The 70772-nt window shown below is 50.4% G+C and overlaps 1 protein-coding gene across 1 annotated transcript; it reads right to left on the bottom strand.

Moving 5' to 3' along the window:
• Positions 1–19192: 19192 nt before the first annotated feature.
• Positions 19193–39578, bottom strand: LZTS1 (leucine zipper tumor suppressor 1). Its single transcript, XM_061472573.1, has 4 exons — positions 39431–39578; positions 24471–24958; positions 23225–24046; positions 19193–21978 (listed from the first exon to the last, which is right to left on the bottom strand). The coding sequence occupies exons 2-4, from the start codon at positions 24819–24821 to the stop codon at positions 21313–21315; spliced, it is 1839 nt and encodes a 612-aa protein (XP_061328557.1). The 5' UTR covers positions 24822–24958; positions 39431–39578; the 3' UTR covers positions 19193–21312.
• Between the last annotated feature and the right edge of the window lie 31194 nt (positions 39579–70772).

Genomic DNA, 70772 nt, shown 5'->3' on the forward strand with positions numbered 1-70772 from the left:
CAAACGTTCGTGCTCTACTCACTGTGCTGCTGGGCAGCCGAAAGTATGCTTCGGAGAGGTTCCATTCAAATGCACTTTCACGTATGAAACCGAGGAGCGACAGCAATGATTCAGGCACCATTGCAAAGCTGACTGTGTGCTGAAGATGCCCCGCACATGCTTTCCCTCCTGGTTCTTCGGATCTGGGAGCAGAGGCTAGACGTTCGTACTCTAATGGCTGTGCCCCTGGGCAGCCGAGAGCAAGCTCCGGAGAGGTTGCATTCAAATGCACTTTTAGGTAGGAAACCTAGGTGCGTCAGCAATGATGCAGGCACCGTTGCAAACCTGACTGTGTGCTGAAGATGCCCAGCACATGCTTTCCCTCCTGGCTCTTCGGCTCTGGGAGCAGAGGCCAGACGTTCGTGCACTAATCGCCGTGCCCCTGGGAAGCCGAGAACAAGCTTTGGAGAGGTTGCATTCAAATGGACTTTTAGGTATGAAACCGAGGAGTGACAGCAATGATGGTGACACCGTTGCAAAGCTGACTGTGTGCTGAAGATGCCCAGCACATGCTTTCCCTCCTGGCTCTTCGGCTCTGGGAGTAGAGGCCAGACGTTCGTACTCTACTGACTGTGCTGCTGGGCAGCCAAGAGCAACCGGCAGAGAAGTTGCATTCAAATGGACTTTTAGGTATGAAAGCTAGGAGCGACAGCAATGATGGTTACACTGTTGCAAAGCTGACTGTCTGCTATAGATTCTGAGCACATGCTTTCCCTCCTGGCTCTTCGTCTGTGGGAGCAGAGGGCAAACGTTTGTGCTCTACTCACTGTGCTGCTGGACAGCCGAGAGCAAGCTCCGGAGAGGGTGCATTCAAATGCACTTTTAGGTATGAAAGCGAGGAGCGACAGCAATGATGGTGACACCGTTGCAAAGCTGACTGTGTGCTGAAGATGCCCAGCACATGATTTCCCTCCTGGCTCTTCGGCTCTGGGAGCAGAGGCCAGACGTTCGTGCACTAATCGCTGTGCCCCTGCGCAGCCGAGAACAAGCTTTGGAGAGGTTGCATTCAAATGGACTTTTAGGTACGAAACTGAGGAGCGACAGCAATGATGGAGGAACCGTTGCAAATCAGACTGTGTGCTGAATATGCCCAGCACATGCTTTCCCTCCTGGCTCTTCAGGTCTGGGGGCAGACGCCAGACGTTCATGCTCTACTCGCTGAGCTTCTGGGCAACTGAGAGCAGACTGCGGAGAAGTTGCATTCAAATGGACTTTTAGGTATGAAACCAAGGAGCGACAGCAATGATGGAGGAAACGTTGCAAATCTAACTGTATGCTGAATATGCCCAGCACATGCTTTCCCTCCTGGCTCTTCGGCTGTGGGAGCAGAGGCCAGACGTTCGTACTCTACTCACGGTGCTGCTGGGCAGCCAAGAGCAACCACCAGATAAGTTGGATTCAAATGAACTTCTAGGTATGAAAGTGAGGAGCGACAGCAATAATGTAGGCACTGTTGCAAAGCTGACTGTGTGCTGAAGATGCGCAGCTGATCCTTTCCCTGCTTTGTCTTCAACAGTGGGAGCAGTGGTCAGACGTTCGTGCTCTACACGCTGTGCTGCTGGGCAGCCAAGAGCAAGCACCAGACAGGTTGCATTTAAATGAACTTCAAGGAATGAAAGTGGGGAGCGACAGCAATGATGGAGGCACCGTTGCAAAGCTGACTGTTTGCTGAAGATTCTGAGCACATGCTTTCCCTCCTGGCTCTTCGGCTCTGGGAGCAGAGGCCAGACGTTCATGCTCTACTAACTGTGCAGCTGGGCAGCCGAGTGCAAGCTCCAGAGAGGGTGCATTCAAATGCACTTTTAGGTATGAAACCGAGGAGCGACAGCAATGATGGAGGTACCGTTGCAAAGCTGACTGTGTGCTGAAGATGCCCACCACATGATTTCCCTCCTGGCTCTTCAGCTCTGAACCAGAGGCCAGACGTTCGTGCACTAATCGCTGTGCCAATAAGGAGCGGAGAAAAAGCTTTGGAGAGGTTGCATTCAAATGGACTTTTAGGTATGAAACCGAGGAGCGAAACCAATGATGGTGACACCGTTGCAAAGCAGACTGTGTGCTGAAGATTCTGAGCACCAGCTTTCCCTCCTGGCTCATCGGCTCTGGGAGCAGAGACCAAACGCTCATACTATACTCACTGTGCTGCTGGGCAGCCGAGAGCAAGCTCCGGAGAGGTTGTAATCAAATGGACTTTTAGGCAGGAAACCGAGGAGCGACAGCAATGATGGTGACACCGTTGCAAAGCTGACTGTGTGCTGAAGATGCCCAGCACATGCTTTCCCTCCTGGCTCTTCGGCTCTGGGACCAGAGGCGAGACGTTCGTGCTCTACTCGCTGTGCTTCTGGGCAGCCAAGAGCAACCAGCAGAGAATTTGGATTCAAATGGACTTCTAGATATGAAAGTGAGGAACGACAGCAATGATGGAGGCACCGTTGCAAAGCTGACTGTGTGCTGAAGATTCTGAGCACATGCTTTCCCTCCTGGCTCTTCGGCTCTGGGAGCAGAGGCCAAACGTTTGTGCCATACTCACTGTGCTGCTGGGAAGCCGAAAGCAAGCTCCGGAGAGTTTGCATTCAAATGGACTTTTAGGTATGAAACCTTGCAGCAACATCAATGATGCAGGCACCGTTGCAAAGCTGACTGTGTGCTGAAGATGCCCAGCACATGCTTTCCGTCCTGGCTCTTTGGCTCTGGGAGCACAGGCCAGACGTCCATTCTCTACTGACTGTGTTGCTGGGCAGCCAAGAGCAACCACCGGAGAAGTTGCATTCAAATGGACTTCTAGGTATGAAACCGAGGAGCGACAGCAATGATGGAGGCACTGTTGCAAAGCGGACTGTCTCCTATAGATTCTGAGCACATGCTTTCACTCCTGGCTCTTCGGCTGTGGGAGCAGAGGGCAAACGTTTGTGCTCTACTCACTGTGCTGCTGGGCAGCCGAGAGCAAGCTCCGAAGAGCTTGCATTCAAATGCCCATTTAGGTATGAAACCGAGGAGCAACAGCAATGATAGTGACACCGTTGCAAAGCTAACTGTGTGCTGAAGATGCCCAGCAGATCCTTTCCCTGCTTCGTCTTCGGCTGTGGGAGCACTGGCCAGACGTTCGTGCTCTACTCGCTGTGCTGCTGGGCAGCCAAGAGCAAGCACCGGAGAGGGTGCATTCAAATGGACTTTTAGGTATGAAACCGAGGAGAAACAGCAATGATGGTTCCACCGTTGCAAAGCTGACTGTGTGCTGAAGATACCCAGCACATGCTTTCCCTTCTCGCTCTTCGGCTCTGGGAGCAGAGGCCAGACGTTCGTGCACTAATCGCCGTGCCCCTGGGCAGCCGAGAACAAGCTTTGGAGAGGTTGCATTCAAATGGACTTTTAGGTATGAAACCGAGGAGTGACAGCAATGATGGTGACACAGTTGCAAAGCTGACTGTGTGCTGAAGATGCCCACCACATGCTTTCCCTCCTGGCTCTTCGGCTCTGGGGACAGACGCCAGACGTTCATGCTCTACTCGCTGAGCTTCTAGGCAGCTGAGAGCAGACTGCGGAGAAGTTGCATTCAAATGGACTTTTAGGTATGAAACCGAGGAGCGACAGCAATGATGGAGGAACCGTTGCAAATCAGACTGTGTGCTGAAGATGCCCAGCACATGCTTTCCCTCCTGGCTCTTCGGCTCTGGGAGTAGAGGCCAGACGTTCGTACTCTACTGACAATGCTCCTGGGCAGCCAAGAGCAACCAGCAGAGAAGTTGCATTCAAATGGACTTCTAGGTATGAAACCGAGGAGCGACAGCAATGATGGAGGCACTGTTGCAAAGCGGACTGTCTACTATAGATTCTGAGCACATGCTTTCACTCCTGGCTCTTCGGCTGTGGCAGCATAGGGCAAACGTTTGTGCTCTACTCACTGTGCTGCTGGACAGCCGAGAGCAAGCTCCGGAGAGCTTGCATTCAAATGCACTTTTAGGTATCAAACCGAGGAGCAACAGCAATTATAGTGACACCGTTGCAAAGCTGACTGTGTGCTGAAGATGCCCCGCAAATCCTTTCCCTGCTTTGTCTCCGGCTGTGGGAGCAGTGGCCAGACGTTCGTGCTCTACTCGCTGTGCTGCTGGGAAGCCAAGAGCCAGCACCGGAGAGGGTGCATTCAAATGCACTTTTAGGTATGAAACCGAGGAGCGACAGCAATGATGGTGACACCGTTGCAAAGCTGACTGTGTGCTGAAGATGCCCAGCACATGCTTTCCCTCCTGGCTCTTCGGCTCTGGGAGCAGAGGCCAGACGTTTGTGCTCTAATCGCTGTGCTCTTGGGCAGCTGAGAACAAGCTCCGGAGAAGTTGCATTCAAATGAGCTTTTAGGTATGAAACCGAGGAGCGACACCAATGATGGTGACACCGTTGCAAAGCTGACTGTGTGCAGAAGCTGTCCAGCACATGCTTTCCCTCCTGGCTCTTCGGCTCTGGGAGCAGAGGCCAGACGTTCGTTCACTAATCGCTGTGCGCCTGGGCAGCCGAGAACAAGCTTTGGAGAGGTTGCATTCAAATGGACTTTTAGGTATGAAACCGAGGAGCGACAGCAATGATGGTGACACCGTTGCAAAGCTGACTGTGTGCTGAAGATGCCCACCACATGCTTTCCCTCCTGGCTCTGCGGATCTGGGAGCAGAGGCCAGACGTTCGTGCCCTACTCACTGTGCTTCTGGGCAACCAAGAGCAACCAGCAGAGAATTTGGATTCAAATGGTCTTCTAGGTATGAAAGTGAGGAGCGACAGCAATGATGGAGGCACCGTTGCAAAGCTGACTGTTTGCTGAAGATTCTGAGCACATGCTTTCCCTCCTGGCTCTTCGGCTGTGGGAGCAGAGGCCAGACGTTCGTGCTCTACTCACGGTGCTGCTGGGCAGCCGAGTGCAAGCTCCAGAGAGGGTGCATTCAAATGCACTTATAGGTATGAAACCGAGGAGCGACAGCAATGATGGTGACACCATTGCAAAGCTGACTGTGGGCTGAAGATGCCCAGCAGATACTTTCCCTCCTGGCTCTTCGGCTGTGGGAGCAGAGGCCAGACATTCGTGCTCTACTGACTGTGCTGCTGGGCAGCCAAGAGCAACCACCAGAGAGGTTGGATTCAAATGGACTTCCAGGTATGAAAGTGAGGTGCGACAGCAATGATGGAGGCACCGTTGCAAAGCTGTGTGCTGAAGATTCTGAGCACCAGCTTTCCCTGATGGCTCTTTGGCTGTGGGAGCAAAGACCAAACGTTCGTGCTCTACACACTGTGCTGCTGGGCAGCCGATAGCAAGCTCCGGAGAGGGTGCATTCAAATGCACATTTAGGTATGAAAGCGAGGAGCGACAGCAATGATGGTTACACCGTTGCAAAGCTGACTGTGTGCTGAAGATGCCCAGCACATGCTTTCCCTCCTGGCTCTTCAGCTCTGGGCACAGAGGCCAGACGTTCGTGCACTAATCGCTGTGCCAATAAGAAGCGGAGAACAAGCTTTGGAGAGGTTGCATTCAAATGGACTTTTAGGTATGAAACCGAGGAGCGACAGCAATGATGGTGACACCGTTGCAAAGCTGCTGTGTGCTGAAGATGCCCACCACATGCTTTCCCTCCTGGCTCTTCGGATCTGGGAGCAGAGGTCAGACGTTCGTGCCCTACTCACTGTGCTGCTGGGCAGCCAAGAGCAACCACCAGAGAACTTGGATTCAAATGGACTGCTAGGTATGAAAGTGAGGAGCGACAGCAATGTGGAGGCAGCGTTGCAAAGCTGACTGTTTGCTGAAGATGCCCAGCACATGCTTTCCCTCCTGGCTCTTCGGCTGTGGGAGCAGAGGCCAGACCTTCGTGCTCCACTCACTCTGCTGCTGGGCATCCGAGAGCAAGCACCGGAGAGGGTGCATTCAAATGCACTTTTAGGTATGAAACCGAGGAGCGACAGCAATGATGGAGGCACCGTTGCAAAGCTGACTGTGTGCTGAAGATGCCCAGCACATGCTTTCCCTCCTGTCTCTTCGGCTCTGGGAGCAGAGGCCAGACCTTCTTGCACTAATCGCCGTGCCCCTGGGCAGCCGAGAACAAGCTTTGGAGAGGTTGCATTCAAATGGACTTTTAGGTATGAAACCAAGGAGCGACAGCAATGATGGTGACACCGTTGCAAAGCTGACTGTGTGCTGAAGATGCCCAGCACTTGCTTTCCTTCCTGGCTCTTCGACTCTGGGAGCAGAGGCCAGACGTTTGTGCTCTAATCGCTGTGCTCCTGGGCAGCTGAGAACAAGCTCCGGAGAGGTTGCATTCAAATGAGCTTTTAGGTATGAAACCGAGGAGCGACACCAATGATGGTGACACCGTTGCAAAGCTGACTGTGTGCAGAAGTTGTCCAGCACATGCTTTCCCTGCTGGCTCTTCGGATCTGGGAGCATAAGCCAGACGTTCGTTCACTAATCGCCGTGCCCCTGGGCAGCCAAGAGCAAGCACCGGAGAGGTTGCATTTAAATGAACTTCTAGGAATGAAAGTGAGGAGCGACAGCAATGATGGAGGCACCGTTGCAAAGCTGACTGTTTGCTGAAGATTCTGAGCACATGCTTTCCCTCCTGGCTCTTCGGCTCTGGGAGCAGAGGCCAGACGTTCGTGCTCTACTCACGGTGCGGCTGGGCAGCCGAGTGCAAGCTCCGGAGAGCGTGCATTCAAATGCACTTCTAGGTATGAAACCGAGGAGCGACAGCAATGATGGTGACACCGTTGCAAAGCTGACTGTGGGCTGAAGATGCCCAGGAGATACTTTCCCTCCTGGCTCTTCGGCTCTGGGAGCAGAGGCCAGACATTCATGCTCTACTGACTGTGCTGCTGGGCAGCCAAGAGCAACCATCAGAGAACTTGGATTCAAATGGAACGCTAGGTATGAAAGTGAGGAGCGACAGCAATGTGGAGGCACTGTTGCAAAGCTGACTGTTTGCTGAAGATGCCCAGCACATGCTTTCCCTCCTGGCTCTTCGGCTCTGGGAGCAGAGGCCAGACCTTCGTGCTCCACTCACTCTGCTGCTGGGCATCCGAGCGCAAACTCCGGAGAAGGTGCATTCAAATGCACTTTTAGGTATGAAACCGAGGAGCGACACCAATGATGGTGACACCCTTGCAAAGCTGACTGTGTGCTGACGATGCCTAGCACATGCTTTCCCTCCTGGCTCTTCGGCTGTGGGAGCAGAGGCCAGACGTTCGTGCTCTAATCGCTGTGCCCCTGCGCAGCTGAGAACAAGCTCCGGAGAGGTTGCATTCAAATGTGCTTTTAGGTATGAAACCGAGGAGCGACAGCAATGATGGTGACACCGTTGCAAAGCTGACTGTGTGCTGAAGTTGTCCAGCACATGCTTTCCCTCCTGGCTCTTCGGCTCTGGGAGCAGAGGCCAGACGTTCGTGCTCTACTCACGGTGCTGCTGGGCAGCCGAGTGCAAGCTCCGGAGAGGGTGCATTCAAATGGACTTTTAGGTATGAAACCGAGGAGCGACAGCAATGATGGTGACACCATTGCAAAGCTGACTGTGTGCTGAAGATGCCCACCACATGCTTTCCCTCCTGGCTCTTCGGCTCTGGGGGCAGACGCCAGACGTTCATGCTCTACTCGCTGAGCTTCTGGGCAGCTAAGAGCAGACTGCGGAGAAGTTGCATTCAAATGGACTTTTAGGTATGAAACCAAGGAGCGACAGCAATGATGGAGGAACCTTTGCAAATCTGACTGTATGCTGAATATGCCCAGCACATGCTTTACCTCCTGGCTCTTCGGCTCTGGGAGTAGAGGCCAGACGTTCATGCTCTACTGACTGTGCTGCTGGGCAGCCAAGAGCAACCACCAGAGAAGTTGGATTCAAATGAACTTCTAGGTATGAAAGTGAGGAGCGACAGCAATAATGTAGGCACTGTTGCAAACCTGACTGTGTGCTGAAGATGCACAGCAGATCCTTTCCCTGCTTTGTCTTCGGCTGTGGGAGCAGTGGCTAGACGTTCGTGCTTTAATCACTGTGCTGCTGGGCAGCCAAGAGCAACAACCGGAGAAGTTGGATACAAATGGACTTCTAGATATGAAAGTGAGGAGCGACAGCAATGCTGGAGACATCGTTGCAAAGCTGACTGCGTGCTTAAGATTCTGAGCACTAGCCTTCCCTTCTGGCTCTTCGGCTCTGGGAGCAGAGGCCAGACGTTCGTGCTCTAATCGCTGTTCTCCTGGGCAGCCGAGAGCAAGCTCCAGAGAGTTTGGACGCAAATGGACTTTTAGGTATGAAAGTGAGGAGTGACAGCAATGATGGAGGCACAGTTGCAAAGCTGACTGTATGCTGAAGATGCCCAGCACATGCTTTCCCTCCTGGCTCTTCGGCTCTGGGAGCACAGAACAGACGTTCGTGCTCTACTGTGTTGTTGGGCAGCCAAGAGCAACCACCAGAGAAATTGGATTTAAATGGACTTCTAGGTATGAAACCGAGAAGCGACAGCAATGATGGAGGCACCATTGCAAAGCTGACTGTGTGCTGAAGATTCATCCCCCCCCACGCACACGTCCCACACACACACTTCACACAATCCCCCCCACTCACCCCTTCCACCCCCACACAGATCCCCCCCCCCAAACACACTAACACGCACACACCCCCTACTCGTGCACCCCCACACAAACACACCCCACTGAGACACAACCCCCCAACATCCTCCCCACACACACTCCCCACTCACACACCTCCACACACACGCAAACACAGCCCTGCACACACACCCCACTCACACCACACATGCCCACAACCCCCCAACACCCCCCCCACCAAACACCCCACACTCGTACACCCCACCCCAGACATCCTCCCCACACAGACAAACCCCCCCAAACACACCCACTCACACACACCCCACTCATACCCCACCACACCCATACCAAACACTCACCCCACAATCACACACCCCCCATGCACACACACACCCCATGCACTCTCCCCCCCAAACACACACACATCTCTCCCCCCACACACCCCCCCACTCACACAACCCTCTCAAACACCCCCACACATGCTCACCCACAGACACACAACCCCCTATACACACACATGCACACACATCCCCCCCAAACACCCCCCCACCCCCCCATTTGGTAACCCTACCTTGCCCCACCCACACCCCGTGGATATGTCATCAGCACAGCCCCCACCCTTTTTTTTTAAAGGATACATTTTTTCAGTGAAAAAAAAAAAATTCCTGCTCCTGTGTGTATGCTGGGAAAAAATGAAAAAATTTAAAGTTGAAAAGCATTTTTTTGGTAAGGGGCATGATTATTTTGCTGAATTAATTAGGATCAGTGACTGCTGATTGTTTTGTTCTCTCAGTTGCTTATTTTAACTATTATTTTTAATCAGTGTTTTGGGGGGAGGTGTTTGGGCTGCATGGGCAGAAGTGTTTGGGGGAGGGGCTTGGTCTGGGGCAGGGGGTGTCTGCATGTGCGACCAAGAAACATAAAAAATAATTTAGAAAGGTGAAAATAAGAGATTTTAGCTAATTAGCATAATAGCTTATTATTGAATTAATTAGGTGGACTGACTAATGAGCATTATTAACCAAGTCATTAGTTTACTTAACTGATTAACAGATTTTTTTGAGCTAATTAGATTTTTTCCAGAAAAAATATTTTCCTGGTCCTGTGTGTATGCCAGCAAAAAAAAAAAAAAGTCAAAAAATATTTTTAGATAATTATCTTGCTTAATAAATTAACTAGGTTTATTGACTACTTATCATATTATTTTGCTTCCTTAGTTGATTAAGTAGTTTTTTAATCTAATTACCTTTTTGGGGGGAAGGGGTTTGAGAAAAAAACGGTAATTAGCATAATAAATAGGTCATTTAATGGATTAATTAGGTGAATTAATGAGCTTTTTCAATTGGTTTGTTTCCTTAAGTGATAACTAACAGAATTTTTTGAGCTAATTAGTTTTCTCAGGAAAAAATAAATTATCCTGGTCCTGTGGGCATGCTGGTAAATACCTAAAAAAAACCAATTTATTTTAAGTTAAAGAAACTTAGATAATTAGCAGTAATTATTTTGCTTAATTAATTAATTAGGGTCATTGACTGCTCATCTGAAGTAATTATTTTGTTTACTTAGATGATTATTTTAAATATTTTTTTAATCTACTTATTTTTTTCCAGGGGAGGCCTTTATTAACCCCAAACCTCCCACAGCCCCCCGCAGCACAGACAACACCCCCAGGACTTTGTTAACCCCACATTTCCCACATTGCTGTCCACCTGGATTGCTGTCAGGTGTCTAGTGTTTGCCATACATGCCCATGGGATGTCTACAGTGTGTATGGGGCTCTATGCAGTGTCCATGGGTTTCTCTGGGTCGCTATGGGGCATCTAAAAAAACCAATAAAAAACAAAAAAACACCACCACCAAGTTACTAAAAAGTTCTACAAAGTAAATAAATCTGGAGAACAAAAATGAATGCACAGCAAATAAAGCTGACTAGAACTGCGCAAAATCAGTAAAAAGCCAAGTGAATAAAATGATTATAAAAAGTAAATTAAATAAAAAGGAATAAAAGTGAGTAAGCCTGAATAAATGAATAAAAGTGAATGAAATTTCATAAAAATGAAAGCAAATGAAAAACCTCGGGTACATATGGGGGGCAGGTGGGGAGTGGGGGGCCCTGTGAGGTGCCATGGGGGTTGATGATGATGTCATCCCCAGTCCTGGTGACATCACGACACTGTCAGTCACAAGGGCTGTCATGGGGCCATATGCGGGTGGCTATGGGCTGTGTACAGGTTGCTCTGGGTGTTTACAGGTTACTATGTGTTGTCTGGGGGTCACGGTAGGTCACTGTGAGATGTCCACGGTGCGCTGAGTTGCTGTGGGGTGTCTATGGGTCGCTCTGGGACCCTATGGAATGTCTACAGGGAGTCTGTGAGGCTGGGGGGTTGCTATAGGGGATCTACTGGGGTCTATGGGATGCCCACGGGTTGCTCTGGGGTAACTGGAAAAAAAAGTCACTAAAAGTGACTAAATCAGAAGAAAACTTAATCAAAACTGAAAGAAATCTGAAGAAAAAAGTCAATAAAATGTCAATAAAGTGATTAAAAAGTAAAAAATGAATAAAAGTGAATAAACATGAATGAAATGCAAATAAAAGTAAATAAAAAAGAAAGCGCATCAAAGAGTCAACTGGTATTGGGGTACTTATGGGCTCTGGGGGCCCTAGGGGTACTTCAGGTTCCCTACGTGGCTCGCTGTGTTGGGTGGGCTGCCTGTCCCCCAGGGAGTACAGGCTGCTGGGCATGGAGGGCCAGGAATACTGGGAATGCCGCTGGGATCAGCTGCTGCTTCAGGTGCTGCTGCAGCCCCTGGACCTCACTGGCACTGTGGGGCGGCTGCTGCTGGGCTGCACCCTGGGGTGCTACCGGCCATCACCCACTGAGAGATTTCCTGCGCCTCCGGGATGGATCTGGGATGATGGCAATGATGACAGGAATGCTGGAGGTTCACTGCTGAGCGCCACACACCTTGGGGCTGCCACTGCGGGGCAGGGAGCTGGTGCACGCCTTCGATATGCAGAGGTTTCGGCAGGGTGAGGGTTATCTATCTCCATCCTGATCCAGGGGCTCTTCCTCATCATCCTCCTCATCGTCTCCATCCCCACAGAGAGGTGCAGCAGCACCGGGTGACGCTGGCGCTGAGGCAGGAGCTGGAGCTACACGATGGAGCCGACAACAGCAGCCTCGTCCTGCAAGTACAGCGTGTCCAACATCACCACCTGGCGTCCCCCACCCGACATTCCACACTAGAGGGATAGAGTATGGGACGTGGGGATGGAGAACATGCCCTCACCCACCATGTGCTGGACCACCCCATCCGCCATCTTGTTCCCCCATCAGCCATCTTGTCCCCCTCATCCGCCGTCTGCTTTTCCCCACCATCGTCATTTTGTTTCACCCCCCACCACCATTCCCCTCCCTTCTTCTATCCTGTATCCCACTACCCACCCCTTTCTCATCATCTATCCCATTTAACAGCCATTATCCCCCCCCTCCACACCATCTCTCGCCCCTAACAGCCATTCTCCCTCCTTTCCCATTATCTCTCCCATTTAAACCACTTTCCTCCCTCATCACCGCCATCTTCCCGCCCACCAAAGCCGGAACAAACCTTCGCCCAGCAACTCCTGGACGTTCCCGCTCCGACCTAAACCCCGCTAATCTTCATAACCGCGCATATACAGAAAATAAAGCCGCGTTTCAGCCCTCGCCTTCTCCTCCTTCCTTCCCGGCTCCCGCCATCGCTCCCTCACACAAAAGGACACCGCTGATTGGCAGCCGGTCTCTAGGCGGGAAAGCGGCCCCTCAGGTGTGCGCTGTGGCTAAGGGAGAGGCGGCCAGGGATTGGACGGCGCTGACCCTCCGCCCCCTTCGGGAGGCTTCGGCTGCGCTCGGCTCCCTTCGGGCAGAAGCCGGTATTCCCTCACTTTTACCCTAGAATGTACTGGGAAAAAGGGAATTCCGTCACTTTTACCTCACGAAGCAATAGAAAAGTGGGAATTCCATCACTTTAACCGCATAAAGCGGGGGGGGGAGGGGGGGGACAGCAGCGCCGTCTTGGGCTCTTCATCCTCCCTCCCTCCCCGCAGGTCTGGTGCTTCCAGCCTCTCGCCGCCCGCCGCCATAGGGCAGCCATGGAAGAGGCGAAGAGGGAGCTGCGGGGGAAGGAGACGTGAGGGGAGGCGGCGGGAGGTGCGTTGGTGGGCGTGGCCCCCGCCATCTTGAGTGCGGCTCTGCGCCGCCATGTTGGGAGTGGGAGCCTGGGTACGGCTGCCTGGGGGGCGGCCATATTGGTGAGGTGCCATTGGCGCCATTGTGTACCCGCCATTCCTCCATATTGAGCCCAGCCTCTCCCTCCTGCCGAGCCATGCCCTCACGCATCATGGCGGCCGCGTTGCCGTGGTAACGGCCGCATCGCGCCTCCGCCGGCGCCATTTTTCGTCCCAAGATGTCGCTGGCGAGCGTGGTGCGGGCTGAGGCTCTGCTCCCGTCCCGATCACTCCTCCCGGGGTTCGCAGCACGGCTCGGCTCGGCTCGGCACGGGGGAGAACCGAGGTAACAGGGGCACCGAGGGGTCTGGGGCAACCCGGCAGCGGGGGGGGGGGGGAGAAGTCGGGGCGGGGCTGCTCTCCCGGCATGCAGCGGGGACCCCTTCCCATCTCTCCCGCTGTCACTCGTGTTCCCCGCGGCCGCTCAGTGTCGCTGTCTCCAAGGGCAAGCGGAGTCCATGCCCTGGCTGGTGTGTACCAGCACCCGAGAGAACCGGGCGCCCCTCTTAGCAACTCCCGGACCCATTGCAGCAGCGCTCCTGTGAGAGGATTTTGTATTTGATGGAATTCAGGCTTTGGATGATGGGGGGCTCTTTAGTTTTGGAACTGCTGAACAAGGGAATTCTGTTCTGGCAAATCTGAGTTCTAAAGAATATTCTGCCATCTGGGAAACCCAGTTTATCCCAGCAAGTATAGCACCGTTTAGCACAGTTCAGACCAGTTTAGCCTACCCCAAAACAGTTCAGCCCGGTTCAGACAAGTTTAGCCCAGTTCAGACCACTCCAGCCCAGTTTAGCTCACTTAAGGTGGGTTTAGCACAGGTACATCTGGTTTAGCACAGTTCAGACCAATGTAGCCCAACACAGCACAGTTTGGACCAGTTTAGCCCAGTATACTCCAGTTTAGCCCAGCCCACCTCAGCCCAGTGCACACCAGTCCAGCCCACTTTATCTCACTTCAGACACTTCACCCCACTTCAGCCCAGCCCACTTTAGCCCTGTCCAGCCCATTCCAGCTCATCCCAGTCCGTTTAGCCCAATTTAGCCCAGCACTGCCAACTTGAGCACAGTCCATTCCAGTTTAGCCCAGCCCAGCCCACTTGAGCCCAGTTCAGCCCACTAAATCCAGATGAATTTAGCCCAGTTCAGTCGAGCCCAGTTTAGCCCAGTCCAGCTTATCCCAGCCCAATTTAACCCAGTTCAGCCCAGTTTACAGCCCAGCCCACTCCAGCTCAGCCCAGACAAGTTGAGCCCAATTAGACCAAATTTAGCACAATTCAGCCTGGTTTAGCTCAGCCCAGCCCAGCCAAGACCTGATCAGCCACTTCAAGCCCAGTTCAGCCCAGTTCAGCCCAGCCCAGCAAAATTTACTGCAATTCAGCCCTGTCCAGCCCCATTCAGACAAGCTCAGATCTGTCCAACCCAGTGGACAGATCCTGTTAACTCCCTACTATCCCCTCATTGCCTCCCATTACACCCCGTCCCACCTAAGGCCCTGCCCATTGCCCTACATGGGGTTCTGTGGTGGGTTTTGGGGCTCTGGAGTTCCTTCATGGGGGTCTATGGGGGAATTACAGGGCATGGGGGGGGGTCTGGAGTCTGTATATGCGGGTCTATGGGGGAGTTACGGGGCACGGGGGGGGTGGATCTGGAGTCCCTACATGGGGGTCTATGTGGGTATTTGTTGGAGTCGCGGGAGACAAGCCTCATGCTATCATGGTCAGCAAGTCTCGTTTATTTAGCAAGATACACTCATTTTTATAGCCCGCAGTGTTAGGTACATTGTCTGTCAGGATACAGCAAAATCATTGGTTAGTCTGTATTGACGCAGGGGTCTCTAACTGTAACCACTTCTTGTTTCAACATGTTTCACCACGTCCCAGCTTGCTCAAGCATTACCGTTGCGCTTATCTGTACATTCTGTTTCTTGAGCAACTCAGAATAAGCATTAACCACAAGATCACTGCGGCCTTGAGGCGCAGCCCTGAGGCCTATATTTCCACCAGCTGCACAGTATCATGACCTCTGTTACTTAGCCATTCTGCTGTTAAGCTCTCTACAGGTATTAGGGGGGATATGGCAGTCTGGTGGGAAAGCGAGTGACAGCAATGCGGGTGGCACCATTGCAAAGCTCACTGTCTGCAGAAGAGGCCCAGCACCAGCTTTCCCTTCTGGCTCTTTGGTTGTGGAAGCAGAGGCCGAAGGCTTGTGGTCTGTGCACTGTGCTATTGGACTCGCCAGAGCGGGTGCCTTGCATATTTCACGCAATTAGAATTAGAATCAGACATCTGGATATTGCTGCGTTTACTCAATTGATGTTTATTATCTGCAGGAAGTAGGAAAAAAAAATCAAAACAAACCAAAATTCCAGCTACACATTGAACTATACAGAGGGAGACAGAGAGAAAACACTGTCTTGGCCATCATTCTCACCACCACCACACCAGTCAATCCCTACATCTTCTGTAACACCCCACTGCCTCAGCTTAAGCTCTGCAAAGCCCTGCTCACCTGGTCCATAATCATTTCTGAATGCTATAGCCGGGCTCTCCTCCCCTGCAGAACCTGAGATTGTGGAGACAAGTGACCATTGTTCTTGTCACATGTGACTTACCCCACAGTTCTTCTCATTACCTCCCTGACTCACCAGAAATGCTCATCCGACTCCAAAGGTGACTGCACGGCACCTGCAAGAAAGACTAATGCTATACCCCACTGCCATGTTATACTCAACTGCTAGTCAGCAGCCCGGCACAAAACCCCCTTAGCTTCTCACAGCTGTCCTCAGTGTGCAGCTTCACCTCTCCCAAGTTGGATTTGACACCTGAAAAGGAAATGGAAACAGATGCATGCTGACACAGGGGTCAAAGCAGCAGCCTTCCCTGTGCGATGCCCATCTCCTGCTTCAGTACATTGGCTGCTCAGCTGCCAGGCCTCACACATTTCTGCCAGCTACGTCTAGGCAGGTATGTCACCTGGAAAACACCAACAAAAAATGCCTTCATCTACTTAAAACCATTTCACAAACAGCTGCTGCTTCAGGCACCCAGTCAGTGCTCACACTAACCAGCAAGATGGGCGCACAGTCAGCTCTGAAAATTGACTCAGAATCGTGGAGCTGTGTTTGACTGAAGAGACTACATAGAAGGGTTGAACAATTTTAGCTGCACGAGGCCTTTTCTGAAGGTTTTCCTTCCAAATGTGCTAGAAGGACATGTGTGTGTGCTGTAAAAGCAGTGACTGCACCGCCTGGCTCAGGACACTGCTGCTGAGGGGACCAGAGGAGGACACAGCAGATGTTTTTTTTCCTGGTGTTAAAAAACAGTTGTTTTTTTTCCCCAGCAAACTGGAAGCGCTGCAGATCCACCGGGATGTGTGGAGCCAGTGGAGATACAGACGGTGCTCAATGTGCCAGGGAAGGGGAGAGACTTAGAAAGTATTTACAAGAGAATTTGCGAAGTACTCACCTAGAAAATCTCGAGTGCATTGTGTCCCTTTCCAAATGCTGCAGTAAACATTACTGAAGGCAATTCCGTACCATTTCTTACATCTTAGCAGATTGCAAACCTAGGGCTATTAGGTCTGCCCTGCCAAGGGCTATCAAGGGCTACCAAGTCTACCCGTATGGGCCACCAGGTGTACCCGGTATTCCAAGCGGTTACTAGGGGTACCAGGTCTACCCAGACAATACCCAGCAGACAGGTGCTACCAGGTCTACCCCGACAAACGCTACCAAGTCTGCCCGTACCTGAGGGCTCCCTGACCTACAGACAGACTGCCAGGTCTATCCTGGCGTGCTATGCGGAAGTCCATGGCCGTTTTGCCTGTGCATTTTTGGCTATTTCTAACCCTTTTAAAGCCATTTTTTTTTCATTTTTAGCCCAGCTTTGCTATTTCTAACCCGATTTAAGCCATTTGGGGGTATTTCTAGCTTGCCTTTGCCCATTTCTAACCCGGTTTTAGCCGGTTTTGGCACTACCTCTCAAAAGACCCGCCCCGCCAGTCGCGGGCTGGGCTGTGCGGAGCTGCTGCAGAGCTCTGCTCCACCGCCTCCTGTAGCCAGGTCTACTTACTAGGGCTACCAGGTCTATCTCGACAGGCGTTTATGGCCCTCAGGCCACCAGGTCTACCCTTACTAGGGCTACCAGGTCACCCCGGCAAGCGCTACCAAGTCTACCCGCACGGGCTGCGGCTACCCGGCCTACCCTGGCATGCTGCTCTGGCTATGGCCGAGCGCGTTTATTTCTAAACCGTTTTAAGGCGGTTTTTGCCATTTTTAGCCCAGCTTTGCTATTTCTAACCCGGTTTAAGCCATTTTGGGGCATTTCTCACCTGGTTTTTCCCTGTTTGACTCCGTTTTCGCCATTTTTGGCACTACCTCTCAAAGATCCGCCCCCCTTGGCCCCTCCCCCCTGCGCTGCCAGCCAGTCGCTGCCCTCCTCCCAGCCGCCCGTTCTCCCCTTATTAGTGAGGTGACAGGGCTTCATTCACTGAGTGCTGTTACGTGACGTCACGGGCTGGGTGGTGCGGAGCTGCTGCAGGGCTCTTCTGCTCCGCCGCCTCCTGTAGCCAGGTCTACTTACAAGGGCTAACAGGTCTACCCCGACAAGTGCTACCAAGTCTACCCATACCTTAACCTACCTGTATGGACCACCAGGTCTACTAGGTCCACGGGCGGCCCGTATGGGTCACCAGGTCTACCCTTACTAGGTTACCAGGTCTAGACAAGAGCGCGCCCCTTCCCCCCCCCCCGGTGGTCATTGGCTGAAGCCTCTGTCAGCCGCTCTTAGCCGCACCTCTCTTCCGGTCAATTTTGCTACCGCCCCCCCACGGCCGCCATTGGCTGGAGGGTCCGTCCATCACTCTTGGCCCCGCCCTTTTCCCGGTCTTTTTTAGCCACCGCCCCCCACGGCCGCAATTGGCTGGAGCTCCCGTCCATCATTCTTAGCCCCGCTCACTTTCCGGTTTCTCCCACCACCCCCCGAGGTCGTCATTGGTTGGAGCTCTTGTCAATCACTTTTCTCCCCGCCCTGCTTCTGGTCTGTTATGCCTCTGACCCCCCCCATGGCAGCCATTGGCTAGAGCTCCCGTCCATCACACTTAGCCCTCACCTTTTCCGGTCTCTTTTGCCACACCCCCCCCTTCCCGGTCGCCATAGGCTGTAGCACCCATCCGTCACCCTTAGTCCCGCCTTTTTTTTGGTCTTTATTACCACTGCCCCTCGCTGTTGCCATTGGCTTGAGCTCCCGTCCATCACTCTTAGCCACGCCCCCTTTCCACTCTGTTATGCCACCGCCTCCCCGCCGTCTCCATTGGCTGGTTCTTCCTTCAGTCACGCTTAGCCCCGCCTCTCTCCCGTTCTGCTATGCCACAGCCTTCCAGGGCTGCCATTGGCTGAGGCCCCGTCAATCTCTCGTAGCCCGGCCCTCCCGCCGCTCTGATTGGTTCATCGACACAAGTGCAGCCTTTTTTCTACACCGCGTCCTGTACGGATTATTGGCCACGTGATCGCAGCACCGATCGTCTCCCGGCGCCATTCCTCTGCTTCCTCACGCGCAGTGCCGCGGTTTGCACACACGGTAGCACCGGAACGCGGCCCCCAGCCGCTTTCCCCCCATCACCGCCGGCTTCGGTGCTGAATTTTCGACAGGGAAAGGGAGCAGCGGGCGGTGCCCGGGGCCACAGCGCGGCCCCCCCCCTCCCATCAGTACCGGGATTTCGACACAAGATGGCAGGAGGGAGCGGGGCCCGGAGCCCCCCCCTCCACCAGCTGCAGGACCGATGTTTGGACACACGGTGGCAGCACACGTTCACCTTTTAGGTGCCCCAGAGGCAGCGGGCTCCGAATTTAGCAAATTGCAAGCCCTAGCAGATTGAAAACCTCGGGCTGTCAGGTCTCAGATTTCAATCGGGTCCAATGCCCTCCGACGCTGCCCTGCTGGGTCCTAGAGCCCGAGTGTAGGACACAGAATCTCGGAATGAGTCGGACTGGAAGGAACCATAAAGCTCATCAGTTCCAACCCTCTGCCATGGCCAGTATGCAGATGGAGTTTTTGGTGACAAAATGAGGGTAGATTGCCATGTTGGTGGCACCACTGCGGAGCTCACCATGTGTAGGTGATGTCCAGCATCATCTTTCTCTCCTGGAGGAGGGGCTGAGGGGCTGGACGTTCACACTTTGTCAGCTGTGCTCCAGTATACCCAAAAGCCCTCACCAGAGAGGCAGACCTGGAGAAGGGCATAGTGAAGCACCCTCCCGCATTGCTGCTCCCCGGGGAGGCCCTCTTCTGATGCCACCAAGCCAGGCACCGAGAGGTTAAATACATTTTACAAAATTTACTTATAAATAAAAACATAAAATTACCAGTAATACACCTTGGTTGCCAGAAAGAACATCCAAAAAAACCCCGGAGAAAAGTATGTACAGGCACCGGGAGTGACAGACCTGCAATGCAGAAGGTCACACACAGCGTTGTGCAAAGGCAGCACTGCGAGGCCTTGGGTGGTTACACCATAGAGCAGGGGCTGGGGAAGGACAAAGGGCTGGGGAGGAGACAGGGACGGGGTGATGCGGACCTGGGATAGTGGCACGGAGGCCAGCAGGAGCAGGAACCAGGATGGGGCAGGTAGTTGTGGGCATTGCTGGGACAGGGCAGGCAGTCCACTCTCCTTGACACTCCATGTGTTTGGCACTGGCAAGCTCCTGGTCCTTTCTTGTGAAGCTGTCAGTGGAGGACTATGGCTTGGATAATGCAGAAAATCCCTTCTGGCCTCTCAAGAGGGAGAGGAGCCAGAGTGGAGCTGGGTGCCACCCTTTAACCACCATCGTCCAGCTCTCCAAAGCATCCTTCAGCAGGTCTGGGAGAAGGGTGGCAGACCCAGTGTGGTTCCAACCTACAGCCACAGTGCTGGAACTGGGATTTGAAATTGGCTTTTTTCCATGGGACCATGGCTAAGGATTTGCTTTGTGCCAGTTGGGATGCCCCAGGGCAGTGCAAATAGGGGGTACTTAGGGGCATTTGTGGAAGGCACAGACTGGTTTCTGTGTTGCTGTTACAGGCTGGCTGGAACGGTGTGAGGGATGCTGAATTCTGCTTGTGCACAGCTTAAAGCCCTTGGCTGAATCTATGTCATGGGATTGTGCAAGATTCCCCCTGGCAACCCTGGGATGGGGCTTCTCAGGCTGGTGCCCAGCTCGCTAGTGGGTTAAAAAACATAATGGAGGAAAAAAAAACATTGCATTAGCACAAAAGTGGTCCTGGCTGAAGACCTCCATCCAGGCAAGCTGGATGCTGGCTGATTCCTACTGAGCTGTGGTGGGACAGGAGAGTCACCACTGGTGACGTGCAGTGGAGCCTTGTTATCTGCTTGCTGGCAGCAGGATATTTTGAGAGAGGCTAGAAAACAAAATGACAGTGGTTGGTTTGGGGTTTTTCAACCAGGTCCAGATGATGGGATCCTGTGGCTGTAAGGGCACAGGAGGAGAAAAGGCAGCTGGCACTCCTGGGAGGGACGCTTGCCAGCGAGCATGTGAGAGCACATGGGGCAAACACAACTGATTTCCCCTTCAATTCCTTCAGTTGGACTGTGGCTTGCAAATTCCTGTTAATTCTTGAATCCAGTTGCCCATCTGGCAGATGGAAAAAGGGACACGGAGTCCTTGTCCATCAGACTGGGGAGCACTGGGCTCACCATGGCTGTGCAGGTGCAAGGAGGAGGGATGTGCCAGTGCAGCTGTGGCTAGGGGATAGGATGGGTGGGCTGTGCTTGTTGGTGAAAGTGACTTTTGATGGGGCACTGTTGGTTGTAGTAAGGTGGGGTGTGTGTGTGTGTGTAGGGTCCTTCCTGAGGCACTACAGAGGCCAAAGGATGGGAGAAGTGGATGTGCAGCCTGTGCTGGTGGCTGGAAGTGGCTCCTCGGTACCACAGGATCCCTGGGGATTGGCACCGACCGGAGGAAGGATAAGGAGGTGTAACAGCAGCACAATGCTTCCTCCAGGCTACAGCTGGAAATGTGCCAGATCTGATTCCTCTTGAAGACCATGAGAAGGGCTGTGGTGTCCCAGGATCCCTCCAAGCCTGGAGCAGAACGTCCCCTGCGAGTTTTGCATCATCTTGATACCTGACAGGAGATTATTCGCTAAAGTCCTGTTCCCTGACTACCTCCCTTGCCAGCTTCTCAGCCCAACAAGGGGGCAGAAGGAACACTGCTGAGGTGGGAGCAAGGAGGAGCTGCTGGCACGTCACCATTGGCACGAGTTGCTTGTTCACCTCTAACATGACAGGCTGTGGTGCAACACAGGGAGGGCTGTGAGCTGGCCAGGCCACCAGCTCTGCTAATAAATACATGGCTCATCTGAACTGTACAAGGTGCGGGGCAGTGCTTCTTGCCTGAGAGAGATGCCCACCCCGAGCTGCATGGAGGAGAAGGCAGACCTGGCTCAGATCTCGGTGGCAATGATATCCTCATAGGGGACATCTGTGCCAGGTATGTCCAGCTCAACAGGTTCCCTGCCATCTTCCCCTGTGGCAAGCTGCTGCAGCATCTTCTCCATATTCTGGTTCCTCTTGTACATGTGCAGGTAGCTCTGCTGCAGCTGCTTCTGGTAGTGAATCACTTTCTCCTTCTCCTCCTTCCATGTCTGCCGCTCATGCTGGAAGCTGGAAGTCATCTGCTCATTGTTGTCCTGCTCAGCCTTCAGCTCTGCTCTCAGTCTCTCCACCTCTCCCTGCAGGGCTTGAGCATTGTCCATCATGGGGCAGGGCCTGGCCACCTCCCGGGCTTCACTCAGCTGCTCCTTGAGGATGGCTAGCTCCGTCCGCAGGTCCACGATCTCCTGCTCCAGCAAGTTCACCTTCTCCCTCAGCAGCTCAGACTCGTTCTTCTTGCGCTGGAGCTCGTTCTCACACACCTCCAGCTCCATGGCCTTGGTGTGCAGGGAGCTCTCCAGGTCCTGGGTCTTCATTTCCAGCACTTCCATCTTCAACCTTATCTCCTTCAGCTGAGCCTTTAGGCTGAGGATCTCAGTGGTCTTGCTGTTGAGCTCTGTCTGGGATTCCTTCAGCTGCTGCTTCAGGAGAGAGATCTCCCCTGACTTCTGGCACACCTAATGGGAGGAATGCAGCACCAAGTTAGGGCTGCATGTCAGAGAAAGCCCACAGCACCCATGGTACCCCATGCAACCCATGCTGGGCACAGCTGGAACAGCATGTGGAGACCCTGGCTGTGAAATTCCACCCAGGGAGATGCCCCAGCACTGGGAGCAATGCCCTGGGCTCTTTGGGAGCTGGAGGGGACCCCATGCTCTCCATGCATCAACACCCCAGCTGACACACAAGGCTGCTGGTGAAGATTTAAGGAGCTGACACCCTCAGTTGAGGTGTGGAGATGGAGGGTGTTGAGGAAATGCTCAAGTCTCCATATCCTGTCCAACATGTTTGCTGAAACCACTGCTCACATGGTCAGTTAAACTGGCTGAGCTCGTTTCACAAGCAGACACTCAACGGCACCCCTCAAAACTGCAGCTGGGAGGAAAGCACATAAATCCCACTGGAGCCTAAAGCGTTGCTGGTACAGGTCCTCCTGGGGACAGCTTTTGGGGGTTTGGTGGGACACTGCAGCTCCAATTTAGGGAGGATCTGAGAACAGCCTGGAAAGGTGGCTTGAAATGAAAATAAACTAGAAATATTGAAAGTGATAAGAGAAATCCTTGCATGTGAGGGGGTGAAGCTGAGCACCATGCTTTTTGAAGCATTCTAGGCAACAGTTATAGTAAACTATAGTGAAAACAGCTGTAGTGAAATGACATTGGTGTGTGTTGTTCAGGCTCACAGGCTCACATCTGAATTTTCAGCAGTTTAATGGTCTTTGTTCAGTGAGCCAAATCAGTGGGAAAAATAAGCTTAAGCAGAGAGTGGAAGGCTTTACTGCTCTCTAATAAATGGCCCTGCAAGTCCAAGTAGTTCCTATTTACAGGTGGGAAGGCAGCTTTACTAATCCTTTGGGGCAAATAGCCAAAGTTGTTTTAGTGACTGGGGTTTTTTATGCAGCAGTTGTTTCCTTATAGGATGTGAAGTGCTGAGGAGTTCAGAGGGGCACTGAGTCACTCAATCACTGTTTACAGAGCCTCCACGTGACAGGCGAGGGCTTTCCTTGGATTTAATATCTCCTACAGCCTGGCCTTAGTGAGTGCACCATCTGCTCCTCTCAGGCCCTCTGTGGTCTGAGCTGGGTGCAGGTATGGACACGGAGAAGAGCTGTGTGGTGTATTACTGGTGCTGGAGCTATCTCCTTCCAGGCACATGCTTTGCTTTGGGCATTGGAAACCCAAGATGCCACTCGGTGCCACTCACCTCCCACTGGGTCTCTTCCAGTGCCGGGGCAAAGCTGGTCTTCTCCTTCTCATAGGATCTCAGCTTGGTCTCCAGCAGGTTTTGCTCTTTCATGAGTTTCTCCAGCTCCTCCCGGAGCTGCTGCTTTTCCTGCTGCAGCTGAAACACCTGGAGATGAAAGACCTGCTGTGTCCGCTGGGTTTTCTGCAAGGTTTGCTTGAGCTTGCTATTGCATTTCTGCTTGAGGCCCTCCATCTCTTCCTTGCAGTGCCGCTGCTTCTCTTCATAAGCCTGGCAGGAGCTGAATTCCTTCTCCTCAAAGCTTGACTGAAGCTCCTGCAGCTCCTCTTCCCTCTCTAGAAGCTTCTGCTCCAGCTCCTGGATGGTGGACTCATCCATGGAGATGGGCGAACGGATACAAGTGGTCTTCTCGGCAGCGTGGTTGGGGGCGGCTTTCCCAGGGTTAAGGATCTTGTTGCCTCCATCTGAGAAGGACATGGCCTTGAGGCTCATCATGTTGCTGTCCTGGATGATGGCACACTGCAAGATGTTGTGGGCTGAGCCCCCAAAGCGGCTGATGGGTCCCATTGGTGTGACGAGGGGATCAAGCTGGTAGCTGCTGCTGGTGCTGTGGGTGGGGAGGCTGGACATGGAATTCCTCCCGGAGTCAGACAGACCCCCTGAGCACAGCACTGGCTTCAGCTCCTGCTCCTTGGCTTTGTCAGGGGGCTGCAGCTGCTGGGAGAGGTGACCCCCATTCTCTGTGGATGACTGGAGGATGGCGCCGGACCGGGGCAGCACCGGCTTGAAGGCAGTCGGTCTTGCAGTTGGCTTCTCTGCACCCTGGGGAGAAGAGAAAAGAAGAGACATCAGCATGGACCAGCACCACATCAACACCACCACCACCTCCCTATCCCTCTGTCCCCAAGGACAAGACCCCCATGGCTGGGATGGCTCAGGTCTCCATCAGGGACCAAAAGCTCAAGAGGATGCTGATGGCTAAAATAGCCTGTTGGGAAGCAAATGGCACATTTGGAAATTAAAGGATACAGATCATATTGTTGATCCGAATTCCTGAAAGAAGAAGGTGGCAGAGTGCCTCCAGCACCTCCCTGCTGCCCCTCTCATCCCGCTTCTTCAGCACAAACTTTCTCTGAGCCTTCTCCTGGACCAGAACAGCCCTGCAGTGGGGCCTGCACCCACTTGGAGGGCAGATGTGGTCCAGTGGGATACCCCCTGATTCTGGGATGCCATCTCCCCTACTAACCACTTCCAGCTGACTAGGAAAGGGCATCAGCTTCTGCGGTGTGGGTGTCCCAAAGTCCATAGCACTGGTCCCGGCTTGGCTGCCCAGCTCCACGCCAGCAAGCGAGGTATAGTCTGCTCGGTGGGAGCCATGAGATTTCTGGCTGACCTTGATGTAAAAGAAGTCCTCATTCTTGCTGCTTTTGGAGCTGGATTTGTGGCTGGAATCTTGGGAGAAGCCAAAGCGGAGCAACCCGTCTGAGTACCTGTTGAGCTTCTTCAAGTGGGATGACTTGCGGAGCTTGTACTGGGAGGCTCGGCAGTGCTTGCTGTGGAAGCTGTGGCCAGAGATGAGGCTACTGACACTGCCCATGCTGCTCCCAGGCAGGGGGCATGCGGCAGGGGGAGCAGAGCCCAGAAGAACCGTGGCACGAGGGCTCCGGGCAGCGAGTACAGACAGCAGCTGCTGCAATCATAGCAAAGACCTCACTGTGCTAGGAAGCTGCAAGCCTGAGGAGGCAAAGAGAGGAGCAGGGTGAGGAAAAGAGGCCTGGGAGGTGGGCATGATGCTGTGCCTGTGAGCTGGGCATCAGTGACTTCTGATGGTGGTACCCCACTGCCAGCCCAGGGCAGCTATTCCCCATCCCTCTGCAGAAGCCCTGTGTAAAGGAGGATGGCAGACAGAGAAGAACAGGGCTTTCTTTTGTGCCTGTGGATGTCTGCAGGAGCCTCCCACAGTCTGTGTCCCCCAGGCTGGCTGGCACCTGCCATTGCACAGTTCCCAGTTGGATGGGTACATCCTGCCTGGTGCCTGAGCTCATCAGGAGCTCCTGGGTACAGTGCACCCGGATGAGGCCAGGAGGGTTGGGAGACACAGGAGCCCCTGAAAATGAGAGGAGGAAAAGGGATTTGTAGTGATTTTTAGGTGCCTGATAGGCAGTCATTTCTATGAGCACACATGCTTCCTGCTTACTCCATGCCAGATGTATCCCATCTCCTGACAGCCATGCTCGGGACTGTAAGCTGCAGTCACAGCCTCTCCTGCATCAGCCTGTGGCTCCCTAATTTCTCTCCAATTTTTAGTGCTCCTCTTAATCTACCTGAAAAGGGCTGCTGTGAGGCTTAATTACACTTAATGTCTGTGCAGCACTTAAGATGAGAGGCGTTATGTGCGTGCTGAGTATTGTGAACACAGTTCAGAGGTATGCAGAGCTATGCATTAATTCCCTTTGCTATGGCAAAAAAAAACATAAAGCCCCAGCTCCTAGTGGCCTTTGGATGCTTGGCTCCCTGTGTCAGAGCTATAATGGAGATGCACCTTCCATCTAGATAATTAAAGGATCAGGAGACCAGGAAAATGCTGCTTGTAGGCAGAAGTTAGAGCATAATCAAAATGAGCTAAATCCTGTTTGCACAGGATGATGACAGAGGAAATGTTTCTGCATGGAAAAGAGCTCAAAGCTCCTGCTTTCAGTGGTGACAGTAATGCAAGGTCCAGCTCTTCTCCAGAGCTGCCCATGGTGGGTTCCCATCAGCCAAACAGGCATCCAGGGGGTAAAATGTCCCCTAGCATTTGGGAGAGGGTTGAGTGGTAGAAGAGGTGCAGGCACAATGTGCCAGGGCATCCTCACTGCCTCATCCTCATGGTCTAGAGAGTTGCTCCTATGCTTTTCCCATTCTTCATGTCCTGCCTTATGCTCTGGTGCAAGCTCCTCTGCATCCCGAACAGGGTAACACAAACTGTGCTTATCCCTCAGCTTTATTTTTTTCCTTTTTGTCTGTGTTCTGAGGATCCAGGTTGATTAAGTGTCAAAGGAAAGTCCCAGAAAGACAGAATATCCTCTTTAATCCCTAACTCCATTTTGGGGGGATTAAGAGAAGTAAGTAAGAACTGAGGTGTGAACTGGTGCCTGGATGCTGATATGCTAAAAATTATCAATGACTTTGGCTTCATTCATTTTTACTGTGTAAGAGGCATAATGGAGGAATAATGGAAGGGGAAGGAATTGCTGCAGGGAACAGGATAATTGGCACAGGAGGTGGCTCTGCCAGCACATGTTCCAACACCATGCTGGTGTGTGTGAGCCTGCACAAGAGGAAAGGCAGTTGCACAGCAGGAAAGCTGCCAGCTATAGTGACAGCATCCCAGAGACAGCATTCAACATGTGCAAGTAGAGGGGGAAACAGCTGCTGTATTTATGTGCACCTATGGCCAAGGTGTCAGGGAGGTTTGATGCCTTAAAGCACAGCATTTTGCAGAGTGCATAGCCCTGGTGCTCTGGGATGTCGGGCTCACTGTCCCCATGGCCAGAGCATCAGTTCCTTTGGATAGATGCACCCTTGGGTTTTGCTTTCCTGCAGAAGATAGGAGAAACATGGGGAGGGAATGGTAGGACTTTCCAGGCTTTTGGCAGTAGGTGTTTCAATCAATCCCAGCCCTCCTACACATCCCTGAGAGGGTTGGGCATGTCTTTTTCTTCTCCTTCCCTCTTTTGATTTAAAAATGAGTACTTGGAAAGCTGTGGAGTTGGTATCCATGCACAGCATTAGCAGAAAGAGGAAAGCTCTGGAGACAGCACAGCTTGGAGTGCAGCAAGGGAGCAGAGGGTACAGGCTTCTGCTCCAGCTCCAGGGCACCTCCAAAAGGTCTTGTCCCTCTTCCTTGTTCAGCCTCTGGGGCACATGCTTGTGTCTTCCCCTGTGTCAAATCTAGTGACTGTGACTGTGCAGGGAACCAGACTGGTTTGCTGAGACACACAAAAACTAGTTGCGTATACACATATATATTTAGATGTTTGTATGCATTTTAAGAGGTTCTGCATGCTTGGCAACAGTCACAGTTCAGTTAGATTGAACATACTGCATGTATGAAGGGGGTTGGAAAAAAAAGGATAAATATGTAAGCAATACTGAGAGTGCAGGGTCTGAAAATGCCCCAGGAATGGTGTGTTGGGGCTGGAACTGTGCATGTCCATGAGGTCTGTGTGTGGCTGATGGTGTGTGATGATGATGCCACTGTAGCAGCCTGTCTCTGCAGCTGAACCCAGATGCTACAGCCCCACATATTTAGCCCTGTGCTCAGTGTGATTACTTTGAATGCAATTTGCCTTGTCACTCACCAATTAATGAGGACAGAAAGCCAGAAAAGGCATGAGCTTTTCCCTCTTGCCCTGCTGCCTCCAGTGCATGAGCCCTTTAAAACTCTTTTTGGCACTGTGGTGGGGAGGGGGTTCTAGGGACAGCCCTAGCCCCTCAGTTGGATTACTGGGGAGACGCTGTGCCGAGGGGCACTGCCTGTGCTCCATGAACCTTTGTGGGACTGCTAACAAAACCCATTGAGGTGGAGTGGTTAGTGGGGGTCTGGCAGTGGTCACCCATGGGACAGACCCCAAATAAACACCCAGGCAGTGTGGGCTAAACCTGTGGGATCAGGGGTGAACACATGGATGCACCCACTCTTGCTTTTGCAGAAACAGAGAGGGAAAAATGAATGGCATCTCACAGTCATTGCAGTTATGCCTACCCTGGGATCGCACACAGGAGTGCGACTCTCCCCATCACCTCCTTTCTGAATGGGCTGTGGGAATTTAATCTTATCTCCTTTGCTGCACTGTTTCTTTGAAGCCTTTCCCTCCTCCCTGTTTTCACAGCCAGTAACTTTCTCTCTGCCTTCCCCAGACAGGTCACCTTATAAAAGCCTTCTTTTCCTTCCTGGCTTCGCATTATTACTCCCTCCCTGCTGATCCTGTTCTTCTCTCCTCTGTGAAAGCTTCCTTCTCCCCTGCACTCTCTCACCTACTCTTTTTTCCCTCTTGAATCATTATTCATAATTTCCGTGCAGATGCACCCACACATTTTGGTGTTTGTTGGGAGAGGTACAGATAATACAGAAGCAGTAGCAGATGCCAAGAGCCTGGATCCAGGAGCAGCCTCCTTCCTCTTTCCCTCAATCACTGCCAGGTAATGTGCCCTTTTCCTTGGTAATTTGAGTCTTTGAGACACCAAGAATGTGGCCCCAGGTTAAAATATGGTCATTTCCATGGTAAAAAAAGCCATCCACCTACTACTTGAAGCATCTGACATGTTTTAATGAAGAGAATGGCTTAATCCAAAACTTGTGAGCGCAGCAATTCCAGTAAGCTGGATTTGGAATCTGCAGCCAAAGCTGGGTTCTGATTTCAAGGCCCCCAGACACTACCGAACACCAGGCTGCTGAGACTGACCCACGTCCGACTGCACGAGCATCTGCCTGTCCCTGCTCAGACTTATTCTTCCCGTGCCCAGCTGGAGCCAAGCTCCCTGAAATCTACTCATTTCGATCTCCAAAGAACTGGCATCAATAGGGCTTGGAAAGCCACATCAGCAGAGCCGACCTTGCCCCCACCCTGTAATCTTCCCCCTAATGGTGCTAATGGGTATGAATTAAAACACCCGCCCAGGCAGATGCCGTCCTTGTGGTGTTCAATTGTGGCTTAGTGCCGGCAAAGGGCCCCGTTACAAGCCTTTCATTCACTCTAATTCATTGTCCCCCACTCATTCACTGACATTCATTGGAATCATTTTGATTGGAGGCAGGGAATGAATTGAGTACCGGATTCATAAAGCACACCATGTGTTCTGTCCTGATTTGTCATTAGTGGAGGGGGACACTCCAGATGAAGAATAACCAGCCTCAGTTACATCTACTCTAATAGTCCAGGAGTCCATCACACTTAATGTTATTTCAATGAACACTAAGAGAATTCGCACCCACTGCCTGGTGCTTGTTAGAGGATCCAGCAGGCTTTCTGCCTGGCTTTGGCAGGCGGTTGAGTGGGCTTCATGCCAGCGCAGCAGTAGGAGACTGTGCCATGTCTCTGCCAGTGTCCCCTGGCAGCCATTTGTGCTCTTTTGCTATGACTGGTCATCCTGCTGCAGGCCCTGGAGGTGGTGCAATGGCTCTACAGGGAAAAAAGCAACCAAAAGCAATCTGCAGCCATTTGGAAGTCCATCAGCAGCACAGAGCACTGCCTCTTTGCATCCAGTTCCTGCAAGGAGGGTGGCTCAGGTCAAGGTCACTTATCATAGAATCCTAGAATGGTTTGGTTTGGAAAGGACCTTAAAGCTCATCCAGTTCCAAACCCCTGCCACAGGCAGGGACATCTTCCACTAAAACCAGGTCGCTCCAAACTCCACCCAGCCTTCTTCCTGCCAGCCACACTGGGAAATCTAAAAATCAACACTGAATTAAGCATTAGCTTTGGAAAGAGCTTTGAAGGAGCTCTGTACATCTCTCCTCCGTCCATTAAGCAAACAAGGCACCAATTGTGACCAGGCATGAGTCAGTGAGTGGCTTTAATAGGAGAGCAGGGCAAAATCATGTGTGTGATGATCTAGCAGCACTGAAGTGACTTGGCTTGAGCTATGTTTGGGGAAGCCAGTACTAGAAGAGGAATTTCTCAAATTAACAATGAATCATATTGTCAGAGTGAGCTTTATAGAGGATGTCAGCTCAACACCTGCTGTGTGGTGCCTGATTCCATGCTGTCTGGTCCCTATGTGGAGAGACAGCAGTGTTTTCCTGTGCCAGAGCCCCAGCTGAGCAGGGAGAGACTCCTGTTCCTGCTCAGGGGCAATTGCTCAACCACAGCAAATTGATGTAAGTTAGTAAAGTCCCATGACTTCCAATGTCTGTGTTTCTACAGAGCCTTGTGCTTTTTCTCCTGCAAATGCTTACTGGACAGTTAGCCTGAGCACAAACTAATAGCACCAGCAAATGTGTGGGCTAGAAAAAGTGATGCATTATTCTTCCTGTCTCCTGAGCCTGAGAGGGAATTAGAATGAACCTTATTGCTGGGGGCTGAAAAGCTGCAGCCTCAGCAACAGCAGTACTCCCAGGAAAAGCTGATGGTTGCCCTGGCAGCCCACAGGAAAGTCAGGAGGAGCAAAGTGACCTGTTGGGAGAGCGCTGGGGCAGCATAATTGATCCTTGGGCTCAGAAGGTCACTAGATGATCCAGTGATAGGATGCTGAAAAGCCCCAGCACAGCTGCAGTTTGTATTAATTAGCTTCATATGAAAGCAAATCCTAAAAGCATTAGCAAGAGTTGGGCTTGAGACAGTCCCAGCATACCTCCCACTGTCGCTGTACCTCAGGGAAAGCTATTCCCAGGAGGAGCTGGCCCCATACAGTGTCCTGCCCTTGCCAGATGCAAGCACAGCAGCAGCAGGGCATTGTGGGAATATCCCAGCACTGCTCCAGGAGCCTCATCCTCCAGTTATTACCACTTTAGTTTGGTCTAGAACTCTTCTTTATGATCCTGATGCCACATATTTCTGCAAGTAACCCTTGGTCCTACCCATGACATCCCCAGTTCTCTGCTCATCCCAGAGCCCAAACACTTTCTCACTCTGTTCTAGGTTAAATGCAACTCCAGGAGTCTCCAGTTCTGAACCTTCACTGCGAAGAAACCCAACCTGTTCCACCCAGAGCTCCTCATAGCTTCACCCCAACAGCTTCATCCCCAGAAGCCTCACTTCACACAGATTTTGGAGCTCAGCGGTGATTCAGCAGCCAAGCACAGCACCCACACAAGTCACATCAGTCATGCTCCTGGTACAGAGGTGATGCTTGTGTGAGACATAGTTAAATATTCCTGGGGTGGAGAAGCAGATCTTTTCAGTTTACTTAATTCCTAACAGCATCTGTCTTTTCCTGCTAATGAGGGACTAATACTGCAATTAAAGCCCTGCTAACTGGAAACTCAGAAGTGCTCTACTCACTGCTTTTGTCTTTTGCAGGTCTGCAGAGTCCTGGGGCTGTGGCAGGCACCCCGGAATGGTGATGCCAGCACCGGGGAATGGGCACCACCTCCAAACTGGTGAAGAGAAGGCTCAGGGGAGACCTTATAACAATATCTACCAGGGGCCACAAGAGATCTGGAGAGGGGTTTTGGAGAAGGGCCTGTAGTGACTGGACAAGGGGGAATGGCTATAACCTGCCAGAGGGGAGACTGAGCTGAGCTCTTAGGCAGAAGCTCTTCCCTGTGAGGGTGCTGAGGCACTGGCACAGGGTGCCCAGAGAAGCTGTGGCTGCCCCATCCCTGGCAGTGCTCAAGGCCAGGTTGGGCACAGGGGCTTGGAGCACCCTGCTCCAGTGGAAGGGGTCCCTGCCCGTGGTAGGGGCTGGAGCTGGAGGAGCTTTAAGGTCCCTTCAAACCAAACCAGTCTGGGATTCTGATTTCACAACCTTCCCGGACAGATACCATTGGTCCATGGGGAACAGTCAGGGCAGCCCTGCTGTATCACAGCACCCAGGCCACCAGCAGCCCCTGGTCTCCATCAGCTGCTTGCAGGACCCCTCTGTTAACAAGGCAAGTTTTGGGGATGGGGTTTTGTGTCCTGGGGATGCGGGTGAGGGGACTCCTATTCCCATCAAAGACATTGCAGAAGGTACTATCCATACTCTTCCATCCCTGTGAGGCTGGCAGGTGAAAACCAACCATTCCTTCCCTCAGAGGAGTGTGATGGGGCCCTCACATCCCTACCGCGGGTTAGTTATTTTGGGAATTGTCTGGAGCTTGCAGCTGGTGCTGGGGTGGGTGACAGCTGAGCATGGCTTTCAGTTGGGATCTGCGAGGCCCCTTCTCATGCATCTATTTCCAACCCTGTAAAACACAATCTGACAGGGTCTGGGGTGGGGTGGGCATCCAAAAAAGCTAGTTGCAAGGTACTGGCTTGGATTAGGCTGCTCAGGAGCTCTGTGCATCTTTCAGGTGCTTCTGAGCATGGTTGGGAAGGTGTTGCCCTTCTATCCCTGCCTGTGCAGTACTGATGCTGCAAGGTCCAATTGTCATAGCTGTAGCCCGTGTTACGAGCCAGACTGGTGAGGTTTGGTGTCCTATACGCCCCTCATGTGCTTTCTCCAGGGTCTAATTGATGGAAAGGGTTTGCCTATCCACCTAAAGATAGCTTCATGTAACTTGAGATGAGCCCGAAATACCTTTTCTCTCAGCTTTCCGCTTCCGCAAGCTTTGCATGTGTGTTCTTCTGTCTCCCTACTTATGAATAAAACAGCAACAAGTGACAGTAAGCCCATTTCTTTCCAGATTATGACAAGATGGAAGCATCAAGGGTTTCTTCTACAAGCCAGTCCCTCACCAACCTCCAGGAAATACCTGGACTAAAGCCCTTTCTTTAGGATAAAGCTTCAAAACCCCCACAACAGCACATGGGAGAAGCATCCTTTTCACGCACAGGGAAAATTTAGAAGTGGAGCTGAAGGCTGCCATAGAGACAAGGTTCTATTTGCAATCTTCTTGCCTTTTATTTTCTCTCCTCCTCTCCCAAGTGGTTGAGAAGCAGCCAGGAGCACAGCACCATTCCCTCCCATGCTCCTGCTGGCCATGGCTGCTCTATAAAGTGCTTAAGAGGCTTTGCTGGGTCCTTCACCTCCTCTAGCCTTTTGGCACCTCCTTGTTATATCTGGGGATCATAAAACAAATCTGTGCTGCTTCTCTCTCAGCCTTGTTGGGTTCATGTGCAACATCAGCACTGCCACAGTGCATGGACCCACCGTTTGCTCTCCCTTGCTCTTGGTGCTGGCCAGGCAGCTGAGGACATGAGCAGCCAAAGGCTGAGCTAGGGCTGGTTCTCTTGAGACATACTCCTGAAGTCATAGGCCTGCTGCAGTGGGAAGATTTAGCTGCTTCCCCAAGAAACATGAGAGGAAATAAGTGACCCTGGCAGCAGCTGAAAACCCTCAATCTCAGTCCTTAGCAGTAAGGCTGCAAATATCAGAGAAAGAATTTCTCTGAGGTAGGACCTGAAGATCTTCCAGTAAACTCAACTTCTCCATGTCAAGTCTATGCTTGGCTTCATAACATCTGAGCTCCACAAGTAAGATGTGCATTATTTATGTGCTGCCTTTCATTGTTTGATACCAGTTATGCTGTGGTTTGTCTAAATGCTGGGTATTTTTATACCCTGCATGATGTTCAGCCAAGGGGGAGCTGAGAAAAGGCAACTCCTGCATGCTGATCAGAAGCTAATCTCAGCCCTTGCTGTGAAAAGCATCTGCTGTGCTGCTGCTGTCTTCTCATCCTTCAACTCCCTCTCTTGCTTTCCAGCGTGTTACATGTCCCTGTCCCTGCTCTCCTCAATCAGGCTTCAGTGCAGCAGCCACAGAAGAAAAAACCAAAAGGCAAATCCAATTTTTGATTCCTATTTTCCTCCTCCTCTTTTTTTCCTTTTCAAATTTGGCCCATTGTGAAAACCACCCCTTTAATGCCTGACTGCCAAATAGAGCAGTTCTCTCCAAAAAGAAATGTACATCAAAGTTGCAAGGAATATTCAACTAACCTTTAAAGGAGAACATCCGTAACTGGCTCACAGAGATGTCATTTAGTGTTTTAAAAGATAATAAACACAGGCACTTGCATTTCATGGGAGCATGTCTGTTAAGACAGTTCTGGCTGATGTCTTGCTCCAAGGCAATAAAATACCTAAACATTCCTTCCAACTTGCAATCTGAGATAGAATCTGAGATTTTATCTGAGGGTCCCTCTGAGGTTATCTTTGCTTAGGCAATAGGACTAGTGGCCAGATTCACCCCTTCTGCATCTAGGAAACCTCAATGAACATAGGATCATGTAATGGTTTAAGTTGGAAGGGAGCTTAAAGCTCATCCAATTCCAACCCCTGCCACGGGCAGGGACCCCTTCCACTGGAGCAGGGTGCTCCAAGCCCCTGTGTCCAACCTGGCCTTGAACACTGCCAGGGATGGGGCAGCCACAGCTTCTCTGGGCACCCTGTGCCAGTGTCTTACCACAATTATAGTGAAGATCTGTTCCTAATATCTAAAATACCACTCGTGGCAAACAGCTGTGTGTCACTGCACAATGTCAAGAAGAGAGACCTTTGGCAGGCTTTTACTCTTTCAGCAAGAGGGAGGTAAGTGCAGAGCTGCAGCTTGTCTGGCTCTCAGACCTGTGCGCTGCCAGTGTCCCATGGGAAGAGATGCTCCGTGCTCCAAAAATCAGAGGCTCAAGAGATGAGGCTTTTTAAACAATGAATAAAACTTGCTACCGTCTGCTGGAAGGAGCCAGCTTTCACAAAGGCCTTACGCTGCTGAGACAAATGGAGATCTTTTAGCTCAGGAGAAAAACTTATGTGTGTGAGGAGGAGGAAGGTCTGAACCAGAATGCTGCTCTTGAAAGGACCTGGTTGCAAAGCAATGCAAGGTTGGCATTTGCTCCTGCAGCTCTGGAGAGATCGTAGCTCTGCTTGTGCAACAGGATGTCCCTTTCCCCCAGATTCTGCTCTCCAAACCAAGTAGTGGCCCTGTGTGCACATTCAGGACTTCCTAGAAACAATTTATCAAGCTTTCCTGCTCATTTGGGAGCTTTTAAGTGAGCAAGCACGAAACCCCAATGGTAGCAAACAATCTGTGTGGGAAAGACTGTGACCAATGGGATACAGCCCTAGAGGGCAGGGGCGGGGGGGCAAGACTTGGTTGATATTCAAGGATCACCTGCTACAAGCTCAGGAGTGTTGCGTCCTAACTAGCAGGAAGTGCGGCAGGAGGGCCAGGAGACCTCCATGGATGGATAAGGAGCTGCAGAGGAAACTTAGAGGGAAAGAAGAGGCTTATAAAAGGTGGAAGCAAGGACAAGTGGCTTGGGAAGAATACAGGGATGTTGTCCAGGAAACTAGGGACCAGGTAAGGAAAGCTAATGCCCAGTTAGAATTAAACTTGGCTAGGGTTGTGAAAGATAACAGGAAGGGATTCTATAGGTACGTAGTGAATAATAGACTAAGGACAACGTAGGCCCCCTCCGGAACCTATCAGGAGAACTGGCTACACAGGATTTGGAGAAGGCTGAGGTTCTTAATGACTTCTCTGCGTCAGTTTTTACTGGCAAATGCTGAGACCACACCACCCAAGTCTTGGAAGGCAGATGCAGGGACTGCCAGAATTAAGACCTTGGGCCCACTGCAGGAGAGGATCAGGTTTGAGACCATCTTAAGAATCTGAATGTGCACAGTTCCATGGGACCTGATGAAATCCATCCACGAGTCCTGAAGGAGCTGGCAAATGAAGCTGCTAAACCACTGTCCATCATATTTGGAAACTCAAGCCAACTGTATCCTGGGCTGCATCAAAAGAACCGTGACCAGCAGGTCGAAGGACGTGATCCTACCCCTCTGCTCTTGTGAGACCTCTCTTGGAGTATTGTGTGCAGTTCTGGTGTCAACATAAAAAGGACATGGAACTGTTGGAACAAGTCCAGAGAAGGGCCACGAGGATGATCAGGGGCTGGAGCACCTCCTGTATGAAGACAGGCTGAGAAAGTTGGGGCTGTTCAGCCCGGAGAAGAGAAGGCTGCATGGAGACCTCATAGCAGCCTTCCAGTATCTGAAGGGGGGCTTATAGGGATGCTGGGGAGGGACTCTTCATTAGGGACTGTAATGACAGGACAAGGGGTAATGGGTTAAAACTTAAACAGGGGAAGTTTAGATTGGATATAAGGAGGAAGCTCCTTACTGTGAGGGTGGTGAGGCACTGAAATGGGTTGCCCAAGGAAGCTGTGAATGCTCCATCCCCGGCAGTGTTCAAGGCTGGGCTGGACAGAGCCTTGGGTGATATGGTTTAGTGTGAGGTGGCCCTGCCCATGGCAGGGGGGTTGGAACTGGATGATCTTAAGGTCCTTTCCAACCCTATTCTATGATTCTGATTCTTTGTGCCAAATCTTTGTACATTTCCTGCTATTTTTAACTAATCTCTAATGGCAACAATCCACTTAGGTCCTGCAGCGCGCCTTCACTACTGCTCTCCATGAGTGCTCCATGCCTCTTCTCTGTATCTTGCCCCTTCCACAGGGAAGCTTTCTGTGCAGGTCTGGAAAACCCACGACATCAAACCCAAGGGCAGATGGTAAACACGTAACATCAAATAAACTGGAGGGGGAGAGGGGAGGGATTTTTAAGACATCTCAAGAGAAATATTTATAACCACCTATGCAAGTCAGTGGTTAGAGAGACGAGGGGAAAAAAAAAAAACCTCCGGGTTTCCCATCAGTGCTAAGCTTTTTCTAAGTACTGGAGGATTAAGAACTAGCTCCTTATGGTGCAGGGCATGGGCAGGTTGTGTAGCTCCGTTCTCAAGTAGTACATGGACACAGTCCTGTCTCTGCCAGCCTGTGTTGTTTGAGAAGCAATTATAGCACCAGTTTCCTGTAATGGCTGCAGTGATACTATCTTTTCGCACTTGTCCACGCAGCACCTTGCACTGCAGGCTCTCAGCTCTGCTGGGATGTCTGTGAGTGACTGAGAGTCCCAGTGAGTGAACCTGGAGCTCACTGCTGTTGGAGATGGGGACAGGATTTTGAATGGTCTCAAGGAAAGCAGGTATGTGATCCAGCCCCCACCTGGATCACACCAAGAGGGGCTGCTCTGCGGCTGCCCACCTCTGCATGCCGCAGATGCCTCACCTAAGCTTGTGCTGAGCATGACTGTACCTGCCCACAGCAAAACAGAGGCTTTCAAAGAGGGAGAAAAATTGTGATTTAGGGCAAGGGATATCGTCAGAGCCAGAGCTGCAAGAGGCACGGAATGGGAGAGCAGCAGTTCGCTGGGAATGCATCCCTGTCTCTGCCTGGTCCTGCTCTGCCATGGAGCACCTACAAGAGCTTGACTTCCCCCCTTCTCCAGTGCTGTGGTTCCTCTGCCCAAGCCTGGGGTGAGGGTCTGTTCCATGCACTCTCAGTCAGGAAACCTGCCCTGGAAGTCTCAATGCCTGTCTCGGTGGCTCACAGCAGAGCTGGATTCTTCTGAAATCTCATTTTCCTGCCTGAATTTCTCATTCATTTGCCTCCCACCACTCCACAGTGCTGCCTGGAAGGAAGAAGTGACTAAGGGGTGGGTGGAAAACAATGACTCAAAACCAATTTAGCACCCTGTGGTGCCAAAAGGAGGGGGTCAGCAGGGAGCAGGAGGGACACCAGAGCAGCCAGGGGCTCTGAGGGTGTGGGAGCTGCCCCTCAAGCATGTGTGAGCCACAGGGCTGTGGCTAGAGGCCTAGCAGGGAGTCAAGAGAATCTCCTGTAGCAAGCAATTGTGCTCCCGAGTGTGCTTTTGCAGCTGCCATTAATTGCCCCCACAGCTGATCTTGTACTTAGTTCTTTGTCCCACTGATTAATGGCCCTTTTGATTAATTGTACAGGTGATGCTGCAGAATGGCTAACGGAGAGGGACAGGGGGTGGTGTCTACAGAGCCTTAGAAAAGCCTGGCTATGGGTATAGGCGTGAGCTGAGTAGGTTGATGTGCTGCAGAGGGTCTCTGGAGATGGTGTGTGACAGTGCATGGCTGGTGTGGGAGTCTGGGGCCAAGCAATGATTTCAAAGGGAAGTTCATTGGTGCCTGGAGTGATGGTATCAGGAAGACAGAAAGTGGAGACTAACAAGGACTATTTTCCTCCTTCCTCTCCTTTCCTTCCTCTCATGTTCCACATATCTTGTGAGGAAAACAAGCTCTCAGGAGGAATTTGGACAACCACAGTCACTGTGGAAACGCAAGCCTGCTTGGGAAAACAGGTCCCTCTGTGGTGAGCACAGTCGCACATGTAATGAGGTCACAGGCCTCAGCTCACTTATGAACACAGGAGAGAAAGGGAGAAACCCCTCCTCAGTGCAGCTCTGCTGGGGTAGCCATGGCTGAGGGGTGTCTGGGGTCTGGCACTGCTGGAAGGGGCCGGGGGGGTGTTAGCAAAAGGGGACAGGAAACAGGAAACCAAATGCAAGCTCCCTGGGGAGAAAGGGTTTTGTGGCAGGGATGCTGCGGTACCACCACTGCAGCTGAGTTTATGTGGGCACAGTGGTGCTGGAGGGTCTAAAGGGAGCTGTCAGGGCTCTCCCACAGTCCTGAGAACCTCTGCGTGTGGAACTCTCCTGCCACACCACTGGGAAACCTGAACCTGTGGCTCAGCTGGCTGAGCACAGAAGGGAGCATCGGGCAGTGAGCTTGGGCCCTGGCTCCATGCTCATTTCCACGAACTGGCAGCTGCCAGGCTGTGTGGATCTGGCATCGATTGTCAGCAGAGTGAGAACAGCCCAGACGCTACTGCCTCAGCCCCCTCCAGCACTGCTCCTAAAGGCAGAGGTTAATTCTTGGCTTTCCAGGACCAGAGCACCCGTGTTCCTCTGGTCAGCAGTGACCTCCTGGCCATGCACTCCAAGGAAAGCCTTGACAGGCCTCCCTGGCCATGACTGCAGGCACCCAAAGTATGGCTAAACCTCTTCCAGCCATACCTGGCCGTGCACTAACACGCAGCGAAACCCACATCCAGATACCAGTATTTGCACCCAGAAATGTCTGATGCCCAGGCAAGCCCCAGCCTCTGCGCTTGCAAACTCTCTTCCACCCCCCATTGTCCCTTCTACCCCACGCACACAGGAGCCACCAGCAAATAACAATTTCCACGGTGGGCAGGCAGTCCCTTCTCCCGAGGGTGGCTCAATCTGAAGACAACAAACCAAAGGCATCTGCTTGCTCTTTCTCTTCCCAGAGAGTCTGGGGGCTGTGTAACCACAGCAGCCTGAAGCAAGCTGCCGAACAGGCAAAATTTTCTCCTTGTCTTGGAAAGTTGTTTTCCAGACTTCCGAGGAAAGTGAAGAGCCGGAGCTGAGCCCCGTGGGAGCCGCAGGAGGCTCCGACCTGGCAGAGGGATGCGCTCCTCTGTTCCGGCCATCTGTGATACGTTATGCCCAATCCCCGCACCCTGACACCGCGGCGTCGGGCCGGTGCCGTACTGAGCATCCCAACCCGGGATTTAGGGTTAAACCGGAGCGCGTTTAACCCCAAACCGACGCGCTGCCGTCGCAGGCTGGGGATCCCGGCCGCGCAGCGCAGTCCCGTCCCCCCTCTCTGCCCCGAGGACGGACTCCCGGGGCTGATCCCCCCCATTTCCCGCATCCCCTCCGTCCGCAGCCGCGGGGCTTCTCCCACCTCGGGTGTCTGCTGCTGCTTCCTCCTCCTCCTCCTCCTCCTCTCCGCGGCGGCGCGGCGCTCCGCGTGGTTCCCGATGCCCGCCCGGCAGCGGCATCCCCGGCGCGGCGGAGGAGGAGCCTGGAGCCCCACGCCCGCCCCGCCGCAGCCCCCGGCCTTTGTGTCCCGGCCCGCGGGGTGTCCCGGCTCCGCCCGTGTACCCCGGGATGGCTGCAGCCCCGCCGGGGACCAGTGGGACGGTGCAGGGCTGGGGACCGTGCGAAGGGGCCCGAGGCGTCTGGCGCACCGGTACCGCCGCTCCTACCCGGCGCTGGGATCGTGCCAGCGCCTTGGAAAGCACTTCGGGAAAAGAGGAGAGAGCCCGGGGAAAGCAGCCATCAGCCACGAAGCTCACCCGGCCGGAAAAGGCCTGGGCTGAAGTTCCTGTTTGGCTTGATTTGGAGCAGGGACGTGAATCCAAGTCTCCAATATCATAGAACCTTGGAATCATAGACTAGCCTAGGTTGAAAGGGACCTTAAAGCTCCTCCAGCTCCAACCCCTGCCACGGGCAGGGACCCCTTCCACTGGAGCAGCTTGTTCCAAACCCCTGTGTCCAACCTGGCCTTGAACACTGCCAGGGATGGGGCAGCCACAGCTTCTCTGGGCACCCTGTGCCAGCACCTCAGCACCCTCACAGGGAAGAGCTTCTGTCTAAGAGCTCATCTCTGTCTCCCCTCTGGCAGGTTAAAGCCATTCCCCTTGGCCTGTACCTGCAGGCCCTTTGTCAGAAGTCCCTTTCCCCAGTTTGGGATGGGCCCAGGTGTGTCTAGCTAATGCCACATCTAGTCCTCCCAGAAGGTTCCCTGGCCACAGGGAACCAAATTGCTGAGGCCATGGCCAAAGCCATCCTAAGTGCAGATGGGGAAACTGAGGTAAAGTACCTGCAGAGCTGCTTCAGCTACTTGGGGTGCAGGGGCAACAGCTGTCATTAGCAGAGGCATATAAATGCAGGACAGGGAATAGCTGAGCCCAGAAGCCTAAGCACAAGTGGTGCTCCCATCCTAGCTCCAGCAGTGTCAAACCCAGCAGGAGTTTTGCTCTCTGGACAGCCCTTTCTTCAGGTAGAGAGCAGTAGGGCCAGGTCAGAGTGAGCTGAGGAGCACCCATGGGGCTGGGAATTGCTGTGCCAAGGTGCAGACAAGGGTGGGAGCGGTCTGTGACCTCTCCTGGCCTTGCTTTTAGTGCTGAATATGGGGAAGGATGCTGTAAAGAAAAATCCCTGAGCATCTCTGCTAAATCACCTTCCAGATGCAACACAAGCCAGGGCCATGGGACTAATTTCTGTAGCCTGTGCAGGCTGGGCTTGTTCACAGGTAAAGCCCATTGTGCTGGTGCAGGTGATAAGCAGGTATCCGCACACACTGGGACTTCCAAAGCACCAAGCAGCATTCAGTGCATCCCACTAGTCGCTGGTAGGGTGGAACAATCTTGGAGGTGCAGTTATGTTTCTACATCCCTTCTCTCCCTGTAAGTCTGCCCCTGGAGAAGTCTGTTTGCCTCCTTCTTCCTCACCTTGTCATTAGTTTGCTCCTACACAGAGACAGGTTTCCTGCCTGTGTGCTTTGAGCAGGCCTGTTTGCCATTGACAGCTGACGCAGTGCTCAAGAATTCACTGGGCAGCTAGCAGCACACCTGGACTTGCCCCATGCATTGTGCAGTGTGGCTGCATCCCTGTCAGGTGCACAGTGAAGAGGTTCCCTGCGCTCCAGCACACACCTCTGCATGCTGGGGAGCAGCCAGATCCCATCCCCAATCCCCACATCAGCTTCTGCCCCTCTCAGCACTGAGATGGAGAAGGGTTGGGGAAGATGGGAGCCTCAGCATGAGCTGGAACATCACAGCATGCATTTAGCTGTGCATCAAGAGAGCTGTGCTGTTCCTTTCCCAAAGGAACCATCCTGCGTGCTGCATTAGCATGCACACAAGAAACCCATCAGTGGCACAGGGAGATGCAGGTAGGTCGAGCAGGACCTCCAGGAACAAGAGGGGACTAAACCACTGCTCTGTGCATCCGGCAGGTCCCCACTGGATTGTGCTCGTGTCCTGTGGATGGTCACACCATGATTGCCAGCCTTTGGCAAAACTCAAGGAGGGTGGCTGGGGCTCAGCACCCAGGTTTGCTTTGCTCCTGTGAACTGGAGCAGCCAGATCTGCTGCCTTCCTCCCAAATCCTAGCACAAATCCCAGCCCTCAGCTCCCACTAGCAGGGCATTTGACACTGAGTGAAATAGTTTTGCCAGGGTGGAGCACAGGAGAGTGTGCAGTTTTAGCTCTGCACAAACTGCAGGGCTTTGATTTATGGCAGACGAGATCCACCCCCCTGCTTTTTTTAATATTGTTTCCTGGCAGCTTAGTTGGCTTCTCTGCTGATTTGAGGAACGCTCCCACAATCCTGCAAGTGCCTTGCTGCCTTGAAAGCAGTCAGCTGGAAATTGCTATTTTAGGATGTAAAAATTGAAGAGAGGAAGAAGAGGGAGGAGAAGAAGAGGGAGGAAGAAGAGGAGGAGAAGAAGAAGGAGGAGGAGGAGGAGAAGAACAATGTGTTTTCATGTGAGGAACGGTTTAGCAGGATTTCACTCAAAGGGAAAAGGCATCAAAAAAAAAAAAAAAATTTCGGCCATGCAGAGCTTCCTGTTTCTGTAGTAAATCATAACAAAATAAGGCAGCAAAACCAAGAAGTTATTTGTACCAGATGGGCCGTGGTTCTATCTGTAGCTTTTCAAGAATTGTCCTGCCTTGGGCAGATTTTGCCCGGAAGCTCAGGAGTTCAGCCATCATCAGGGAATAGGGTGGCCCTCCTGTGTCCCTTGGCTGTCCCTGCCTGGCTGCAGGGGGGCTGCTGTCCCCTAGTCTGTGTCGCTCCGTCAGCTCCTCCTGTGCTGAAACCTGTCCTCTCCGGCTCATTCATCCCGTTCATGTCACCACTTGCCCCATCTGGTGTGTCTTCACCCGCGCAAACGAGTCTGACAATGTGGTATTGCCTCATTTGGAAGAAGCTTTCCCAGGGCAAGGGAGCCCTGGAGAGTAATAGTAAAGGGCTCTCATGGAAATTTGAGTTATTGAGCACAGCATGAATTCCCAACCCTTGCCTGCCCATGGAAGGCTGTCCTGCAGCGTGGCATGTAGTTGCGATCTCCCAGTGTTGGGAGCTGAGCCCTGCTGAAAGATCCTGCTGCAAACATGCCCTTGTCTCCCACCTTCATTAATGGTGAGATTAAAAACTCTTCCAATAAAATCCAACTGAATATGATTCGAAATAATTCAGTCTGCACCCACACTGCAAACGGGTGATGAAGCACCAGTGACTTGTTTCCTTGCAGGAAAACCTGGGCAGAGAGTGTATGGAACATTCGCCCATCTCCCTGGAGTCTGGCACCTCCAGATGCTTCTGGCAGCACAGGGACCATGCAGGAGTCACTGATCCCTTCCACTATACTCATCTTCCTTAATCACTTAGCATAGTCATCCTGTACACAGCCCTAAGTGGATTTGCATATGGATTGAATAAGAGCCCCTTTTCCCATATATTTGGGGATAAAGGGTGAGCAGAAATGACAAAGACAGGATTTTTTCCTCTTCTGTTTTACTATCAGATTATTTACAAATCCAGTGAAATTGGATGTAATTTAGTTCATACTAATTTAAGGGTCTGTAAGGGAATTACAAGATAGTAAGATCAGTGATAAAAGCAAGAAGTAGGTGTATTTAATGACTTTTCCCCCTATAGAGCTATGAAGCAATATTGGAAGAATGAGGCAAGTGTGGGAAAAGGAAATGAACCCACAAAATGTTTCAGAGGCTTGGAGGGCTCAGATGGTACCCAGAGAAACAGGATGAGGATTCCAGCATAATAAATAGTACCTTTAATTTTGCACATGAATTTTAAACAGCAAAATGTGCACCAGATGTGGAGCCAAGTTGAGAAGTGCTGGTGGTGTGGGGAAGGGACATCCCTGGTCTGCCTGCACTTGCCCTGCTTTGCTTCCCAAAGCTGCATGGCTGCGTATTTCCATTTCAAGTGGTGTGGAAGTGGCAGCAGGGAAAGCTGGAACGTGGGAACACTGCTGTGGGGTTGCACAATGTCTTAGCCTTTCTATAGGTGATAGAATGGGAACTCAGGGTGTCAGGGCTGAGGTATCCTCTTGGGATTTTTGAGTGCTGGAGAGCATCATCCCTTATCCCTCTCAAAAAACAGCTCCTGAGCAAACCATAATACATCCCCACTGTGTGTTCACCCTCCCTGGAAGCTCACACTGTGAGAAGTCCTGTGCTTAGCCCTGCCTGGGGATTTGGAGATGAAATGCAGCAGAGAAGAGTTTGTGTTTGATCATTTTTGATAGGCGGGTGGATTTCAAATGACAATAAGCCTGCTTGGCACCATTGTGGTGGAGCTGCAGGGATGTGTGTATTGACATGGGATGCTGCAGGATCAAAAAGAAGCCACTTAGACATCCTGTCAATGGTATTACAGTAGTGATCTACCAGATAGTGAGAGAGGAGCTTATGTATGAGGCCAAGAAGGATCTTGGCTGATGCTTGTGGTGGCTACCGATGTCTCCTGTGGGCTTTACTTTAAGCTCTGCAAGGCTGTTATGCAGGGGGTGGTGCATATCCAGCAGCTGAGCCCCGCTGTGGCCAAGCCACCAGCTGATATCTCTGATGTGCCTGTGATATTGTCCTCATTGTGCCGCAGAAAGCAATTTGCAGACAGGGCTGGGGATTTTTCATGTTTTGGTTGAGGTGGAGGAGAGAAGCCATCCAGCTAATCCCTTCCTGATGGGGTTCAAGGAGCAAGCAAGGTGACGTGCACCAACGTGACACTTGTCTCTGTGCTCTCTCCTTTCATGCTCTGTAATTTTAGGTAAAATAAAGCCAGACAAAGCTGTAATGAAAAATAAACTCTACATAGCTTTCCCAGCAGGAGAATTTCACCTGGTGAGTTCAAGCCTACTTAGACTGGACTTTGCTCTCAGCTCCCTTTCTTGGAGCCCTGAGAAGAGGCCAGCAAATCCTGGTTTCAATCCCAGCCAGTTTAGCAGCAAAAAAAAGCCCCAAAAGGTCACGGGAAAAGTGTATCACATCTGAATTTACATAAGCAGACTGAAATTTCCTCTTCCACTTCTGGGATTCATCCTCTCCTTTCCCATTAAAATCAATTACAAGAGCACATCTCAGCTCCTGGGTAGCTCTTCGGCCTCTTCCTTTGCTCAATGGCAAAATAGAGGCAAGCCCAGGCTATGTCCACAGAGCCTCAGAGCAAAGTTTGCTTTCATATTTTAAACAAAGCAGCTTCCTCTGCCTGGTGGAGTTGCAAAACAGGGATAAGTTGCTATGTAGTTTTGGGTATTGATCAGTGATGCTAATCTGGGTGTCTGTTAGCTGGACATCCCTGTCACACCACAGTCTTGCTTGTCCAGATCTCATACAATCAGAGATCCTTCTAAAGCATCACCCTGGCATTGTTTCATGACATGAGCTCTGATAGTAAATTTGGTTTCTAGTCCTCAGGGCCAGAAATAGAAGCTGGAAAATTTGGCTCCTTTGGGCATTGAAGACAAAAGGCAAAACCATGCACAGACCCTCAGATAAATTATCTTTTAGAGTATTGTGTGCTCCAAACCCTGCTGTGATTTGCAGAAGGAGCTGATAGATGATATCTCCTGGGTGAAGGTGGGGAGAGTGAGCAGGTGATCCCAAACTGCTGGAGCTGGGCCAGAAACATCCTGGGTCAGAAACAGAAATCAGCTGCAAAGCCAAAATATCCCAAGCCCCTGTGCCATTCTGACCCTGGAACTCAAGTGGGATTCTCATCCCATAGAGAGGAGCAGAGCTTTTCCCTCTTGCAGCCTTTTCCTCCTGTTCTTCCCCTCCTCCTCAGCATTACTCAGCCTTATGCAATGATTATCTTCCAGCCCTGCGCACATACCAGTAACCAGTTTGGCAGCAAAAATATCCTGCTAGAAAAAGCAGTTTGTCTGACTCTGCCTCCCTGGCCCCCAGGACTCTGCCCCAATACCATCCAGGCTGCTTTTCTACTGATTCCCAGCAAGAAAAGAACAGGAAAAGGGCCTGGCTCTCTCTTGGGACTCTTCAGTGTGCCGCTCACTTCAGTTTGCTTCTGCTTCATTGGCCTACAAAAGCAAATCCTAAATAATTCAGCAGAGCTGCTGCACTACAGGTCTAAATAATTCATCCTGGATCTTTGAGGGAAATACGGTTACATCACCTTTCAGAGCAAAGCTTTTGGGGCTCTTCCACTCCCTTCCAGAGCAAAGTTTCCCTCTGATCAGGCCAAGATGCTGTCAGGGCTGTTGGGAAAAAGCTGCTGTGCAATGGGATTTGAAAGGAGCTGGATCCCCTGGAGCCACCAAGGGCTGTGGTCCCCTCACATCTCCCTTTGCCATGGGAGATGGAGGTGTTCAGGACTTCCCAGAAGAAGGGAGCAAAAAGGCAGCATGAGGGGCTGATAATGGGGGGCTGCACCCATGGGGAGGACAGTAGATACTCACGCTTCTTCTCCCTTTGGAAGTTAGGGATCCTGCTGTGCAGGGAGGGAGGTGAATGAGGCAGCCTGGTCCTCAGGCTGTGCGAGGGGATGGAATCAGAGAAGGGAAAAGGTGCCTTTAGGAGGGGGTCATAAACACCCATGCTGTGTGTTCAAATCTCTTTCGCCAGATGAATCTCCCATGGGGAATAACTGAGCAGCTCACATCTGCAGAGATCTGACTTCTCCATTGGCAGATATATGTGCCTACTTCTCCAAGGAGCTGCTTAAATTAATTCACTGTTGGTGGCCAGAGCAAAGGAGTGATCATTAACCCAGCTGGGGACAGCTTGGTTGCAGAGGGATGTGGCACCCACACAGTTAGCCCTATGTATTTCAGTGTTGGTGTAAGTAGCACACAGCGTACACATACTGTGCTGAAAACATTTTAAATATTGATGAAATCCTTCCAGGCCTGAAATACAGCCAGTTCTGGAGGTGTGCAGAGCTCTGCTGCCAGCTCAGGGAGCTTTTGGGGTGATGCTGTGCCATGCCAGGCAACGGAGAGCTGGATGTTTGTCACTTAGAAGAAAGAAGCAGGATGCTGACAGATGCTTTTCCCTGCCCTGCCAATGCAGTCCCAGCCTGGATCCCAAGCCCATACGGGTTTGCACCCTGGACCCCAAATGTGCCCTGGCTTGGGAGGGAAGGAGAAATGCAGCCTGAGGTTCAGACCAGGCTGAGGGTAAGAGCATTTCTCTTGAAGGAAATGGGGGTGAAGGAACTTGCGTAAAGGCAGGGAAAAAAATTCTCTTCCACTGGTCAAGTCCTCTTTGTTTTCCTGACCAGCAATGCCCCACTCTGCAGGCTGCAAAAAGATCAGGTTAATCTTGATCTGGTTTCCTTGTATTTCCTATCCCTTTCCCCTCTGCATCCCTGTGATAAAAAGCTGTTTTCTCCCCACACCATTCCTACCCCTGAGTGGGGCTGGGCCTTGGCCTTATCTCTGCACAGAGTAATTTCACCACCGTGGAAGCACTGGCAATTAGCACAATAAAAGAGGAGATTTGGAGCCAAGGGGGTGAGCCTTCATCGCCCTCCTCTGTAGCTCCAGGTTTCTTCACCCTCCTGGGCATGTGTGAACCATGCAGCAGGGAGTAAGCCCCCCCCCCAAAAAAAAAAACAGGAAAGCATCTCTCCTGCTCCTTCACTCTGCACATGGGACACATGGATTATGGCTGAGCTGGGGCTGCAGAAGGGGGATGCTGCTGCCAGGGGATCTTTTGTCCCAAGCTGTAGCATGAGGTCTGCAGCAGGAGAGGCAAAGGGCCTGGGGAAGATCCCTAGTTTTAGGTTCACAAGGCATCGTTTGCTCTGCATCCCAATGGGAATGCAATGATTTTTGTGCTGCTGCCTGGTCTAGCTGCTCTTTCCCAGGCGCACTGCTACTCGTGTTTATGGCTTCTGTAAAAACCAAAGCACTTTGCAGTTCAGCTTCATATATTATAAACCGTAATCCAAACCCCATAAAGGAGTAAGTCCTTTGCGTAATGATCACATACGTTTATGCGCTTTTATAGTGTGCCAGGGCCGTGGTTACAGCATCTCTCCACTGTTGATATGTGTAATTAAAGCAGTGGGAAAAGCCAGTCCAGGCTTGGTGGACCCATTCCCTGCAGAGACGTTGGTTCCTGGGTGGGAGGACTGATAGGGCTGGGGGAACCCAGCAGCCTGGAGGGGTCTGTCCTGGGGGCAATGTAGCTGCCACAGGGACCCCTTCTGAAAGATGATGTTCTCATGCAGCTCTGGCTGGGTTTTGGGTGTGGACTGGAGGATGTGGGGTTATTTTGCCATGTGCTGGAGGGAATCATAGTGTTTGTGATGGGCAGGAGGCCATGACAGAATCACAGGAAGTATTTTTAGGGACCTACTGTGGTGGTTTTTTAATCATGACAGCCCTTGCCTCTGCTCCAGTATAGTCATGGTTGAGGAGTCCTCAGACCTGAGGCAATAGAAGGCATCATTCAAGGGCAACTGGTGATCTGCTTATTTGGTGCATGCCAAACCCCCATTGGGTTCAACCTTGCTTGCACTCGTGGCTGGACCTCGTGTCCTGCTTTGTGCTGAGGCTTCTGTGGAGCGTACAGCACTGTTTGGGCAATCCCGGCTCTGTGCAGGACAAAGTATTTGTAGTGTATCCACTGAAGCTAGACAGGAAACATCCCTATGGAAGAGGGAGCATCCATTGCAGAGCTGCAAGGAGAGCTTTCATAATGAGCATTTTATCCCAGCTCAAACACAGGATGTTTAAACTGGGTTAAAAGGCCCCACGGGTACAGTTGGGGGATGAAGTGCTGCTCTATGGGAGCACCTGCATTTCCTTTGGAGAGGAGCTGGACTCCATGACTGTGAAATCCATTGTAGGGAAGTCTGAGAGCTCTGCTCCAGGATCCATTTATGTGTTTTGCTCCAATGTGAAGTACTGATATGCATACACTGTTGCAAATTCCAACCCTTAAACCAAATTAAATCACTTAAAAACACAATGACCTAGGGATTTGTTGAACCTGGGGCTGCACAAACGCAGTCATAAACTGGTTTCACTAAATCAAAGCAAAACCTGAAGCAGATATTTTTCTGTGTTTTTTCTCCAGAGGAGTTTAAACTGGTTTCAAGTTGATGTAAGCTAAGCCTGGCTTGGGGAGGTGGGAGACTGAGCACTTTCCCCGTCCTCACCCTGGCAGACAGGAGAGTGAACACTAAAGTCTGCTACCACAGTTTCCAATACCTAAAGATGCTACAAGAAAGCTGGAGAGGGGCTTTGGACAAGGGCCTGCAGGGACAGGCCAAGGGGAATGGCTTTAACCTGCCAAGGGGAGACTGAGATGAGCTCTTAGGCAGAAGCTCTTCCCTGCGAGGGTGCTGAGGCACTGGGACAGGGTGCCCAGAGAAGCTGTGGCTGCCCCATCCCTGGCAGAGCTCAAGGCCAGGTTGGACACAGGGGATTGGAGCAAGCTGCTCCAGTGGAAGGGGTCCCTGGCCATGGCAGGGGTTGGAGCTGGAGGAGCTTTAAGGTCCCTTCAATCCAAACCAGTCTGGGATTCTGTGGTTCCATTAAACTGCTCTTCAGGCTCCTCTCAGCTCAGTCCCAGCACACACCTCCTGGATTTGCACAACTATTGAAGATAACCAAGCCCAAGTGCTGATGCGGAGGCCCCAGAAGGAAATGCCATTTTTTCCCCACCCTTGTCACAGCAGCAATGGGCCTCTCAACCCAAGGTAGGAGACTCGGGTGTGTAAGACCTGCTTTTTGACAGAAAAGCAGAGCCATGAGTGTGCATGAAGCCACAGCAGAACTGAAAGGGCTAATTTAGAGCAGAGGCCAATTAGGGAATTCATAGCACATGGGAGGCACCCAAATGTGGTGCAAGCAGGTGGGATGAAGCCTATAAAAGGGCTACTGTGGCAACAAATGGCTTTGCTGCATGTGGAGAAACTGGAGGCTGAGGAGCTGTGACAGAGGTAAGCGTGTCCGTATCCGGGTAGTCTGAGCTGTTGCTCTGGTTGTTAGCGGGTTAGTGCAGGTATGGATAGGATTGCGGCTCTGCAGTTGTTCCTCCTGTAGCAGGACAGAGGGGTCTGCAGGCACAGAACCACCTGAGCATGTGGGTGGTGTTGTCTGGTTAGGAATTAACAGCCTAGAGGGAAAAATAAAGTGGAAACAAATACAACCCATTTCCTGGCTGCTTTCTAGAGTAAAGGGAAGGGAGATGTGGAACAACTGTGTTGCAATCTGGTCTCTAGCCTGGTATTCCCCACCTTTTGGAGGGATGGGAGAGTTTGCAATACACAATGCCCTGGGGAAAAGGATCTGTTTATCTCCCTGGTTTTGAGATTGTTTGTTACTGAGAAGGATGAGGCACTGTGGTCTTTCTCGAGGAGTGGTTTTCTCTTGTTTGCTTGCACTTGACATCATGCAGCTAGCTGGCTAATGGGGGGGAGAGCATAGAGAGGGCCAGAGTTTTTGCTAGAAACACAGCAAAAAGCTGATATCTTGTGTAAGAAGGGGTCATGAGGGGACTGGTATGGTGCTAGTGCTGCTCCAGGCAGGTTGCAGCCTGCCCTGGGAGAGCAGCTCTGTGATGTGTGTCACATCAGCTCCATTCCCCTCAAGCCTTTCCCTAAAACCTCTAATTATTGCTCACCCCACAGTAAGGTTTATATCCTCTTGGGAATTTCCATCTTGCTTAAAAAGTGTGTTAGGAAGCTGAAAAAATTATGTGAGGTTGTAAAGGTGGGGACAGACAGGATTTCACTGGTGAGGGAGTGGGATTTAACAACTTTGTGCTTGTTGCGAGCTGAGAGGATTATGCTGCTGGCTTTGGCTCAGTTCTTGGATTTGGATGGTCTTGGGCAAAATATTTTCTCCTTGTCTCATTAGTCCTTAATGTACTTGTGGGCTATCTTCTACATCTATGCCGTGTTTAAGTGGAGGCAGGCTGAAAACAGTGTTCTAAGTAAATCCCAGGTTAGCCTGAAGCAAGTTGAGTGGCATCTGACAGTTTGAGTGGTCTTTGTTGTGTACTGAAAAATAAAATCATCCTGAGTGGGAGACACTGGAGGAGGAAGGAGGATTGCTGACAAGACAGGGGCTGGCTTATCTATGCAGAGTGTGACTTGAAGTCAGCACTCAGCCTAGACAGTGCAGTAGGTAAAGACGATTTAATCACTTATTCACAAGGTGATGTTGTCAGGTAAAGCACTTCTAGTGTAATGTAATTCCTTAATTCTGTTAGATCTCAGTGCTGAGCAGAAGCATGATGTAGCCGGGGGTGGTGAGTTTGGTCCTAAATGGTTTATTCTGATACATGATTTGAGGCAAGATTCCAGAGGTAAGCGTGGATAAGCATTTCCTCTTCTTGAAGGAGGGAGAGCTGAGGGCTTAATTTTGCTGCCTTTCCCTACCCGAGGCCTTGTTTTCCGTAATCAAGTGCTTCCCTGTTCCTTTTTTTCCCTGCCAATCAATCCCACTTGACCAAGCCCCTGCAGCCCAGGACCCGAGGTTGAGTGCTTGGAGCTGTAGCACCCGCCTTGCCCACAAGAGGCTGCTGGTGCCGTTTCCAGCGTCCCTGATGCTGCCTTTCCTCTTTCAATTCTCACTCTAGATCTAAACACCGCCAATAAGCTTAGAACAAGGAAGAAGTTATTTCCCCTCCAAATGTGCCTGGGACCTGGCATTTGCCAAATATGCTGGGGTGACCACGGGGAAGGGTGCTGGGATGGGGCAGGGCAGCCAAGGGGGAATGTCTTGGGCTGTGGGAACAGGGCAAGAAGTCCTGTGTGAAGAATGAAGTGGCAGGTAAGGAGGAACAGGGCTGGTGCTGAAGTCCTTTATTACTGGGCCTTTCTATTTTGCTCAGCGGCTTCTGTAGGGTTTTGAGGATCTGGAACCTGTGTTCCCATGGGAATATCCTGCTGTAGGGGAGGGAAGAACAGGCCCATTTTAAACCACTCTGTAGTTGAGTGTATCATGTCATAGACAGAATCGTAGAATACCAGGTTGGAAGAAACCTCAAGGGTCATCTGTCCAGCCTTTCTAGACAAGGCATGACCTGCACTAGATGTCCCAAGACCCTGTCCAGCTGAATCTTGTGTCCAGCGTTGGGGAATCCACCACTTCCTTTGGGAGATTAGTCCAGTAGCTGATTGTTGTCACTGTGAAAAATTTTCCTTGTGTCCAGATGGAATCTCCCAGGGAGTGACTTGTGCCCATCACCCCTTGTCTTCCATGTGACTCCCTGTAAAAAGGGAGTCTGTCTTCTTTGTAGCCACCCTTTAAATACTGGAACATGGTGAAAAAATATCCCCTGAGGCTCTTTATGCAATCTGAACAAACCCAGCTCTCAGCTTTTCCTCACACAGCTTCCTAGTTCTTGAATCCTGCTTGTGGCCCTTCTCTGGACACTTTCCAGACTGTCCACACCTTTTTTGTGTAGTGGGGACCAGAAACGAATACAGTATTCCAGGTGCAGCCTGACAAGCACTGAGTGGGAAGTAGCACTGGGGGAAGGGGTTTGGTTTGATGTCCACGGTCTCTCAAGTGGAGAGCAGATGCCTGGGAGGAGGCAGAGATCAGTGATCAAGTATTTGTTGGCTGAGGCAATGAAGGGAAGCCTGGCCAGCCATCTTCTCCTGTCCTTGCCTCATTCTTGAGTGGTTTTGGTCCTACTCCTCATGCATACTAAAATGTGTTTACAGTGTGTATTTCCCATCAGCAAACTTTGTTTGTGCCAGGGGGCCTGCTGAGAGCCACCTGAGAATGGCATTTCTAATGGATGGAGCTCATGCCTTTTGCATGTGAATAGTTTGGATTGGATGATTATAAAGCAGCAACACCTCGTGTTGGGCTTTACTGGCTGGTTGTCTCCTGCCTGTTGGTAGCAAGCATCTCCTTGGATCTTGTCCTCCACATTAGCTGAGAAGTGATGGCACAGAAAGGGAGAGCATCAATCCGAAAACCAGAGTGTAATTAAAAGTATCTGCTCTGGGCCCTGGTCTTTGCACTCTCCCAGTGCTGGGCCAAGAATTGCTGGTTCTAAAATGTGGGTACTCCTGTAATCAGAAGTTAGGCTGCCCCTTGGCGCCTTTTCTGTCCTGCTTTGTCTCATTTCACCCATGCAACTTGGCATGGTGGGTCTGTGAAATCCCTGTGGATGTTCATCTTTGAAAGTGTTGTGGATATGCCTGTGCATTCAAAGAGGGAATGGAGACAAACAGAATGACCAGTTAATGTTTGCTCTACCTTTTATGTGGTTATAAAGGAAGCACAAAGGTAGTGCTGCAGATTGTGATCCTTGGATGGTTTTAGAAAAGGTTAGCTCCTATTCAGAGCCTTTTCTGATGAAGCTTGTGGTCCTTCAGTTAAAAGGAACTTAATTGACCTGCCCCAGAGCAGATCACTCCCTGTTGTGAAGAGCAGATCTCCCAACCGTGGTACCCTGCCACTGCCTGGGCAACAGTGCCCTTGGCATGTCTCATACGCTGTGTCCCCAGAGGTGTGACTCTGATATGCCCAAAGAGAGGAAAAACTCTCATGGTTTCCTAAGAGGTTCCAGCATGCAACAGGTAATTAAGAACAATCTCTGGAATTCATTAGATACAAATTTTGCAAGCGTCAAATGTAATGTTTTTTTTAATACTGATGCATATTAAAGTATTTATTTGCAAAAAACTTGCTATTCCTGGGAAGACAAGCTTGACTAGGATGAAAAACCTGATGCTGGGGCTGGTTTTGCTTTCTGACCTTGGCTGAGCCTGTTGGCTGGTGGTCACTGTGGACAGCTGGTTTCACTGGACAGCCTGTGCTGTGTTCTGCTACAGGTTCCTTGTGTGACCTTGGCAATGTCATCTGACTGCCTGGTCCGCTATTCTCCAGCCTCAGCCTTTGTCTGCCACATCCATGCTGTTGGCTTGTGGGCTAGAGACCTTGCCTTGCTCCCTGTTAGGAGACGTCCCTCATACTTCCATGGAGGTGCACTGCCACTCCTTATCCTCTTTTAGAAAACCTCTTCAGTGCACAGGGTTGGGAGCTGGCCATGGTGTTCAGGGCAGAAGGTTGGTTTTTTTTCTGGCTGCATCACTTTGGTCATCAAGGAGAAGCCAGGAGTGGAGTTCAAACCATCTGCCCAAGTTCAGAGCTTCCAACTGGTGGGAACAGGATGGAGGGGAGGTTAAGGACAGCCCGGTCCTCCAACTCTCCGCTCTCACCACTCCCCAGCAGTGGTGACTAAAAGCCCCTCTAATTTCCTTGCATCTCATTGTGTATTGGTGGTCAGGGATGTTGGGTAACCATGGTAACTCAGTGATTAACATCCAGCCCCTGTGAAATGAAGAACATGAAGCCATAAGAATTAGAAATGATGCTGTATTGTCTGCTGCCAATAGGCTGATTACTGTCATTTTCTGTCAGGTAGACCAGCTTTTACAGGCAACCTGTTGGTGTGTAATTACTGTGCTGTGACTGATGCATTGCTATAGTTACTATCTGTTGTGTTCCCTGACTAATAGTTCTTAAATTCCTCTTCAGATGGAAATGGGTTGCCTGTAGATGTGAGAGGCAGAGGTCTACAGAGCCAGGAGATTCGTCATGAGGGGAGTCAGTTTGGGCATGGAAAAGGATCTTGTAATATTAAATATGGTGGTCAAGGGTGTGAATCACATGGACTGAACTGCTGATGGCTGATTGGGGGGGGATAAACCAGGTTGTGAGTTTTGATTTGAGGGGGAAGCTGTGATGGCACAGGCAGATGAAGTATTTCATCAGCCCCAAAACACTTGTCACTACATGGTTGTCTTAAAAACACAAAAAAAACCTTGATCTGAGTGGGATCTGGCATCCTGCACCACAAAATCCTCCTAAAACAAGGAACAGGGACATTCTACTACCAGAGAGATGCAGTCCATAGGGTGGGCATTGAAAACTGAGTCACAAAACCTCGGTGCTTCTTGCATCCATCCTTCTGCAATGGATGTAGAGTGGGGTGTGCAGGGGTTGATGGATGCTCTGTAGAGGTTGTATTGTCCAAGATGTAGATGTGAAGCTGCACAGACCTGGTGCTGCTGGTCAGTCATTGACAATCAGAATTTGGAGCCCCAAGTCCTGAAAGGGGATCAGTCCTCCAGGCTCAGATCTGGAGGACTCGCAGACGGACTTTGCCTCTCCTGGTGTGAAAATGCCAAGCAGTGCTGCAGACCTCTCTCCCTTGTGCATTGCCTCTGGTGTTTAGACATACCCATAAACTACACAAAATTAAAAGGGGTTTGTTTCTTTTCAGACTGAGTGCAGCCAGGGTAATTTAGTACAAAAATGTCATGCTAATGCAATTTAAAGTTCAAATGATCTTTCATTTTGAGGGAAAGGAGAACGTGTGTGCAGTCAGAATGTTAAAATCCAGTACTTGCCTTGCAATTCAAATAGAAATATGAGCTTTGGGGGATATGTAAGTCACATGAAGTACAGTAAGTAAAACACAAAATGAATAAAAATGATCCGGAAACCATTATTAATGTTGCTGGGGGACAAATCCAGCTCGGAACAAGTGTAGTGGCAGTTTGGAGCATTGTTGGAAAGGAGAAGTTTGCATGAAATTACAATAACATGGAAATAATGAGAAAAAGTTATCAGTAATGTTTTTTTTCATACTAATATATAGATGTTGCAGCCCAAGTGCTCCTACCCCTCTACTTTCCAGTCCCCAGCAACGTTCAGGCAAGTACTTGGCTAAGAGTGGTACATCATAACGAAGCTTTGGTTCATCTGCTGGGAGATGTTTCTGGTGGTAGCTGCTGCAAGGAGGAGCTCTGCTTGGTGGCTGGAGGATGCTTTGGCTTTGAAGTCCCTGGGATGGCTTTCTGCATGGTGGTAGCCATCCCCTTGCAGTTGTTAAACATGCTGAAATCTGGGGGTGAGGTTTGCTTTTGAGGTTTGAGAGCTTTGCCCCCCAGAAAAGCTTGGGAAGAGTAATTGCAACCAGGCAGAACAGTTTCTGGAGGAGCAAGAGAAGGATCCAGTGGGAGTTACCAGTGGGCAGCTGCCCTCTGAAAGGGAGAAATCACCCAGCAGCCCACCCTCTTCCTCTCCCTTGAAGCAGAAGGGGGAAGTTACTGAGGAAGACTGTTTCCAAACAGAATTGAAGCACCTCCAGGAGGCAACAACAGCACTTTTAATCCAGGAGGAACCAGCAGAGTTCCACCACTGCCTCTGAAGTAGTCAGAAGAAGAAGCTCCCAGAGGCAGAATTCCTCCAATATCTCCTGAAAATTGCAGGAGAATTCCCTGCCAGCTACAGAAAACTGTTTCCATGGTCTTTTTTTTCCCTTCAGGGTGTTATCCTTTGGGTCTCCCCAGTTTTCCATCCTCCCTGCAATCACCCTCCCACTGGCAAGTATTTCCAGCTCCATGGTTTTGTTAGCACTGACAGAGGTTTAACACTCACATAAAGCTTTCAAAACCCACTACTAAAAGTCAGTAATGGAAGCATTCATTGGCCTGCTTGGGGGGGAGGGGCGGGGATGGGGTGAGAAGAAAGAAGACAGCAGGAAAAGCTGCTCTCAAAAGAGTTGCCTGAGGAAGCATAGGACTGATAGGAGACTGTTGGGAAATGTGCTTGGTGTGAGCTAAGTTGTGCCACTGAAGCAGAGGGGGATGAACTGAAGTGTATTTTACAACAGCAAGAGATTCAGCTCACTGTTTCAGATGGGTTGGATGTTATATGATCAGTAAAACCCTCTGATCTGGCATTGCAGAGAAATTCCATCTGGTGAGAAAACATTGAGGAGTTGTACTTAAAACACATCCCTGCCAAAGTCTCAGAGCAGAATTGTCTTCACTGAACATAATTGTAGCTGTAGTATAATTTTAAGGCTTCTGAAATGGTTAAATGTGTGTGTCCAAAGAAAACCAATTACCAACGTAACTGGATTATAAAGTAGTAGATACATACTAAGGGTTTGTCTGGTGGTGCCCTGGTAATCTGGAGAGCAAACTTAGATTTTTCTGGATCTCTGGAACTTGTATTGCTGAATTTGGAATTTTCCCAGTGGTATTGTACATAGAATCATAGAATAGTCAGGGTTTGAAAGGACCTTAAGATCATGCAGTTCCAACCCCCCTGCCATGGGCAGGGACACCTCACACTAAACAATGGCACCCAAGGCTCTGTTCAACCTGGCCTTGAACACTGCCAGGGATGGAGCATTCACAACCTCCCTGGGCAACCCATTTCAGTCCCTCACCACCCTCACAGTAAAGAACTTCTTCCTTATATCCAATCTAAACTTCCCCTGTTTAAGTTTTAACCCATTACCCCTTGTCCCATCACTACAGTCCCTAATTAATAGATTTTTAATCCCCTCTGCTTTTTGTCTGTGTATGTTTGTATGTGTAACTTCCTCCAAAGCCTGTATTAGATTTTGTCACTTTTTTTGGACTGGCAAACTTCTTAAATGCCACTGGGACTTGCTCTCTCCTTCTGCAGGAGGAAGATACTATTTACTAATCTATCCGATTGTTCATCTTATTGTGGTTGGTATGATAGTGCATTTACAAACACAAGTAATCTAACATGAGCTCAGGTGGAATGTTTTTCACCTAGTACTTCATATCACTGGTTTCTCTTATCACAGAGCTTGTTATTATGTCATGGGGTTTAAGTATAATATGGTCTTTTGTTTTTGAACTGTCTCGAAGAAAAAGACAGGAGGAGGGAGTTTCCTCCAGTCTCAGTGGTGTTCCCAGAAGATCACAGCACATGGTTGAGCTGCTGGTCCTGCTGTGTCCTGCAGCTCCTGGGGACAGCTTTTGGAGTGGTGGCTGATGCTTCTCATATGACGTGGAAGGAAGGCACCTAGCTGAGATGTGTGAAGGGCCTGCTGAGCCTTAGTTTGACTCTGCTAGAAATCTCTGCAGGCACCCATGTGCCTGCAAATGTTTAAAGGAGGGCAGTGTTGGAGAAACCCAGGCTGGAGCTCAGCTCAAATCATTGCTGATGTACTGGCAGGCTGGGAAAAAAATGCCAGCACCAAAGTTAGGGGCATTTGCAGCCTCACAGTCTGAATCCAGGGATGCTTAAAGAAAATGGTGCTTGTTTGTGGCTAGATACGAGTTTTAGGGAAAAATGTTGCTTCACAGAACCAAACTGCTTCAGCTCCTGAGCACATGTGTGCTGGCAGTGGAGCAGTGATTCTATGCATTATTATCAGTATACTGGGGACAAGCAACCTGCAACAGAGACTGACCCACAGAGGTGAATCCTGTCCTAAGGAGCTTGCAACAGCACAAACCCTCCTTGGATGGAGAGCTGAATTAAAATGCCAAGGCTGGTGAAAGAGGAGGGCTGGGGGAAGAAGGCTGCTTTGGGCAACACTCCATGTGCCTGTCCATGTGTGTGGGGAGGCAGAGGCAGATTTACAGTCTGTTTAGCAGCACTCATCACCAGGGATATTTATTGGGTATGTAACATGCTTGTTCCTTAGATAACACAAGCTGTTTAGTAGTGATTGAGTTACGCCAGCAGTGCTGCCTATGCCATTAGTGCCCTTGGAGGATTAATTACAGGGATATATACCCCTCTCTTCAAGGTGTCTTGTAAATCAAGTGTGTGTTTATAGTGGGCTAACATCTCCAAAGGCTCTTTGCCAAAGGAAAGGGAAGAGAAAATGCAACATCAAAATGCAGGGGTTAATCTCTGCTCTGAGGTGACAACTCTATGGGAGGCTGGATCTGTGCCACCAGGGATTCAGGCCTGGAAATGATGCATGGGGGAAAAAGAAGCCCAAACCCTAATTTACTCCTTTTGCTTAAACTCATTGTAAAGTAAAACTTAATAGCTTAACTCTAGTTACAGATCCTGAAGCACTCTGTGGGTGCTGTGGACTCTGCTCTCGTATCACTCTAAATCCAAACTCCTCTGGACTGATGTTAGACCTCCAGCCACAGTGATAAGGCTTGAAATGCTTTACCTAGAGTGGAAAAGTAGTTTGGCTGAAATCAAAGGCTCTGTTCAGATAACTCAGTATTGATGATTTTCCATTAAAAGCGATTGCTTATTGAAAAGACAGTTTTGTAGCAAAATTAACTTCCTCAGTGGTTTTTGTCTTTTATTTTTTTTTTTGGCCAAAAGTCTTAAACATTTGAAATGAGATAATTACCAGTAGCAAATTCTCAGGTATGAGAGGACTTCAGAGGTAAGACTGCATGCCTATTTCAAATAAGCCACAGCTATGGGTAAAACCTGGTGATACCTGAAGCTGTTTGTCATTGCTGTGCAAGGTCATCCCTTCTCTGCTCCCCCCATCCTCCTTCCAACCCCACCAGCAGCGTTGCAAACCGCTATCCCCAAAGTGCCCTGGCACTTTTCATGGCAGGAAACATCTCCTACCTTTGATCTACGTTAACTCCTCATGGAGGGAGAAGTGATTCATGTTAATGACAGTTTCCTCACAGCTTTTTCTTTCCTTCCCTGTCCAGGTAGGCTGTATATTGGTATCTCACTTTTACTTAATGAGTCTCATCTATGGAGGAAGTTCCCAGGCAGAATTCACAAGCAGTGGTGTTATGAATTCCTCTTGCCTGGCAATAACTTTTTAATGAGGTTTTTATTCTTTAGATAATATATTAAACCCATATTTTTTTCAAGTTTGCTTCTCATTCCTTGCCCTTCAATTCTCCTCCTTTCCCTCCCCCTTTTCACCTGAGTGGCACTTTCACTAGAGATGTTTAATACAGCTCTAATCCGCTGATTCCCTGAGGTACATGAAAGCAGCTTTATGACCCCATAAATCCAGAAAGATAAAGTGTGTTTTTACTAGTCATGTTGCCATGAAAATACAGAAAAGTAGTCTAATATGAAACAGAAACAAATTTGCTAATATTTCCACTTACCATAGAGAAAGCACTTGGAGAAAGGCTCTGCCAGGTTGTTGTTGGTGGGGAGAGATGCTGGGATGAAGGTGAAGAGCTTCAAGGGGTGGGACTATCATAGCTGGGGAGTTAGTGGGGTGCATGGGTTGGGAGACCCCTCCAGCCCTGCAAATGCAGTTTCCCAGCACAAGTCCCATGGCCCAAGTGATGCATTTGCAGGTGAATCATTGATGGGTTTGCCTGGTTATGCAGGGAGAGATTGTTGTGTGGGTTTGATGTGGGTGGAGAAGGGTGAGCAGAGCTGCATATGGCTCAGTTGTGAGCTGGACATGGGCTGTGGCTGTTCTTCCCTGCCACGTGTTACACCTGTGATGCTGGAGCTGTGCCCATCTGAGCTTGCAAAACCACAAAGCAGTGGTGCTGAGTGGGAGCATGGAGCAGCTGGGGAGGCTTTTCCCATTCTGCATTTGTACTCCTCTGGCCCCAGCCCCATGGAAGGACTCTCAATTCCAAGGGTAGCCTGTCCAGCAGTGCTAGTGCTTGGCTTTCCTTGGCATGTATGCAGTCTCTGTATTAAACACGCTCACCAGGAGGTCACCCTGGATGATTTCTGTGGCTCCGTGTAGCCTCTGCCTTTGAGCTGTGCTGGGCACCAAGGAGCAGCCACCAGAGAAAACCCTTTTTCTTCATCCCCCCATACAGCATTGCCAAGACCCTGACCTCTGCTTTCCTGTGTGACCTGTGCTCTCCCATCTGACCTTCTCTGGGCTCTTCTGAGATGGTTTTGCCCCAGAGCCCTGGTCTGTGTCATGACCTGTTGGAAAGAGCAGTTTCCCTGGCGTCCCTGGTGAGTTTTAACGCTTGGCCTTCGGCCTCGCTATAGGCTGGAGCACAGCTGGGGTGCTGGAGCACTTGGGAGAACTGTGAGCAGCACTAGATGGCAGGAGTCAGTCATGCAAAAGGATGGGCTGTCTCCCTCTGAAATTCCTTTTGAAGCTGCTGAGGTGGAAATCTGCCAACTCACTCGGAGCTGTGTGGACTAGGATGTGCTTAAGTGCAGAAAATCCCTTTCCCAGCCAGACTTTAGGACTCTGCCTCCCATCTTTCCCACAATCCACGAGTACCCTGCTTGAGGATGGTGGGATTTGGCAAGGCTTTAGCAACTAGGGTTGTATTTGCCTGGTGAACCTTGGCTCAGATTTGGGATGTGCTCAGAGTATTGGATGGGATGGGGGTTGCTGTGGGGTTTGGATGCCTGTGTGATTTCTTTGGGGGATGTTTGAGAGCTATAGCCAGGTCCCACTGCTCCTGCCTTACTGAGGAGCATCATCCTGAGAGCTGAGGCAAAATAACAGCAGACTTTTACACCCACATCCCCATTCTCCATTTAGATGTCATCTTTAGCTGCTCAACAAAATTACCCTTGTTTAAATCTTTGCAGTTCTACCCATTCAGCCCCTGCTTTTTGGAGGGAAGCAAAGAGCTGGGTGCCTGCTTGAGGCACTTTGCTGTGTTTCCAGCCTGTACCCATCCCTCCTAGTACAGCACAGGCTGCAGCAGCTCCACGCTTGAGCCAAACAGCCATGTAAGTGAGAGGCACTTGGAGATGCTCTAAGTCTTGTTCTAACTTTTATCTTGCTGTGCCTTTGCTTTCAGAGATGCTCTCGGTGGCTAGCAGCAGCTGAAGGCAGCAGCTGTCACGTATCTCACTCCCTAACGGTGTTTCCATCGAGCATGTGTTGGTGCTGCTGTAACCTTTCTGTAGTCTGTGCTGTGATATTGTTGGGCCAGAAACCTGAGTGAGAGACAGCCGATGCAAAAATTAATCTCTGGAGCACCTGAAAAAGGGAAGATTGGTACCAAATGCTGTAGCAACAACAAAAGAAACAGTTGCTTCCTCAAATTCTTTGGTTTGGAAATTCCTCCTGGGATGGAGGTGAAGAGTTGCTTTACCTCTTCCAGGCTGAAGGAATCAGGAACAGCACTAGCCTGTGCTTCTGTATGCCAGAATCTGGGGGACAGAGTAGCTGCTGCAGAGTAAATGCAACAAAGCTGGTCTGTGCTCCAGGGAGGCAGAGACTGAGCAGAGCAGCCTGTCCCCTGTGGCTGGTTCAGAGGAGGCATCAGGCATTGATTACTCCTTTCATCATGGCACAGAGGATTGCTAATGGTCTAATTGCTCCTCTCATCCCAGCCCAAAGAACTGAGTGAAGATAACCCATGGGTACTAACCCCAGCTTCAAAGACTTGCTCTGCCAACTTATCTTTTCTAAATACTATATGTCAACTGGTAACGGTAAAGCAAGATATTCCCAGTGCCCGTGCTGGGAGCACAGCCCAGAGCAAGGGAACATCCACCAGCTGAGTGTGAAAGTCCTAGGGATTTCAGCAGGGTATAAACCATCACCTGATACCTCATCCAGCCCATGACTTGAAGCTTGCAGACTCCCCAGAACCCGATGTACCCACAGAAAAGCCACTGCAAGCAAAGGCAGAGCTGTGTAGCAGGGTTTGCAGTGACTCTCTGAGAAGGCACATGTGGAGGCTATGTGGTAAACCTGAGGGATAAGATTAAAGCTGATAGGAATCGCACTGTAGAATACAGGCTTATATCTGCTGCTGATGGGGATGTTTATTTTCAATGAGGCACGTTTTCTCTGAAAATTAGCCCCAACACAAGCTCTAAACCTGATGTTTCCCCATGAGGTCAGAAGCTCTGGTTGCAGGAGGTGGTGGTTGTAGACAGGGGGTACAGCAGTGCCCATTGCATTTTCTTTGTATAACTTTTTATAATAACTTATAGTTTCTGTAGAGGTTCACAGATTTGAGGCCGAGTCCTGTGTGGTGAGGGAGGAGATTCCCTGCAGGGGCATGGGGGATGTGGTGCTGATGTGGGGATGCACAAGTCAGCAGGGCACACTTGCATCCTGGTTTTTGGGCTGGCCCCTTGCCAGAGGACTGGCAAACATCTGGGCAAGGGCAGCTTGTGCAGACAGCTGCTTTCTGCCTGAACATCTGTCCCTAGAAAGCATCCCCTCAGATCCAGGGATGTGCAGGCACAAATTACTTGTAGACAAGGGTATTCTGAAACCTTTTCCCCCCCTTCTGACTCCAGCTGCTGCCTGGGGATGCATTGAAAGACTCTCAAATTGGGAAACATTATTGGCAGGTCATTATCCAGCTGTTTTTATCCGTACCCAGTGAGAGAACAAGGTGACAAAACAGCCTTTGTGAAAGACTGATGCAGCCCTGTTCATCCAACCCCATTTCCAGTCAGCAGCTGGATTCAGCAGTCTCCTGGCAGCCTTGCACAATTTTGGCAGGGCTGGAGCTGACCTTTCCATACAGAGAGGAAAATGATAGGGGAAGCATCTCCACCTTGCACTTCGTGCTCCCTGTAGCAGGGGGAAAGCAGATGCCTCCGCAGACTGTCTCAGACTGAATGGGAGAGACAAAGCCTGGGGTTACTCATCCAGGCTGGGCACTGACAAAGCATCTTTATGCATGTAAGAGCTCTTCAGGAAAAGCATAATTTCTCTGTATGTGCAGCACTCACAAGAGCAAAACAGCTCCCTGGAGCTGGTTGCAATAACAGAATTGTCTTCTGAAGAGAAATTGGAAAGCCGGAGGGCTTTGGAAAGGGCAGTGCAGAGGCTTTTAATGTTTTTCTTCCTTCTAAAATAAAGATGATGTTTACTACTTCCCTGCTTTTTCCCTGGCCCCATGCAAAGCAGATGTTGCTGTGCAGAAGGTAACCATGCTAAACTAATTAAGCTTCTGTACGTGGTGGGAATGCTGGCTCTGGGAATTGGGGATACTAGGAAGAGCATCTCTGAGCATAGGGGCACTGGCAGGCAGTTCCCTTTGCAGAAAACTGTTTGGATACTGCTGGCTGCAGTGTTTTGTTTGCAGAGACTGTGACATGCATGTGCAAGATGGGGAAATGTGGGAAGGTGGCAGCAGATCTGTGTTGTTTGAACACATTCTCAGGGTGAGGATGCAGCAGATGTTCATCACTCTGGATAGTGCCCTAAGCTGGGGTGAGCACCGAGGCACCTGACTATCATGGAAGTAGCAGGGCTGGGGGCAGCATCCCCAGCTCTTCCCATGTGTATCTGTTGCTCCAGCTCACCAAAGGGTCTGGGGGGACACTGGGGAGCTGCTGTGTAGAGGAGATGAAGAAAGTGGAAATTAAAGACAAGTTAAAGACAAGGGGAAGAGAAGGAGCAGAGATGAAGGCAAGTATTGTTAATGTTTGGCAAGGTCTCCAGGGTTATCCTGGGATTGAGGATAATGTGCTGGAGGAGTCCCCTCTCTGTGGTCTGCTGGCCAGGTGATCTGTCACTGCCTTGTGACAGACTGCCCGGTTCCCATGCATCGCCATTTTAAGGTGGGTTATTGATGACCTACCTTTACAAACCATTCCACCTAAGCCAGAAAATAGCTATCAGAGCTGACTGGAGAGAGGGTGAAGGGGTAGGGTTGTGGTAGAGGCTGTCAGGAGATGCTAAAACCCATAGCCCAGCAAGTCTGTCCCCCACCATGCTAGGGATAGCAGCTCTAGACCTGCTGGTCCACTTGAGAAGGTGTTTAATCGCAGTGGTAGTGCTGGGAACTGGCTGCATAGTTGGATGTTCCTAATCAGAGCAGATGTAGAAATGTCTTTGGATTTATATAAACCTGGTCTTAATGTACCACGTAATGGTGATTGGTGTGGGACGCCTTGCTGTCCTGTCCTGCCTTCCTGATTGCTGTTACCTGTGGAAGACCTTTCATCTGTGATGGGTGGAGATGCTGGAGGATCCTATTCTGCCCTTCTGCCCTGTATTTGCTTGCTTTGCACAGAATTCAGATTAGCTGAGTGAAAGCTGCTGCTGGTTTGATTGACTCCCAGATTAACTAAAGCAGCATGCAGGCAGATGGAGGGCTCAGATCCTGTATTTTATCCCAATCTCCTCCGTTCTCCATTCTCCAGGGGCCTTCCAGGTTAATTGCCCTGATCTCACTGCCTTTTCCTGCTGGCCCTGAAGGACTGTCTGGCTAATGTTGCCCTACATGGCCAGTGCTGCAATGAATCCTGGCTGGGGAGGTGCTGGGAAAAAGAGGGAGGGAGAGAATTGAGTTGCTCTATAAGGCAGCAGCAGCAGTTTCTGCCACTGTTTAATTCAGTTCAAGGTCCATGGAGAATGCAAAGGGCTCTGCACCTCGGCCAATCTACAGCTGCTGACAAGCTGCTAAACAACATCTTCGTTGTGTTCATGTGTGAGTCTGTGGGCTCCTCTCTGGGTGACAGCATGATGACCATGGGGAGGGTAAGGAGAAGGAATGCTGCTGCTGTTGTTTCTGGTGAGTGCTGCTTGCTGCAGGCCGCCCTGACTGCCAGCTGCCTTCTCCTAGTGCCTTCTGCATTCGGAGTTTGTCTTGTCAGCTTCAGCTGCTTTCAGAGGAAACATGGATGGACGTTCACCTTGAATGGAGCTGGGGCCCTCCGAGTGGGCTGCCTTTGGATGGTTGGGATAAATGAGAGCATCAATGGCCAAATACTGTCCTTACCAGCATGTGGATGCAGGTGCTGACTGCATGACCCTACAAAACCAAAGCAAAACTGTGCAAAACCTGGCAGGTTTGTGTTGCTCTCACTTGGGATTTACTGTGTTGGAAGGAGCATCTTGAAACAATGTGGATGCTCAGGCCTGAGGAAGATGCCTTCTGGCAGTGACTGGGGGGATGAAGAGGGAGGGGCTGGAGAACCAGCCCTGCTGTGCTCTGAATTCCAGACTTGTTTTGAAGACATTTCATACCAGCATTTATCATAAATTCCCAGCCTGGTTTGTGTTGGGAGATACCTTAAAACTCCTCCAGCTCCAAGCCCTGCCACAGGCAGGGACCCCTTCCACTGGAGCAGCTTGCTCCAAGCCCCTGTGTCCAACCTGGCCTTGAGCACTGCCAGGGATGGGGCAGCCACAGCTTCTCTGGGCACCCTGTGCCAGCGCCTCAGCACCCTCACAAGGAAGAGCTTCTGTCTCAGAGCTCATCTCGATCTCCCCTCTGGTAGGTTAAAGCCATTATGCAACACCCTTTTGGTCTGAGGCTTGCCTGTTTCTCCAGTCCTGTTGGCCTGAGCACATCCAGGGATTGAGAGCTCCATAAATCCACACTATAATCTTTTGAGGTTACACTAATCTAAACCTGGAATTAGATGGTCCTTTATCTACTGGGGGCTTGCTATTTCGCTTACGTAAATTATCTCACTAGTAATGAGAAATCAATTATTGGTGCTGCTTCCAAGGGGAATGCTTTGGTCTACCTTTTCAAACAGTAATAAATCTGCATGTTCTCACAGCCAACAATTAGCTGTGGCAAAGCAACCAAAATAATAAAGAATAATCCAGCCATATAGACAGCAAGTTAATGAATGATCCTCTTTCAGTTTTCGACATGTGCAAAGGCCATACAGAGTTGAAATATACCCAGAAATGTTATTGGGTTTCGTTAAGGTACTCCTCTTTACATCCATTTCCCTCCCTCCTTTTTTTGGTGGTCATGATGCCCACAGGGTAGTGAGGTTTGTGGCTGGGATTAAGCCGGTTTCCGTTACGTGGAGCTCAGCTCTGAGCTGTGCCAGAGATGTGCGACTGGGAACATGGGTTTTTTTGGAATGTCCCACACCCCAGTTCTCTACTGAGCTGGTGATGGGGTGCAAGAATACTGTGCTGATGTCTATCTTTCTGGCAGGACATCCAGTCCCATCGTCAGTCTAAAGCTGGGTTCATGGGGAAGCTGGGAGGATCTGGGGGAAGTGCTGCCAAGTGCTTGATCAGGACCAGACGCTGCAGTGACAGGCACAGTTTGTCACCAGTCTGTCTCCTTTCTGGCATGGGGACCTGGGAGCTGATGGAGGTCACCTCGTGGCCACTGCTGTCCCCCTCCACCTTTGAATCTGTTTGCAGGCTCTAATTAGCGGTCCCGCTATTCGGGTGCCATGTGGGCATCCATTATTTAGTGGCATTATTTGCATTGACAGGATTGATGGGACATTTCATCAAGCAATTAGAAGGAAAAGAAAGTGCAACTTGTTCCAAAATGCAAAGGCAGCAGCCGGCATAAATTAATGTGTGTAGTTTTAAGTGTTTACTACAGCACTGTTTTCTTCTGTCTTCCCATAGGGGATAATTAAGAAAGAGGCTGCTTCTCTGCTACCATTAGATTTCAGGAGATGCTGCCATATCTCCTTAACTCCATCAGACCTCCCTGAATCTGACAGATGATCAATTTAGCGTATTGAGGAGACATTACTTTTCCACTGTAAGTTGAGGCATTATTATATCCCTGGGTAGATTGATTCATATTTGGTTGTCTTCATTAGCTGAAAGATGCCATAGACCACGTTAGCACTGAGCTTTCAGTGATCAAAAAGGATGGAGAAGTTTCTTATCAGTAATTGATCATGGAGCTATTAATGGATGCAAATGTATTTGTTCACTCTGCTTTGATAAATAATGGCTTGCTGCTCTCTTGTGATGTCATTTGTGATGTTCTTCTCACTGCTGTACAGCCCCCAGGCCATGAGCTGAAGTGTCTGGCTAACAGAGACAGATCTTGTGGCTTGATTTTGTTTTGATACCAGTTATTGATGGGTAAACTTCTCCACCTGATTCATCCCAGTGGTTTGCTCCAACTTTCAGGGAGCTGCTGGGGCTCTTGTGGTAAGAGAGCTGATTCCCATTTTTGCGAGGCGGGTTTATTTTCATTCTAGGATTAACCTTCAGTAGCTGTTCTGGGAAGCCTGGAGGTGCTTTAATGACAGCTGTGGTGTTTGGAAGTCCTTACTGGGGCACTTTTCCTGCAAGCAGCTGTTGAGCTGTGACTGGTCCTGAGCCTCTGCACCCACATCCCTCCTGCATCCCTTGGATGCAGACATGCATCAGACCCCCCAGCTCTGTTTTGATTTCTTAGTGAAATTCATGCTGGGGGTTGACCAAAACATGTGTCTCTATCTGCATCTATTTACCAGATGGTTGCTGAAACCCCTAGCAGAGATGTCAAGGACAGTGTTCAGGAGCAAGAGGGCTTGGGAGTGATCATACCTGTGTTTATCCAGCTCAATAGCCTTGGAGATGACCAGGAGAGCAGGGAGCTGCTGAAAAGTGGAGACAGGCTTTTCACTCTTCCCTTGCAACTGCCTTTCATCAGCTCTTTGGAGCAGCTTCTCCCTTGCAAGTGCCTGTGCAGCGCTTGGATCAGTGGAGCTTTGGTCTCCAGTGGGGTGTCCTGGCACTGCTCCAGTGTGCATACTGGGGACATGGAAGAAGTAGCTTGTAAGGACACCTGCCCACATTTTGCTGCAAATCCATCTTGGATAATATTCTTTTCCTCTTCATTATGGTAATGACATCCTCTCTGGAGGTATTTAAAAGACATGCAGATGAGGTCCTTAGTGACATGGTTTAGTGGTGGGCTTGGCATTGATGGGTTAATGGTTGGACTCAATCGTAAAGGTCTTTTCCAACCTAAATGATTCTGTGACTATGAATTTTGTGCATGGCAATTCTCAGACACAAATAGCACTAAATCACCTTTCTCTTCTTTGGTAACTACACCAAGATTATTAATACCCTACATTCATAAAACAATTTCCAGCATATCAAAGCGCTCTGCACACATTCATTTAGCCTTACAACCTTCCACTGGGAGAATTGCCAGTATGAGTCACGTTTTATAGCAGTGTAGAGGGGGTAGCAGTGAAGAAACCCAAGCTCTCTCCATATTCACATTAGCACAGGCACAGGATAAGTGCTCTCAGGATGATGGCAGATGAGCTTGTGAGCATGTACAGGATTTGACTAATACTGGAGGAAAGGACTCTCCTTGAGGTCACTCAATTAATCATTTCTAGAGTCATAAATAAAGCCCAAAGCATCCTCAGCCTCCCTGACTTTGCACGAGGTGCACTCCCAGGAAAAGAAAGGGCTGTTTATACCTTGGGTGAAAAATGGGAACAATGATTTTTAGGAAGCAAGAAGTTGCAGGGCATGAAGGCTGGGGTGTGTGTGGGGTGGAGAAGGTAAGGAAACCACCTGATCCTCACTCCTGTGTTCCAGCCTCCTCTTGATATGAATTTCCAAGGATTTGAGTTTTGCTGCAGGGTCCCCTTTCCCTCTGGTCCCCAGCTCAAGCACAATCCTCATCCTGCAGGGAAATCTCAGGCCCATAGAGTGAATTTAACTTTCCCCTTCAGTTCTGAGTAGTTGCAGGCAACACCTATTGATGGGGAGACATCCTTCGAAGGGTTAAATCTTGAGGTTTGGATGAATGCAAATAGCCAAGTGTTTCTCAGGATTTCTTTTTAATTACCATCTTCCACCACATTTTAATTTGAGGCATCAAAGACAAAAAGCAGCACAACTCTGGTCCGTAGCTGTGGTGGAAGACTGGCTGGCTGTCATCTCCATTCCTTTGCTAAGGACAAACAAACCTCTCTGCTTTGTTCTGAGGCAGTGTTTTGTTCTGCGCATTAATTTATTTTCTAAAATAACAAAATTAAAAAATTCGAGAGATCTGGCACATTGCAGAAGGGGAAAAAAAAAAGGCTGTTTAGGGGATTAAAAAGAAAATACCTCCTTTCTTTCAAATAAATTACAAAGCACTCTTTCTGCTTTGTACCTGAGAACCTGTAGGAAAATAGTTTATTTTTAGTGCCAGACTGGATGGAGAGATGAAATGACTGAGTCTTCTTCAAAAGCCACCAATGATGAGCCTGTGCCAAGGAACTGAGGCTGCAAAGTGCCATTGCTGTTTATTATTTTTGTTGTCTGGAGTGGTTTGACATTCACCTTGTTTTATTCTTAGTTCTGATCAGAAACTGAGAGTATTGCACAGCTTGGAGAGGAAGGAGCCTGAAGGATAAGATCAGCAGGTTCATAGCCAAAGAAAGGGCTAAGCAACAATTCTCTGCCCCCTGCAACCCTCTGCTGATGCTTGTGACTACATTTGCAGCCTTGGGCCCTCACTGAGCTCTGCCAGAGACCCTGTCCCAGACTTGGGAATACCCCAAGCAAAACTTGGTTGCTCTCTCCTCTGCCTCACTCTCCAGCCCTGCCCATCCTCCCATCCTCCAGCACCCCGTCATCTCCTCCGGGATGAGCTCACTGGTGCCGGTTTGCTAAATAACCCAAGCAGCTGCCTGATGAGATTAGGCTCTGCTGAGATGCTGATGCTCTGTGGCAGATTAATATTATCATGTGTGGCTTTAATGGGGGCAGAATTAAAGTGTTTAGGCTCATATCTCCTATCCCACTTCCCAGAGCAGAGTGAAACCTGTGTGTGCCAGGGTGGCACGGGGGCTTTCCCTGTCTCACACATCTGGAAGAGGCAGAGTAGAGGAACAAGACGTGCAGGTGGAGATCTCTGTGCATTGGCATGTATCATCTTCATTGCTGTCATGGTGCTTGTAACTACCTCCATCCATCACTTCCTCTCACGACAGTGAAATTAGCCCAGCACTTACTGGAGGTGCCAATCTCCTCCAGAGCACTAAACCATCCTCTGCTGAAAGTCCCTTCATTTTCCTTTCTTTTGTTCTCTCCCTCCCCTTCTCTTTTTACTGCCACATTAATAAGCTTTCATTTTCATAGTGAAACACTGAAGGCCATGGCCAATCATGCTAAATTACAGGTGTGAGAGGCACTGTCAGATGTCCTCCTGTGCCATTAAGTGACCAAATGTTGCTTTCATCGAACCACTGAGGACAATTTTAGCAATAAACAGGATCACATCTGAAGTGGATGGGTCTATAAAGCTCAATCCTGCAGCTGCCATGCACCAGTGATGCCCTTCTGGGCCTCTGGATTGTGGGAAAGGAAGGATTTGAGCATCATGCGTAAGCTGTGCTGAAAATGTACATGGGAATGTTCATTTTGGCAGAGTGCGATTTCCTGTTTCTTTTATACTGCTTTTCTACCCCAGGAGAGCTCCTTGTGTGAAGTGTTCTTGTGGGCATATCTTAGTTTGTTCAAGGAAACAATTAAAGCAGCAGTTGTGGTAATTTTTCTTTTCTTGGTAGGAAAGTGTTGAGTCCTTTTCTGGGATTTAAACTCCTGGCAAAGGGTTTGGCTCCCAGAAAAAGAAGTTATATGGATTATTTGGACTTGTTCCAGCATAAAAATCATATCCAAGAAGGGTTAATTGCAGGGAGCTGGGATGAACAGAGACCCTCCATGTGTGGAGCTTTAGCTGCTACTTCTTAAGGCTCTTAGCATTTTCTCTTCATTTTTTTCTGGCTTTCTGCCTCCTTCTCCAGGAATTCCTGGTGTTATTTAATCATTTAAACAGATGCAAATTCACGTTTCAACTTCTCTCTGTGTATCTTTGCTCTGGGTAAGGTTAACTCTTAGTCTTTT

This window comes from Pezoporus flaviventris, unplaced genomic scaffold, assembly GCF_033815535.1.
Source record: "Pezoporus flaviventris isolate CSIRO_AGI_PZ_B2104156 unplaced genomic scaffold, CSIRO_AGI_Pfla_v1 ptg000071l, whole genome shotgun sequence".
In the NCBI taxonomy this organism is placed as follows: Eukaryota; Metazoa; Chordata; class Aves; order Psittaciformes; family Psittacidae; genus Pezoporus; species Pezoporus flaviventris.

Coding starts and splice junctions, on each gene's coding strand:
- LZTS1 (XM_061472573.1), bottom strand. CDS start 24,821: ATGGGCAGTGTCAGTAGCCTCATCTCTGGCCACAGCTTCCACAGCAAG. Junction 24,047..24,470: donor TTCCTAGTCAGCTGGAAGTG/GTTAGTAGGGGA, acceptor TCTTCTCCCCAG/GGTGCAGAGAAGCCAACTGC. Junction 21,979..23,224: donor TGGAAGAGACCCAGTGGGAG/GTGAGTGGCACC, acceptor TCCTCCCATTAG/GTGTGCCAGAAGTCAGGGGA.